The sequence below is a fragment of the Melozone crissalis genome, unplaced genomic scaffold, assembly GCF_028551555.1.
Source record: "Melozone crissalis strain CALT ecotype California unplaced genomic scaffold, PUWL_Pcris_2 ptg000004l_1, whole genome shotgun sequence".
Taxonomy (NCBI): domain Eukaryota; kingdom Metazoa; phylum Chordata; class Aves; order Passeriformes; family Passerellidae; genus Melozone; species Melozone crissalis.
In genome coordinates, this window is record NW_026535782.1 from 22,605,918 (window position 1) to 22,678,006 (window position 72,089).

At 39.5% G+C, this 72,089-nt stretch overlaps 1 protein-coding gene across 1 annotated transcript; it reads right to left on the reverse strand.

Annotated features, from left to right (window-relative positions):
• Positions 1 to 5,047: 5,047 nt before the first annotated feature.
• Positions 5,048 to 21,312, reverse strand: SLC38A4 (solute carrier family 38 member 4). The gene is made up of 15 exons (XM_054277217.1): positions 21,175 to 21,312; positions 20,297 to 20,387; positions 18,909 to 19,024; positions 15,926 to 15,999; positions 14,367 to 14,459; positions 13,828 to 13,909; positions 13,654 to 13,736; positions 13,486 to 13,544; positions 12,825 to 13,103; positions 12,629 to 12,708; positions 11,438 to 11,538; positions 10,334 to 10,458; positions 7,619 to 7,763; positions 6,545 to 6,642; positions 5,048 to 5,149 (listed from the first exon to the last, which is right to left on the reverse strand). Exons 1-15 carry the CDS (start codon positions 21,291 to 21,293, stop codon positions 5,048 to 5,050), a joined length of 1,647 nt encoding a protein of 548 aa, XP_054133192.1. The 5' UTR covers positions 21,294 to 21,312.
• Between the last annotated feature and the right edge of the window lie 50,777 nt (positions 21,313 to 72,089).

Genomic DNA, 72,089 nt, shown 5'->3' on the forward strand with positions numbered 1-72,089 from the left:
TCAATTGCTTGAGCTGCTAGTGAAAAACCTAAGCTCAGCCATCTTGGGAGGAAAGGGTGGCAAGATTGAGACAGTCTGTGGTAGAGAGGACAGAAGTTCCACCTAGGTCAGAGAGTGAAAAGGAGGGTGATGCTGATGGTACGCAGTCATCGCTTCCTGCTGTCTGCCAGCTTCCCCTGAGAAGAGGTACAGAGCCTCCTTTTGGGAATAAACAGGTAATAAATTATGTGTAGACAATCTGGTACTGAGGCTAGGATAACTTTTCCAAGCCTCAAAATAAATGAGCCAGAAGAGGTGTGTGCTGCATGTAGAGCTGAATGAATGCTGTGGACGCTTTCCATTCATGTGTGTGGAGCTTTGAAACATCCACTTCAAAGTGTCCTGGAGAGCTGCAGCCAAGCAAGCATCCTTTTATGTTTAGTTTTGCTTCTGCTGGGAGATAAACACCTTCTGTTTCACTGCTAGTAACAGCATAAGGTTGCCTGCCCATTTTATGTAGCAAAATTAGGACATCTTGATTTCCAAAGTTATCATTATGGGATGCATTGGGTTTAGAAGCTGGTTCACCTGGTGGGCAAGGGGAGGTCTGGTGGGGAGGCTGTACAGGACATAACTCTTGTCTGTGCTAATGCTGTGCCAATGAAGGCAGCAGCTCTGCAGCACTGTGAATGCCCCCACCACCTCTTTGTCCAGAGGGTACTGGAGTACCCATCATGTGTCCTGCATAGCTGGAAACAACATCTCTTACACACTGTAGTGGTTGTGAGCCAGTTTTCACATCCAATTTTTTTCTTTGACTTAATTGGAAATGAACAGCTGGAGCCAATGTTGTTGGCTTTAAACACTAGCCTAACATCATCTGACCCAGGTGTGGAATAGGAGGCTACCTGAAATAACTTTCATCTTCATATATCTCATCCTCTTAAAAGAACAGTTTTTATCACCCAGACTCAGCACAAGATTTTAAGTGTTTTCAGGAAGTGATGATTTAATTAACTAAAGCCATGCTTGTTTTTCTTTTTTCCAGGATGGTACTAGACAACACAATATGCCATGGAAGTATTGACAGTCTTACCACTACAGCACCAAGGTCGAGCTCCACAGAAGGAAACTCTGTGACCCTGAGCTCACCCTGGACCCTCAGCCAAAGCATTGTCCATGCTGGGTGTGAGTGGCCCTTGTCCATTGCCAGGAGAGGAGGAGGCCAAGAACTGTAAAACCCCCCTGGAGCCCACAGCACTTTGCCAGACACGTTAATAGAAACAGATGGGGCTCTGCCAGAATTTTGTTGCAATTGCACAATTTCAGTAAAATTTCCACTGGAATTTAAAGTCAAATGAATGGAAATATTCCATCTATAGCACCACCTAGACCTCTTAGTGAGTAATTGCTGACTAGCTTTATTCTCTATTGTGTCAGCCATTAAGAACCAGGAGGGTTTAACGAAATGAACACCAGGTCCAGCTATTCTGACTTACCTAGGCCTGCTGCCCTTCTTGCCCTTTTTTCAGATAGATGCTATTGAATAGAAACTTTGATTATTTATGGACTAGAGATGATTTTTCCTTCTAAATAACACCCCATTTTTTTCCCCCTTACTACATCCAGAGCTGAAATATTCATTACTTCTGGTTTTTTTTTTTTTTTTTTTTTTTTTTTTTTTTTTTTTTTTTTTTCCTATATCACTCCTGGCATTCTTGAAACATGCATTTTATGACATACCTCTATGGCCACAAAAATTTCCAACATTTTCATTGATTTTTTTTTCTCCTTGAAGATATACCTTTTACTTTTCTTTAACTCCCTTCATTCATTTACTACATCTGTAAATGTTTAATCGAAATAGCCTCCTGACACAAGGAAATTGTACCTCAAGCATCATCAAGACAGAGCAGAGCTGATGCTGCAGGGAATGAAGGCTGCCTAACTAGAGGGGAAGGAGAGGTCAGGGTGGATGTTTGTGGAATAGGTGTTGAGCATGTGTCTGGGGCTGCAGTGCTTCCCTCATTAGCAGGCAGGCTGCAAATGCTGACTGGCCATGGGCATGGTTCTCACATGAGCTCATTGATGCTGGAGCTGTGTGTAGACCAGTATATTTTGGGCTGTGAGAATGCATCAGACAAGTATGTAACAGTGGGAAAACCTGCACCTGCAATGATAGGAAGCATTTATACATAGTGGCACCATGTGGTGTGGGCTCCTATACTATAGTTAGTGATATACTATATATAGTCCCATACTGTATTTAGTTGCCATACCATGTATCCCAGCTAATCCAAAGAATGAGGCATTCAATATCTCACAGATAACCCCACTTTTAACACCAGCCATTCACCATACCCAATGACATCAATGCAGCTCTATGAATAGATAGAAAACAGGGAATTGCCAAAGGGTTATGAAGGGGCTGCCATCTTGCTCATCTGCAAATACATGGATACACAAATTTCTCTCTTAAAAGGGAATGAAGTTTTAGCAATACCTGCATTAAGGCTACCACCTTGACTCTGCTTGATTTTCAAACAAAAATTCTTCTCCTCCTAGACTCAAGCAGATGAAGAATAATCTGCAGTCTTCAAAAAATTCATTTATTATACATTAATGGATGGTCTAATAATAAAAATCCTCACCAAGCCTTCTGTCAACATTGCAAAATGAATAAGAAACTCCAACAACCAGCATTCTCAGCAGTGCTAATAGTTAGTAAGCAATATTGCCCTTACTCTCAGAGTGTGCAGCAGCAGCATATCACTGTGACCAATGTATTTTAACTCAAAACCTCAACATTTTATGACCCCTCTACCCCTGTCTTTTTTTTCCATAAAAAGGCAGCGAGTTATGCCATAGTTCTGTTACTTTTCTTGAGGTCATCTGTATATTTTGGGTGGACTACATGAATTCCTAAGTCTCTACACTCCGCTGTAGTCACAATACGTATTGTAACTCTGAAGTAAAGATGCAGTTACAAATTCATGCATACAACTCTCAGTAATAGTAACAGGAAGAGAGGTATGGTGGTGTTTTCCTACTAATTCTGGTCCATGTTAAAGTTCTCTTCAATAATAAAGCAACATTATTTATATTTATCTGCTTAAACTAAAAATGTTATTGGCACTATTTTCTTTAAAAAATGTAGAGGCAGACTTAGCATTCATAAGGGAGTGTTTCCCAGTATATTAAGGATACAGTACTCAAGTGAGCTTATAATACTGCTCAGAAAGGAATCATTTAACATGAAATATATATATTCCTTTCCAGTTATTCTGTAAGTATGCACAATTTATGCACACACAGACACACAAACAAATAGAATTTTGTGTGAAGGCAAGGTGGGAGCACAGACAATTTTTGAGTACTTCACAGCCTTCTGAATCTGCAGGTTTTTGAGTAAAATGTGTTTACTCAACAGATTTCCGAGTCAGAAAATGAAAACTCCTTTTACATGAGCTTGGATTTGTGTAAGTGTGATAAACCCCACAGTGGCACCTTCCCACTCCTCTCTGCTAAAGAGTCAGCAAGACCCCTCTGGCTGATTTTCCCTGATGTGTGCAGAGAGCATATGTAGTGAGTACCCCAGGACACAGCCCAATTCATGATTTGACAGTTAATTAAACATGAACATAGCATGGAATGCAATGCTTTTTTCCTTGTCTTGCACAGCTGTATAGATCAATACACTTGAGATTGTCAATAATGCTGTTACCCTTGCATGATTTAACCATACAGGATGTTGTTAAATGCTGATGTATGCACAGACAAGATGACGTACAGCAATTGAACAAGTAATTCAAATTTGTGGTGTACAATGGCAACACAAAATTTCAAGACATGTATCAAGAATTCTCAAGAGGAAAACATCTTGAAATTTATTATAATGTAAGTAGTAAACATATGAATGTGTTTTTACACAGGTAGCAGTTAGGGCTTTCTACAGGTATAGTTAAACCACTGGTGAATAAAAACAGACCTTTTACAAACCCACCAATTCAATATGTTTCCTTCAACATAATATTGTGTGTGGCTATGAAAACAGAGTGACACATAAAAAAATCAAAAATCATATACCACAGGATAACATTTTTATGACTAGAAGAAAACAAAAAATTATGTACATAAATATATATATTTTTATATATAGCAAATTACAGTTTCCTGCACTGAACATTTATCAAATACACAAGTATTGAACAATACTGGATAGGGTGCTTTGTCACACCTTGTGGTCTCCTTAAATTCCTGTGAGAGTGGAAGACAAGTTTTTATGGAGGATACAACTTGTTCAGTGATGTAAGCTCACACAATAATTAAAAATTAAAGAACAAAAAAACCTTTACTGCAGAAATGACTGATATTTCCAGCACAAACATCTTTAAAAACAAAGTGAGAATACTCTACTGTTCTTCAAGCACTTGCCCCAACAGAGAATCTGTGCCAGAGATATTTATTCTGTACAACAGCAGGGTGATGAATCTGGGCAACAAATCTAACACTCAGCTTTGTCCACTGGCTTGTCAAAGTCAAGTGGAAAGCTTTGTCCACTGTCTTTCTGACAGGCAGGTCAGTCTATCAGGCACAGAGGAATCACCTTCCAGATCCCCTCAGAAACCACAGCCTTTCTCTTGGACCTGGGCAGCCACTCCCATGACCTTCAGATTGAAAATGAGGCACTGGCTGGTTTTCTGGCCATTACCTACCCAAGGCTCTAGGAGCTGTGGTTGCTATCATCATGGGAGATTTTGAAAGGGGTGACACCAAGATGTTTTTGAGGACTATATACAGAGCTATTTTGGTTTTGAAAACAGAAAGCATTCACACCACACTTTTCATTTCACCTGGCCAGAAATGCTAAGCTCAGATTCCTAATGCATAAATAACAATCCTTATTTACAAGGATGATGTAGAGTCCATTGGGTTCTTGTGACCCTACCAGAAACTGTCTTCAAAGTACTGCAGTCACTAGCTAGGAATAACAATCCCATTCAGATGTTCTTCAGAGCACACAATACAAATATTTGTGTTATGAAATGCACTTGGTTGTCTTCACAGGTTAATGATGTCTTGAACTTGGGGGATTGTAAATCCAGTCCATTACAATAAGAGTCATACTCACAAGCATGAAGATTATGCCAACTATGAGGAAAATTAGAGCCTGCAATTAGGAAATGAAATTTAATTAATAAAGCTAGTGACTTAGAGGCGGTAGCTCATAGATTGCCCCACTGGATCTGCATTAGTGTAATACCCATGGCCTAAGTTTGGCTTATTCTATGTGACTAAAGCCCAAGTAATATTGTACAGGGATACATGAATCAGAGTTAGTCCTGTGAGAATATCAGTCCAAGAGAGATCTGAAAACAAGCCACTTTGGTACTGTGAACAATAATAAAAAAATATATAAAAGAAACATCTTTGTTTTTTATTATTAAAAAATGACAAATTTTTAGTCAATGGTTATAGTCTTTGGAATTAAAAACCACTTCAGAGTTAATCTGCTGAATCCTTATTAGAAAAACAGGTAAGCCCATATCTCTTATCTGACAGTGTTTCTGTACATATTCAAGGGATTCAGATGCTTGTAGTCACCCTTTGCTTTAGTGGAGCTTTAGTTTACCATAATCTGTCCACCCTTAACAATACTCTGTCTTTGTAAAATAAAGATGAATATTGTATGTGATCTCAGTGCAAGATGTGAAATTCTAGATGTGCCTAACACTAGCAACATGAAGAGTGAACAAAGACACATGAAAAAATATTCACAGTCTCTCTACAGAGAGAGCTCTCTAACAGCTGGAAAAAAACCTTGTAGAGATAATTTCATCATAATAAATTTCTTTTATACTAGAAGTATGTATCAGTCACATGACTTTTGTGGAAAAAAAAATATATATAGATGCATATATGCCCATCTGTTTACATTATGTGCCTAAATACATATTTCATCAATAACTTTTCTAATTACATTTTCAAAGAATGTTTCCTCAGTGATAGTTAAATCTGCAGACAATTATTGATGTTCAGGATGAAAGGCATTGCAGTGGCAGTCCAGCACGACATAGACACATGCTGTGCATAAATGATAGACCTTCATATAAGGTCTATGGATCTGTCACAGAGGAGAGCTCACTATTACTTATTTATCTCTGCAGTGCAATTTCCTTCTTAACCTTGACCTCAAATCTTCCTGTTAATCCACAGCTGGTCTTCTAGCATGAACCATCAACTTCTTATAGACTGTCTTGGTGGTATTTATGAAAATGCAGGTGCTAACTGGAGTTTAGACCGGATTAAGTAAGTCTCTTTTTCTAGTGGTTTAAGACACACTTTATCCCAAATACTTAGGTGAGAGTCAGGAGCAGTAGGCCTCTAAAGACTCTGTCTTGAGGAGCCTCAGATGAATCCCACTGCCCAACCTGTATTTTGAGTGAGACACTACCATTCAGGAGCAAGTGCCAGATGTTGGAAGTCAGTGGTCTGAGTGTTAATGAAGAGTGGAAATCACACACCCTCCTACCCTTTCTTTTGCAATTGCCTCCAGTTCTCTTACCCCAATCTTCTGAGGAGACCTGAGGGGTTCCTTCTTAACAATTCTCAGGTAGAAGGCACCAGGGAGGATGAAAATCAACATCGTAGCGGAAGAGGCTCCTGGAAGAGAGAGCAGAGCTGAGTGCAGCATCATTTGACAGAAAAGCAGAGTGGTGCACCTGCAAAAGAGAGCCTGTGGGGAGGCAGCTGCCATTCTGAGCCCAGCTGTACAAAGGGCTCTCTCTGTAGACTACATTTGTGGAGAGCTGTGGATGTCCGAACACTCATTTGGGTGCTTGGGGCCTGAAGAGACACTTGTTACTGGGAGGGTTTTTTCAAAGTGGTCTGGCTGCCTGTGGTGGAGATGTCTGCACGTCAGCTGAAGCCTGTCTGCTGTCAGGTGAAGCAAGGACAAATGAACATTCCCAGTGGGATGACCCTGGAAAGCAGGTATTGAATAGAGAGTGGATGGTCTGTGCCTAAGAAGTGACAACTCCTCTCTGCTCAGCAGAGTCCAGCATGAAGACCTGGGTATAAAAGGCAGGGAGGAGCAAATCAGCTGCAGAAATCCCATTGAGGTACCTTTCTCAAGGGGTCTGCATCCCTGCATCCTCAAGCACTTCAGAGCATGGAGACTCTTCATGGACCTCTTTGGTCAGAGGCCAAAACTGACCAAAAGAAAGTGGTAGGGAGAGAACTGTTAATGCCAAATGAAATGTGTCACTTTTCTTCTTTTTCTAGCACAATACTTTGGAAGTCAATACATTTTTTCATGCTATAATTGCTTGAAAACCAAAGCTGATTTCCCCCTCCTCCACATGTATTAAATTCCCTTTTGGTCAAAATGGGAATTCCTTACCAGTTTTTATATCGGGATTATTGGATTCCTTGTGCCTCATGCAAAGTAACAACAAGGTTGGGTAGCTTATACCTTTGTCTGTCAGCTGTTTGGGAATCCTTACATTCCCTTTAAATTCAATTTGTGTTTATATTTACTGTGCTGTAAGACTCAAACAGAGATTGAATTTCAGTCCATGAATGTAAATATATTGTAGAAAGGACAATAGAGTCAACAAAAAGTATTTATGAAACCTACCGATAAATCCAAAAATGTCCTTGATAGTTGGGACAAAAATTACAAGCAGATCATTAAAAGCCAAAATTACTGCTGCAATCAGGAAATGTCTTATCCAGCTGAATGGCCTTTTGGGAAACAGCAATGCGCTGATAGATGAACGGATCTGCAAGATGAAAGACAACAGGGAAAGTAAAACAGGAGTTAATTTATCTTTGCTTTCAGTTAAAAAAAATTCTATATTAGTTACAGCTGTTGTGAGAAATTCTGACTGAAAAAATGTGTTTTCAGTCTTTGATTCCCATAATATGGTCTCACTCTGATGTAGGTTTTTGAGAACTGGGTTCACAGTTTAATGCAGAAACTCAAATATTTGCAGTGTAGGAGAAAGTCAAGTAAATAGTGTGTAAAATCAGGGACATGAAATCTATTCAACTGAAAGGTGCTAATATCAGCAAAAAATCCTCAAAGAGCCCCCCCACTATAAGTACTAATCAGCAGGCAAAAAAAGAAGCATGTGTGAAATATGATTTGCTGTACTCCTGAACCTGATGAAAATCCCACAAGAATTCTGTCATTTACTTTTCTGAGAGATAGAGGAAGCCGTTGTACTTAATCATTCAATATGAACATATACATATACATATCTGAAAAGTAAAGCATATTTTTCAATGCCACTTGGAAATTATAACCCTAAAACCAATTGCAGAGGATTCTTTTTTGCTTCACTGACTTTCTCACACATCATGGATTTTTTTTGCTTTTACAACATAAAAGATAGTAAGTAGAAAAAAAGGCCAAAAGCAAATCCATTTGGTAGCTTGAGATGATGTTATTCTCAAGTACCAAAATTAACTTAAAAGTTGGTATTTAGAAATTGAACAAAAATATTTTTACACTCCAAAAAACTCCAAATGCACTTCTGTTTGGTTGTTTTAAAGTAACATATAACTTCTTTCAGGTGAGTTTGGCAATTAAATAAATATATGGGGGTCTTTCAGTGTAGTACATCACTAGAAAACACACCATGTTTTTCAGGTTGATGTAAACTAATACTAGGAAGAGGGAGGCAAATTTAAAATATTTTGTCCAGTTTTTGAGTTGGTGTAAGATAGGTTTATTACACAGAAAACCTTCTGCCTGCATTTCTGTGAGCTTACTGTCAGCATATTGAGCATTATTCCTTTTGTGACACAATCCTTAAAAAGAAGTTATCAAACTGAAGTTTTACAGTGACTAATGGTATATAGATCTATATTTAATTTATTTTTTTGGCAATGCAATGAATTTTTTTTTAATAAAAGACTTTATTTTCTTTAAGAAAATACAAATGGGATTATTAATTTAAAAAAGTAGTTGATATAGTTATACTGCTTATTTGAAGGAGTAAGATCTGCTGAGATGGCTGTCCTGACAGAATGTGTAAAGCTCTTTGGTATTCTGGTTTACAAGAAAAAGATATTTTCTCAGGAGTAATTTAAATGGAAAAATCAGTGTTGTGGTTTGCAGCTGCTAACTATTCAAATATTAAAATGATTATAGAGAAATCTAAAAATACAAAATGCTACACCTGACAGACAGATTTCTTCAATGCCCTTAGCTTGTTTTCCCATTAAGACTGATCAATTTGTTAAGACTAATTTAAACATTTAGCCACTGGTTTAAACATGATTTTTAAGGCAGAGCACTGGAGCTCTCCAAGCTAGAAGGACTGACCGCTCAGGGTGCCTTATACCTGTTTTTTCAAAATTTTTTTTAATTTAGTAGACAACATTGAGCAGTGATCACTGCTCTTAGGCACTTGTCAGCAAGCCTGGAAACAGTACCTATGCAGAGTGTGTATTGCACCCAGGACAAGAGAGCAACAGGACCCCCTGGTTACTCAGATGGGAACACTGTGCTGTGATGCAGCTTGCTGGGAGCCCTCCTGCAGCATGGTGCTGGCCTTGTACGTGCTGTACTCATGAGACACCAGCCTCCCAACACCAGACTGAGAATCAGCTATTTTCTCCTCTGCTGCCTGGCAGCTCAGGGAAGACATGAGGCTCAGTTTTGTACATTCAGGAGCCTGGAGTTCTGCCCACTGGGGGAGATTGATCCCTGATGAGGGTCAATCCCTCTGCAGAGCAATTTGTTTAGCTGTGTCTTTCTGTCCCTGCAACTGTGGTTATTGTGTTTTTCCCAGTGAAGAGCACACAGAAGTTCCAAACTTTGCTCGGACAACTGACTGTGCAGCTCTTTTATACTTCTTTTTTTTTCTGGCATTTAGTTTCCTCACCTGTCCACAAACTCAAGCCTGTAAAGTGAGCACAGGGCCCTCTGTCCCTGTATTTCAGCAGCCCAGTGTGGGAGTCCTGCACAATGTGTGACCTGAGCTTCATGTGTCTGTCCTAAGTTTGGGTGCTATAGTAGGTGCCTGTGTCTGTATCAGGAAATCTCGTAAGTGGTTTCAGTATATCTCCAAGACTTTGGTACTTGGGACTGCTCTGACAAATAAAGTACAGAAAGACCCAGGGAGACAGACAAGTAATTCCTGATATATTTATAAAGACTGATTTATTTCAGTCTTTCAAATTTTGCAACCCTAAATGCCTAAGGTCCATGCTTTGGTCAAATGAGAAAACAGACCTCTCTAAATATAAAGCCCAGGCTTACTTTTCTTCAGTGTTAAAATCTTTTGTTGATCACATTCAGTCAGTGAATATGGGTTACCCTGATTTCAGCTCTGTTACTTACAGGGAAAAGGACAAGGGGCACGGTCAGGGTCACAGCCACCAGCACTGCCAGGCGAACCGACAGCAAAAGGGTGTCAAATGTGTACACTTTAGTGTATGTGTGAAGAAGTTCATCTTCAACTTCTCCTACAAAAAGAAAAGAGAAAGGAGTTAAATCACTTAAGCAGTACCTTGCACATTTAAAAGGATCTTTATACTGCAGCCAGATAAGAGATAAGATTAACTTTAGCCCAGCTGCTGCCATTAGATATAAGTTATGGGCTAGACATGAAAAAGGAATTTTCCCACTGTGAACTGATACTAGTCCATCATTCAGAGATGATGAGGGTAATGCAGCTCTGAGGTGATGCTTTGTACTCTAGCATCTTTGACATGACTTTGAGAAAACCATTAAGTGGATGTACAACCTGAAGTAAAAATAATTTCTGTGATATGAAACAACTCACTGAACAGTTACTGAACTGGTAACAGCTCCTTTTGACCTCCACCCAGATGTCTCAGCTCTCAAGCAGAGCCCTCTTGCCCCAGTGATAGGGAGCAGAGTGTGCTGTATCATTCACTTCTCTGCTGTATGGAGGGACTAACAAGGTAAAAAGAGGTGGCGTTTGCACAAAACGGTGTGCTAATAGAGGGACTACTCTGTTTGCCCATCAGTTACTTGAGCTCATCCAGATTTTTTTTACACTAGAATGATTTGCACCTGTTTTTCAGCATAGATGAAACTGAACTAGTGGCGTCAGAGACAGATTGGATAGCACTTAGTAGTGTCATGTAAAACTGTTGAGCACTGGAGTATTTTTAGTACTCTTGGCCTTTGCCAAGAGTCAAGTTTACAACAGCTTCTTGTCTGAGTTCACAAAGTCAAGGGAAACAAGACTGGCCCCCCAGCAGGTGCCTTGGAGTCTCTCACAGGTGAGGCCTGACACTTGGATAAGTCCCACAGTTCACTCAGAAGGTTACACACTGTGTATTATAATTGAATATTGCTTAAACTTGGATTCAGGCCCCCAGAAAATACATTAATACTTGAGTCTTTGTGATAGAACCAGCCTGCCTGCATTAAAAAGTGAGGGAAAATTCTGCAGGGAACAGTGTTTTGACCTACCATAGAAGGTAAGATATCCAAAGAGGGCAGCCAGAAGATACATGATAAGCATGCCAGTGATGGAGATGTTTGAGACATTCTGCATCCGCTTTCGGGAGCGACTGAAGTACAAAAGAAAGAGAGTAACAGTCCTATAAAGCCTCTATTTGTACAAGAAGTGCTCTGAAGGATCTTAGCTCTCTGGCACACCCTCACCAGACAGAAATTTCATAGCAAATATATTGGTTACATAGAGCTCTTGATGCTTTACAACTCTGTGCAGAGCAGCACAGATTTATAAAATATGTTGAAACTGTATTTCTATTGCTTTTTCTGTGGCAACATAAAAATGTGCCACATTATTTTGTATATCACTATTTATTAAATGTTAATCTCAAATGGTGTATTTTAGGTTAAAAAAAATGGAGGGATGAGAATTAAAGGTCTGTTGACAATAATAGACAAGAGTTTTCAGCCAACTCTATGTGAACATACCCTTATATCTACATAGGGCTGTTCTGCAGGTTCAAGAACCCCTTGCAGATCACATCCTTCCTCCATAAATCCTTTGGTTAAAGAAAATCTTCATCTTATAGGACCTGCAAGCATTTTCCCAAGTCATTTTAGAATTTCTATGGCTTCTGAGGTTAAACCTACTGAAACAGGAGGTAATGGTTCTTAGTCTCCTTGAGTTTTGCAACACACCCCTCTGTAATGCAATTTTTGCTGTTCAGCAAATGTCTTTTTTTAGCCCTTCCCAGCTATTAACTCTGTGCTGTTTTAAGCAACTATATTGGGTTTTTGATATTTGTTAAGCAAAACAGGTTGGGTGAAGAGCCTACCAAAGACACCCAAACCAATGGCATCCCAAGAAACTTTAAGAGTAAGTGCAACTGACATAGACACAGAACACATTTAGGTATTATTAGAAACCAGAATTATCTCAGTGCAACCAAGTTTCCCAGTTTATTTCTGATCATTTGAAGGACTTTCCATATTCCTCCTTTACTAAGTAATATTGATCAATGCAGTGGTTCTCTGTCACCAATATCTGACTATAAGACCAAAGCAAAGCCAAAATCTGCTTACAATGGAAAGCAATAATTCACTATCATGTGGGTGTTCACACACCAGCAGTCAATGGACAACAGGTAGAAGATTATCTCTATCTATGGTTAACTGGAAGTATTGGACAAAATTTAAGAACCTTACTCTTTGAGTTCACTGTATATTGGTAGCACCTCAGGGTGGCATACGAATGCAAATGCCAGGATGGGTATTGCATAGGCAGTCTGTAAAATAAAGCTCCCATTAGTAAGAATGGTCACGGCTGCACCTCTGACTTGGCAGGCAGCAGTTTAGCTGTGGTACAAGTGGTGGAAGACAAGTTCTACAGGATCTCCCTTACCCGTGAGTTGAACACAAAATATTTTGGCTGGCACTTGTCACTGTTGTCGCTGTGTGCTTCGTATTCTACACCGCTTTTCGGAGAGATATCTTTTGGCTCCTCAAGGCTTGGGAAGTGCCCAGCTGTGTTGTCCATCATGAAATTCACACCAGAACTGAGTGACTCATTTGATAACATGACCAGGTGCATTGGCACTGTGCTGTTGGTGGCGGTCCAGTTTTCAACCCCGTGGTCCATGATGGGAAGAGGACAGGGTATTTGGGATTTCTTGAAGATTACCTACAAAAAGTAGACAATGTTATCAGAAAAGTTCCTCTCTAGGAGATTACACATCTGTGGTATTCCAACTGAAGTATAAGCAGACACTGAGAAAGAGAGGAAGCAAGAAACAAAGTGCTACCAATTCTGCTTCTTCTGCAAATATTTGTTGTCACTCTGCCTCTGCTGTTTTCCTGCTTTATTTTTTATTCTCAAGTGGTTTTTAACTGATTTTTTTTATTCTGACTTCACCTATTGCTGAATACGTTGTTATTTGATAAACTTGCAGGGGCTATCCTAACATAAAATTGCCACAGCACAAAGTATAAAAGTATTTAAGGTTTACAGAGTATTTACAAATACAGTGTATTTGTCTGGAGACAATACCAAAACAGTCACCTACCACACTGACAAAGAAAACCATACAGGTCAGTGAAAACCCACTCGTATAACCAAGATAACCTGTGCAGCAAGAAAAACAAAACAAAACAGAACAAAATAGTTCAGTTACATAAAAATTCACAATCCTTAAAGGACTAAGAAATGAGTTTAAGCAGGGCATTAAGCTTACCTAAGCTTTTTAGAAGGGAGAGGGGAAGAATAATCACAACTGTTACAAGTATGACGAGGTAGTTCCCATTAAGGTACCATTCTCTAAACAGGAAGAATAAAAGTAAAAATAATCATCACTGACATCAAAGTGAAAATTGTTCATCTCAGGTTCAGGCTGGGAAAAGACACCTACCCAGAATTCTCCTCAAGTTTCATAAATGCTCTGATGACTTCAGGAAGTTCATATTTAATAATAAAGAGGTAGCTTGACATTGCTGGAAAAAAACCCAAACAAAACAAAAACCTTTAGAGAACTGAGTTTCCAAAACTGTAGTTCCAAAAAAAGAGAAAAGCTTTTGCTAAAGTAGAGAAATGAGTTATGTTTAAATAACAGTGTGACTAAATAAATAAATCCTTTATTTTGACAGGCTGAGCCATAGTCAATGAAGAGAATGGCCAGTTCCTTGAGGATGGTCAGTCAGGCCCCTTTAGCCATCATTGAAGCTTCTTCACTGGCCATGGAGAGATCCCAGGTAATTGTCTTTCACCATACACTGAAGTGTCAGGTAGCTGAAAAAAGTGAGATGAATTCCTCATATCCTTCATTTTTACAATACAGTGTATGCTGTATCTGGCTCATCTCTGATGCCATTTAGCCAGACAGAGGAGAGAATGAAATCACTTGTGTTTTGTAGGAAGAGCATTGGAAGCTAGAAAACTTTTGTCTCTTACCTCCAATATTCTGCATTGTGACTGCAATGAAGACACTACACTTCCCAGGCCAGCCAAATGCCTTTGCTCCCAGTTTTTCATATATTAATGATCCTGAAAAAAAACCCCAAACAAAATCAAAACAAAAATATGGGCCACTACATTAGTGTTGTGTTTTGAGGGGAAGTAAATTTTTTGGGATGCTGTGGTCACATCGATGGGTGTTCAGATTTGAATATTGGCACCTGGTGTGGACACTGGGGGACATGGATATGCCTCTGAGAACACAGGGGTTAAAAGCAGAGCATTCCCAGGAAACCTTCTCTTGGGTTCCAGTGGGGAAAGAGTTTGGATCCCTCCCCAGGCCCAGCTGCTGGCTAGGCGGGGACGGGGAAGCCGTGCAGCCGGGTGAGGTAGGCCAGGCCTTGGACAGAGGTGGGAGGCAAAGAGGCCCCGAGGATGGAAGGGTGGGAGAAGCACCAGGAGGCATCAGGCAGCTCCTCCCATGACAGAGAGCCTGTGCCTGTGACTGTGTTGCCTTGGAACTTGATAAACATGTGCCAGCAGCACAGCCAAGAAGGAGAAGGGGTGGGGGTGGGGGGTGCAGCAAGAAGGTTTCCGGCCGCTGTGGGAGATCCAGGCGGGCAGAGCCCGAGATTTTAACTCTTTTTTGGACAATGAAAACTTCACAGAACATTAACCTTTCCTAGAAGAGAGATAGAGATGAAATGGAAGAAAAAATGGGCAAATGTGATGAAGGTTCGAGCAAGTGAACGATGTTGGAAAAGTAGAGAAGAATCTTAGGTGGGAAGAGATGATGGAGTGGCCTTAGCTGGACTTTTCTTGTTATAGCCATGGACAGAACCATGTTTCCTGTGATACAGAGATTGCATCCAGGGGAAGGCAATGGCTCAGAGCCAAGAGAGTTCAGTGTTGGTACCCCTCAGTCCCAGGGGGTGAAATTTGGGAGGGGCTGGTGTCCCAAAGGTGAGAGACTGTGCTCTTTTTGGAATGGGACAAGGCATCCTTAAAAGGACAACCCTAGAAGCAGCTCTGGCCCATGTGCAGTGGTGAGAGCACTGGGCATGGAAGGAAAGGTGTCACGATGGCAAACGTTCTCCAGGTGCTGCCACGAGTGACGTGGAAACACATGAGGTTTCCACAGTGTTTCCTGGGGAAGCCTATGGCACAAGAAGGACTCCTCTCCTCTTGATGAACTGAGAATTGATTATCTAAAGGGTGGTGATGGACTGAGAGTTGGTGATCTGAGGGATGAATGTATTGGAAATTTGGTGGGAGGAGGAAGAAATGTTTTTGGAAGGTTTTCATTTTTCCTGTGTATTCCTTTTTACATATAGTTGTAGTGTAGTTAATAAAGTTTTCTTTTCTTTATTTCTAAGTGGGGGCCTGCTTTGCTTATTCCTGATCACATCTCACAGCAGACACCAGGGGGAGTGTATTTTCATGGGGGCACTGGCATTGCACCAGCCTCAAACCACGACAATTAGACATACTTGATAAATTGCATTCCAAGGTAAAATACATGCATGCAATACAGATTGTGAATCACAGCCTCCTACCTCCTTCTTTTGATATCTTCAGTAAAAGGTGGACCGAGTAGAGTGATAATATTGCTACGCTGAGCAGCAGAACTCTGCAAGGCAAAGCAGAAATCAGAATCCTAAGCAGGACATCAGAGGCACTCAGTTGATTTGAACATACACTTGCTCATTCTCATGAAGTTCAACACGTCATAAATAGCTTTCAGCAAGTTTGTTCTTTGGTCTCCCAGGCTAAATGCAGAGCTAAGTGTCAATTGTAGCTTCCTTATGAGTACAGTTGCACCTTATACACTCTAAGTGCCCCTGAAGGCTTGTTGAAGTCCAGTAAGTGCTAGTTCTGTGCTAGTCCACAAGGACAAAATCTTATATCTTAACAAGTTCCCACTAAAGTAAACAGATTTCTATGCAAGAATCTGGTCTTTGGACTCTCACCTGCCCACTGACCTCTCATTCTCAAATCTCTCCTCAATCAGAGCTGTCAAAAAAACCCACAAAAATGAAACCCAAAAGCAAATGGTAACTGGGACAACTTCAATGCTATCTCTTGGCTGGTCACTGTATGGACTTCTGGCATATCACTGTGTAGTGGAGGTTAGTTGCCTGCTGTGTGAGTACATTAGAAATCTTGCATCATGTTAAAGCATGGCACAACACTGGAAAACCTGCTCTTGGAGCACTGGTAGCTTAGCTTGTAGACTTAGTCTGCCTGAAGATACTGGTACCTGACTTCAGTAATTCTGATTACTGCCATGTTTCTGCCACACAACAGGTGCATCCTATGTGATTTCAGCTATCTGCCTCTTGTAAACAGCTTGTGAAAAATGTAGCTTTGTATGAGATTTTTGGGGCACAGCGCTGTGCACAACATATCTTATTACCTTAACCATCTCGTCATCAGCCTGCCCAAGTACTGGTGAGGAAGAGAATAACATGACAGAGATAGAAAATATAGAAGCACTTTATCCCATGGCTGAACAGGAGGTTGTGCCCACATCTCCCACTCCCCTGAACACGAGGTTTGGTACAGATATAGGAGACACTGACAGCCAGGTTCATAAATGAGTCTAGGAGCAGACTCAGGCCCTGGGGCTGAGTGATGAACCACCAGACCATCACAATTTCCTCTGAAATTTCCCTCTTCAGGAGAGACAGACAGTGCTACTACCTTGGTGTGGGCAGGGCTGTCTCCTGCTGTGGGCTCATGCAATATGGTAAGGGGGGATCATGTCTGAGGTGAGATCCTGCTGGCGTGGCACCCTCCTTGATCAGGGCCACCCATACAGCTGCTGTTCAGAGACATGATCTCTGTGTCCTGACACATGAGATGGGGTAAACCAGAGTCCTCCTGGTTGCACTTGCTAAATCATGCTGGGCAGCAGAAGTGTTGGTTGCTTTTGGAATTTTGTTAGCCTTCTATTTTCCTTCACCCTGTAGAACACCTTCCAGCATGAAAGCACTTGGGCAACATGAGAAGAGTAAATTACTATACTGCCAGCATCATCTCAATTAGAATTCATGTCCAGCAGTTTCCATTTAGTAGATGGGATTTTTCTGTCCCACTAACACTAACATCACGGGATGTGAAAACAGAGGAACGTCAAGCAATTGGATAACTAGTACTGGTAGCAGTATCTACACACAAGTTCATATTTCTAAATAAAAATCCTTCCTTTACCAAAAGGGAGAATGTTCTCATTCAGAAAATATGGAAATAGCATAGCAAAGAAAGTGAGCTGTGGGGGGAGATTTTTTGCTTTAGCATTACTCCCTACTTCAGCACTGCCAACAGAGCTAATATCATTAGGCTTGTATCAGATTTTTTTTCCACCAATCAGTATGATCAGAATTTCAAATAAAGGTATTATAAAGATAGTATTTTTCCCTGTTAGTGAGGCTTAAGTTATCACAGTTTTCTTTCCAGTGGTCATTTATGAGCATACCAGTTAGTACAAGTGCTCAGAGAAAGTTGGAGGAGAAAAAAATCCTACATTTTTCTGACTCTGACAAAATGGCAGTTTTAGAACTGGCTTCCAATTTTTGCTCTGCACATATTATATCTAAACCAGTTGGGTGCAGGTGTTATGAAGTGCTTATACAGAACAGCATTTGAATCTACAGCTAATTTTCAGTTAGAAATTATATTGGCAAAACAGGAGATGTTTCTTAGCAACTGTAAGCTACATGTAAAATTTTAAATGCTGTTGCTGTTATAGTTCCACAGTCCCCACAAGCAAGAAGCTCTATAAAAACATGCTAGGTTTCAGTAATGTTAAAAATGGCTAATTGTCACACAGTAATATCATGGTTTATTCCAGTCTCATGAGAGGCTAAAATTAAGGCTTCAAGCTAAAATTAAAATCAATAATTAAAAAAAAATATTTTTGATAGAATTCATCTCATTATAAAGAGCCAGATGTTAGCCATGGATTAAAAAACTTCCTGTGGGTATATGTTACTGTCTATAAAAACCCATTCTGTGTAGATACTGTTTGTCAGTCACAGATCAATGCTGTCCTTTGCGCACATTGGGTACAGACAGACTTGGAGCAGCAACATTGGATCTGTGAATGCCTTTGCACTCAAAGCATGTTGACATTTCAGATGATATCGAATCCTCTTCTTCCATTTCTACATAGGGATTAGATGATTGGGGCGATGCAAACATATTTGTGGGTGATTTAATTTCCTCATTGGATTCCCATAGTAAACTGGCAAGATCGGTCTTGTTATTTTAGGACCAGCATGCTTTCTTTCCTTCTGTTTTTTGACTGCATAGTATCAATTCACAGTCATGTTTCTAACACAAAGGAGGTCTACAATTTCGGCAGTGAATTTTCAGCAGTGGATGGTTCCTTGTGGTGAAGCTGAAATGCTCTCATTACAGAGGATCTTACAAGAACCTTCAGCTAACGAACCAAGCTTAACATACCACTGTAATCATAAAAACTTCAGCTCCAGCCCCCTGCTTATATTCCATTTGCTTATTTTTCTACGTACTTACATGAAAAGGATAATTCCTGTGTTGGCCATGGCATAGGAGAGCCCTAAGATGCCACTGCCCATAATGGCATTGCTGAGGTTGAACGAGGACATTCCAAAGGAAGTTCTACCCCTGTGCTGTTGGGTGCAAGAACAGAAAATGGCAATTCATTTGCATTTTACTGAGCATGACTGGCTAATTATCCTCATTCCTGGTGTTCCCTATACTCCTCCCTTGATGCCTAGAGGTGGAGCTTTTTCAAGGTTCCCAGGCCCAGAGGCACTTGCCACCAAAAGGAGTCTACCCCAAAGACAGCTGTGAGGGTAGTGTTTGCCTCTTCCCACTCTTTCATTGTCTCAGTCAGGAGGAGGCTTGCATTCCTGACGGTGATTTAGGTGACACAGTTACACTGGCTATGCTGGCCAGCCTCCATGGAAACACATGCTCTTATCAAACAGGTTTCCCAATTACCAATTTTTAAGTATTCAGATTTTTTATTGAATTTGTCTCCAAGTAAAATGCACTTTTTTTTTGGGGAACTAAAAGGGTGTCTGGGGGGAAGAAAGAAAGGAGTGCTGTGTGCCTAGGGCTGGAAGCAGAAGAATGGAAGAGGGCAAAACCTAGGAGAGAGGGGATGGTGTGTGAATGAGTTACAACAGATGCCAAGTGGAAAAGAAAAAGGGAACATGGCTCTTAATTTTGGTTTACAATTACAAACAATATTTTTGATGTTATGTGATCATTCATTAATAAAATCTGTAACACCACTGATAAAATAATGCCTTTCATTTAATCAAATTCACTAACAATTGAGTAACATTAAATCCTAGCAGAGATGTACCCACACGCACGCTCCAAGAGCTGGTGCTGTGCTTCCACTTTCATGTGGAGCTGTCTAGGAAGTTTGACGTGTGCTGACCACGTAGAGCTCAGCATCATAAAGCCAAAACAATAAGGTTCTTTCTCTAAAGCAGTGCAGCTGAATCTAGATTCCTTCACACAGATGCTGGAAACTAGAAATACAAGCATGTATCCACTAAGGCACAGATCTATGTGGCTATAGGAACAACAAAGTCCTTCTGAGCGCAATGTCCTGTCAGGAAAATGGGCGCAATGCCCCACTGTCTGCACATCTCAGCTGAGATTACATGGAGATGTTACTGAAGCTTAAGTGTGATCTAAGGAATTTTTCTGATTACTTGTGTAGGAAAGATTGAATTTTACTTGTAAGATAACAGAAAGGGTTTGCTGCACTAACTGTTAGAAAACGTGTTTATTCTTTGAAAGTCAAGATTTTGCTGGCCAGGCTCCAGAGTAATTTTGCTTACTGACACTTTAAGGAAAAAATCAGGTCAATAAGATCTACTTTGTAAGCATTCATTCATTCATTTAAAAAGAATAAAACTTACATATTCTTCATCATAGTCCTCCAATTTCTTTTTATCCAGATATCCATTTGTAAGGAACTTCTGACTTTCTGCATCATCACTAGCAAAGGGACTGAACACAAAGAAAAATAAGAAAATATTAGATAAAGCTTATGATACACATTTTATTTGAGTGGTGCTTTTTGTCATCACTGGAAAATTTCCTTTGGCATTGCTCTGAATATTTAAAAATCCAGCAAAAAAAAGGTCTGTTCTCCTGTAAAGTTCTCATATCCAATGGCATGTTTTGTAGATCTTTGCTTTGATTTGGAATTTAGTTTTAGACCCAGTAATCTTTGAATTACACTTGATTGCAGATGTTGGAAAGCGGATCCATACTGTCAGTAACACGCTGAAGCTGAGCACGTGCTTCACATCTGGGGAACAAAGACCCTGTTGGAGATACATGCTGGAGGGAGCAGTGACCTGAGAGCAACAGACTGATGGCTGGTTTTGAGATGTCTTTTTCCAGCCACACAAGTGCTAGTGCTGTGGTGGGTTCTGCTGGAATGTCTGAGGGTGGGCTGTCCCTGCTGCCCTCCATTCCTTGCCCTGGGAAACACTCTCCCTCAATGTGCTCAGGCTGAACTTCTCTGAGAGTATATTAATTTACGTATGTACCATCCGACTGGAGTAGTTGGAAATTGCCAAGGGTTAATCTGTGTTGGGAGCCTGAAGATATCAGTCCAGGTGGTGGCAGGCAAGGGGGGACCTGGGCTGCCTTGCTGTTCTGGGCACACTCTCCTCCAGAGCACAGAGCAAGAAGGGTCAGTGCTGTGGGGAAACTTCCCAGATGCCATTAGTGAAGATTATTTATTGATTACTGCTTTCTAGCCTTAACAGAACAGAGAAATGCCTACCTGCTAATTGCAGCCTTTTCTGAATCAGCCGGCCCTCTGTAGTTGTCTTCGAGGCTTTCCCCACTGTTGCTCTGATCGTCAGGTTCGATGTTGACTTTTTGCAGCTCCATGCGATCCATTAGAGCGGTCAGCGCTTTCCAGCACACACACTCGCTTCTTCAGGGTAAACAGCACTGTGCCGTCTGCTTGTGGGTCCTCTCTGTCATGCAGGGACTGCCAGAACACTCTGTTCTGCAAACAAAACACAACAGAACTCATTAGAGTTTTCTTCAAATTAGATAAACCAGTGTGAATTGTTTGGTTTGTGCTTGATCTTTGTAATAGCATTAAGAGGGGAAAGTGTTGCAGACTGGGAAAATTCTGGGCAAGCATAAAAGTCTCTTTATATGCCAGCACTTGGTTCTCCTGTCTCCCTTCAAATGGTAAAGGGTGCAGAGGCCAACAGATGCACAGTGGATATCCGGCATCTGGAAAAAATACAAAGCCAGCAGAAAAAAATTTCCTGAACTGCTGCTTTGGACTTTCTAGGGGAGGGTGATGCAGAAATGTTTTCTGATAAAAACAGGAGTATAGCAGTATTAGGCTATCCCATTTGTTGCAAGATTAATGTTGTCACAGGTTTAAATGTTTCTTAGATTTGTGCCTTTCACTGGGATCTGACAGAGGTGAGCATCTCTGTATGACCATTTTTTGATAATTGGGAGGTGCAATTCTGATAGGCCAGTTTCTAAGGGAACCGGTGTTTAATTCTTACTTAACCCATCGCTGTAAGCTCTGTCTCACACAGGATTATTACATGGGTATTAGACTGATTATCTTTACCCCATGAGAAAAATTCTTGCCTTTTAAAAATCATATGAATAAATGCTCAACTCTTTATTTATTGTATGGACCAAATGAAATTTTATGACCCAAATTTACAAAGAGAACTTCACCTCTGGGATTTCAGCAGCTCTGTGCTACAGACTCATCTGTAGATAGAGATGTGAATTCATTTGTTGATTATCAGATTCAAGAGGAAAACACTGTTCAAGAAATGCTGCAGTTCTGCAATCCTTCTCCCTTGATGCATTCTGTATTTCCATTCCACAGCTGAGGGGACACCAGTGAAGGGAGCGAGCAGAGATCAGAGAGCACACACCTGGGGCTGCAGCTGCAGTTCCCTTGGCCTTTACCTGCTGCCTTGCAATCAGGCACGCTGGCCAGATTGATGACAATTTTCATAAATATGACATGTCCAATGCAGCTCAGCGTTCCATAATGACAATATCAGAAACATTGCAACAAATAATTTTCTAAGTCTGGCTCTTTGCAACATTAAATCTGCAATTATTTAATAGCCTGTCTCTCTCTCTTTGCATTTATGGGTGTATAGGTCCAGCTCAATGACCAGGCCTTTGCTGTCCTCTGATACTGATCATATGCTGTTCTTAGGAACATCTACAAGCATATCTGTGGTGGCAAGATGTTGGAGTGCATGTATTTAAAATGCAGATATAAACTTTAAATACCAATCCTGGAGGTTAAAACTGACTCCAGGCCAGAAATTAATGTCAAATTCCTTGCTTCTTACTAAAAGCATTCACCCAGACCAGACAACTGAAAAGGAGAAGCAATATCACAGTGCATTAGGAAATTTCCTACCAGAGAGAGCGGCTGGCTCTAATTCTTTCTGCTGCCTCACGGAGTGTTTGTATGTGTGGGGGGATGAGTGACTCAGGCATCAGGGCAGAGCTGCTGGCACTCACATTTCAATGCCTGGGGGATTCTACTTGCTTAGGATATTAATAAATCCATGAGATAAAAAACCAGTAACACTCTCCTCACCCCTCCACCCCCAACAGAGCCTTGACAACTGTGGTTTCATTCACAGAACTGTCTTCAAACACAGACACTGCCCTGTCTGAGAAAGAGAGTTTTTCCAATTCTTGATGCTTATTTTTAATCTGTGGTGTAGAAGTCAGGCAAACAAATCTATCTGTGTTCATCCCTGTTCTGGTAAAGGGTAAAACCTCCTCTGTCTGCACTGCCTAACTTTTGTTGGAAAAATGTCTTTTCCAGAGGTGGCAGTCCAAAAAATACAGATCTTCAAAGAGATGGGAAACGGAGGAAAAGTAAGCAAAAAAGTTGCCAGGAGTTAAGCTGCACAAAGATTAGGCTGAAGATGAAAGCTTGTGCAGCACAGCAAACAATATGGAAAAATTGACTGAAAATACATGTTACAGCATAAGAATCATCTGGACATTGCCCTGTCAAACATTTACACAAGTTGTCTGATTTATGGACGTCATCTCAAGAGGCTGTGTAACCACTGCATAAAGCAATGATTTTCTGTTTTATTTTATTGTTTTAATCTTTGAATTCCTAAAAGTCTTCTGGTGAAAGCACAAAGATTCAGTTGGCAAAATTAAGTCTATTGAAAACCTGCTTTCTTGCAGTTGTAATTTTTTAGGGAGAGGTTGGTAGAACTCCAGAGGTTTACGAACCATGAGCAGAATGCCATTGGCATAAATATGGGGAGAATGAGACCCATAAAACAGGACTGCTATTAGATTTGAATATTGCAAACACTAATAACTGTGATTATGACCAATGGCGCCTTTGAACTTCAGTAGAATTGGCAGGGCTGGTCCTTAGTTAGTGGCAATCCATATCTTCGGTTCCTAGCACTGCAGATACTGAGGGCTTTGGGAGATGCACAGGCACTGGTAGCATGTTCTCCCCACAAGTAACAGAGAAGAGGCAGAGCTGTCACTGCTTCACCTGAGGGGGACGTGGGCTGACCCTGTACCTCTGGAGCTGTTACTCAGCCTACAAGATATTTGGATAAAGGGGATGCACTGACATTGGGCTCTCAGTTGCACCCCTTCAGGGATTTGTGCTGGTGGATTGCTGCTCCTGGGGGGACAGCCAGGAACCAGGGCAGGGATGGTGTGAAAGCACAGCCACCAAGGTTGGGCAGGCCTGGGCCCTGCCAGAAGCTTTGCCTGCAATATTGGAGGAAAACCACCAAAGTTCTCCTGCTTTAGCTGCCCTGGGATTTAATGCTTTCTGCTTCAGAGCTATGATTTTGGTGCCTAAACATACAAGAGAAATCTCTTAGATTTCCAGTGTTCCTCAAACTTGCCCTCAATACAATGATGTTTTTGCTGTCTGTTGTAGCATTTGGCTGAACAGAAAAGATTTTTCCTAAAGTATGGTATTAAAATGGAAATACTCATTGCAGAAAAAATTTACCTATTATTAGAGGAGAGTTATTTATCTCTATAAAACTAATTTTCCTCTTCAAGTATAGGGTACTGCTCTGCATAATTTATTAAGTAATGGTTTCCAGCAATGATTCGGAAAATCATGAAATTTTTGGCATCTGATTTCACAAGGTTATTGATTTCTGTCCAGTCTGCAGTTAGAACATTAGGCGAATGGACAACCACTGGGCAAATAATGCTGGGTCACAGATATGACTAACACTTTCATGGGTTTTGCAATATCAATATTTGTAATGTCTGCCATGGTATCCAATGCAGCAGATTTTGCCAGATTCTTCGTCTTCATGACAGTGACTTTATAAGGTTATTGTCTATGTGGCTATTTCAAAATGAAATAAGTGTTTCAGCTGTCAAATAAATAATTAAAATGTAAAGCCCACTTTCCCAAATTAATTTGTTCAAAGAAATATTAGCCAAGTAACTCGAGAGCCTGGAAAAAATTTCTTAGAAGATAGCCAAGGGCTGCAAAGGCAAGCAATCATTCATTTCTTAATTGACTGGGAAATTTTGAATACTTTTGCTGTTCTGTGGTTGCTTAGGTTTTGATTTTCTGTACAAAAGAGAAGTCTAAATTTCATTCGTGAAGAAATATCAAAGATATTTGCCAGTACAAATTAATACGTCAGTAAATCTTAAGGAGCCTATCCTTCATATTGCGCTTATATTTAGAGATTAATTAAATTTATAATTCCAAATTCCTGAAGATATGGCCAGTGTCTAAAATACATTGATAAAATTTTATAAAGAAAAAAAGTTTACCTCTGAGTTAAGCGGGTTCCTTTCCTCACTTGCTAGACAGGTTATATCTTTTAGGAATTGCACCTGTAAGAAAAAGTTTACTCATATGCAACCTAGAGCAGTTGAACAGTGATTTAAAGACAAATGGGAGTGTATGGGATGAACCAATCACCAGCTGCTACACCCAACAACTCCCTTTGACAAACTTGCGTCAGCTCTTAGAAAAAAAGGGGAAAAAAAAGAAGAAAGGTAAATCAGTTTATTGGAGCACACTGAGGGCAAACATCTCAGTTACCAGAGCTATTTGCTCTCTGAGCTGAGCCCTATTTCAAAATGCTTCTCCCAGAACACACCACCCAAGCTTGATCACACTCTCATTTGACAGTCTGGATTTTTGAATAATGTGCATGCATTAATCTTGCAGTAGCACAATAATAAAGAGCCTGGAAAATAAGTTCTGAAAGAAATACCTGTTTGCTCCCACACTGTTCTTATCTCTGTGACAACAGAGCTACATCTTGCAGTCTGCCTGTCTGGACTTGGTCTGAAGTGTGTGCTTTCAAAGGGGCTGTTTGACCTGTGCCTTGGTTTCCCAGTTGAAATATTTAGTGTCATGTCAGCTGAGGAAATATATGTCCAGTGACAAATGTTATTCATTTGATGGCAATATAGGCCTGTGGAGAAGTATTTAATTATCTCTGATTTGCCTGTAGTACTGCAGAATTTACTGTAGAATTTTATCCAATTACATAATGACCATAATTAAACCCCACATCTAACCCCCCAGCCCTCCCACCCATGTAGGCTTTGTGATTAAAGCCTTCAGACTAGCCTGACTGTGAAGGCAGGAGGGCAAGTGAGGGGATGTAGTTTTTAATTCTTAGAGTTTCCTGTGGAGCACTCAGACTGCTTTAGCTCAGGCTGGGTGACAACCTGTGGGAACCCAACCCTGCTTCAGTGTGACCAGGCCTTCTGCTTGTTTGCTGCCAGAACTGGCCATGCTGTGCTGGTTTCAGACTTCCCCCCCAAAAAGAAATCTGAGTTCCAATATAGACTCAGACAAATGGTTTAACAAAAATAAGCTCTGTCTCCCTCAGTTGTGCATTCCCATGAAAAGACAACTGATTGTAAGGCCAGTCATGCCACATGATGCCAAAAGTAGAGCAATCCAAAGATTAAGAGGCACAAGGTTTGGAGCCAGAGGTCCTATCTTGATTTAAACATAGCTGGAAAAGTGAACAAATTTTTGGGCCTAGGTTGGTTGAATGGACTTTGAGTATGAAAGCTCCCTGTGTTTTCCATTTCATCAGTTGATGTAATGAGGGAAACAGGCTTTTCCTCTAAGGCATATGACCAAGAATAGGTGTCCTGAATGTATTAAGGCAGTTCTCAGCAGAAGTTTAGCACCAGGTTTTCCTATGCCATTGCTAAGGTAAGGGAGCAGAGCTGCCAGGGGAGCTGGGGCAGGCAGCTGTGCTCTGCTTGAGCCTGTTTGCTTTGCACACTTGACAGGGCTGTGGGTATGGGCAGCCTCCTTGGTGCTCTGTTGCTCATGTGGCTGTTTCATGTAACAATAGGGGAGAGAAAAACATTTCTTTAAACAAAGGAAAATAAGACTGCAAACCATAAAGAAAACAGCAGGGAGATTTGGGGATAGATGTACTAACAAATCAGCAACAGCTGTGAAAATTACTTCTGATGCATTTTTTTGAACCTGATTAAATAAATAATAATCAAGATTAGAGGTAATTTCCTTTTCAAATACCACAAATATCCATGTCTATCTCTGATTCCCACTGAGTCTAAGCAGTGTGGCACAATTCTCTCTGCAGCCACATCATGGTAGTTGGGTGGATCTTTCCTCAGTGCATGGGGGGATGGAGTCATCAGGGTTGATGGTGCTCAGCAGGGCCCCTGTCCCAGGGGCCTGATGCCTCAAAGATGCCAGGCAAGGTGTACAGGCAGCTGGAGCTGGAAGAAACCATTCACATGCCTGTAGGCAATTCTTTTTCTGCAGAGAAGAGCCAGCTAACACCGTTTCTTAACACAAGTTTTTTTGACTCTGCCAGTTCTTTTTGCCTATCCCTAACTAGAGAAGCACTGCTTAATTTTCATCAGAAAAGTCTTCTTTCAGCAGAGCACAAATGTCAGTGTCCAATCTTCCTACTGAAGGGAGGCACATGCTAACTCAAGACCCTTTCTGTTTTGTCTTCATCTTGGCTAGTTTCACTATTTGTAAAGAAAACTTTGTATTTGCTAGTATTGCTTGAGGTCATGCAAGAGTTCAAAGAAAAAAAACCAAAACATTTTCTTTTTGTTTTCTGACAAACAGGATTAAATTCTCGATTAGAATGCTGGAAACAGTGAACAAAGGGAAGCACAACATTGTGATGTCCACCCTTGCCTCTGGTAGCTGGACCTAGCTTTGTCTCTCACTGACGTGTGACACGTCTCTGCCACAGAGTCATGCAGTCAGAGTAGCTCCACTTACATTCAAAAAAAGGGACAATTGTACTCTTGGTTACTTTTCCACCAGAAGCTACTAAATAAAGCTCTTCTTTGTTAATTTGTGGGATCATACTACAAGCTCTGTTAGACACCTCAGGGCCTATGGAGCACCCTGAAGCTCACCAGGGAGTGTTTGCCCAGCCCAGCGCCCTGTTTACCCTTTCTCTGAAGAAGCCAGATTAACTGCAGTTAAAATTATGATATTTGGTAGATGTAATATTTTTCTTTTCTGGTGCCTTTTGGCTATCTTATGTCTTATAGAGAAAGTTGTTGCAGTAATACTTGCCATTGCTGACAGGAGAAATGTCCAGGCACAGCAGTTCTGAGGGCTGAGGCCATATTCCCTGAACAGGGGAAACAGGAACAATCTTCTGTAGCTTAAGTGTGTATTTCCAGAGTCTTCTAGAGTTTGAAGGGTGTTTCCAGAGCAGAGGTTTTTGGCAGAACCTAGAGCTGGCAGTGGTGGCCGTGCCATTAAAAAAGGCTCAATGATCCTTTGCTGCCCAGGCACAGCCTTCCACAACACGTTCCATTTTCTGAAGACTATAATGCTCTTTAGGGCACAAAACCTCTCAGCCCATTGCTTAGAGCCCTTATTTGAGCCAAAGGGTAATCAGAGATGGCCTGGTTGTGTGAATTGGAGGTGCTGGCCCAGAGCTTGGTACTTGGGATCCCCCAAACATGGGGATCACTGCTGGGGGAAGTCCAGCATGTTCTGCTGCCTGCCTCTGCCCCAACTTTTGCACCCCATGCAGCTGGGGGTCAGCCTCCAGGATTTGAGCTTGGGCAACAAAGGTCAAGACTGTGGTGCTGCCCTTGAGGCTGCTTACATTGCTGTGTCTGGAGCCTAGATTGACAAAAAGGCTTTACAGCATGACATGAGATTCAGTAAACATGCTGGAGATGTTTTTTACCAAAATAATAAACACTTTTTTCCTGTATTTTGGCCTTGCTTTCATGGAGCTTGAGGTCGTGTTAAATGTTTCGTTAACATTTTCCTGTTTTGTAGTAATTGCTCTCTAACTCATGCTACTTTCCTCTTGACACAAGAGCCTTTATCTGTCCGTGTTTGCTTCTTGCTCTAATACTATCTTCTGAAGTTGAAGGAGATTTTTTGTAGCTCTATGTAAAGTTTTCACTCTGTGTTCATTGTCATTGGCACTGACACAGTGTGGAGGGCAAACCAAAGATTATTTTGCAATATTGTTTTGGCTGTGTGATCTACACCAATACACTACAAGTAAAAGTAATCCTGGTGATGAAAAACCTGCTGCATTCAAAGAACCTTACCCTACATACCCATGTATACAGAGGTCCAAACCCTACCTTAAAATGGTTAGGAAGCTTTTTGCAGGGATATTTTCAGGATTATTTGACTCTTGCTATGTTTTACCCTTTTAAGTAGCCATTAAAGATTAGGGTTTTCTTCTCAGTTTTTTAAAGTGTAAGGCCAAGAGGGACCTTGATATCTCCAGCACCTCAAGCAACCTGAATTCTCACTCAGATCCTGCAAATTCAAGGTCCTGTGTAATTTCAGCTGGACAGAAATATTTGAATTTTTCAAAATAGAAAAGTTTGGGAAAGGGATGTTTGTTTAAGCTGGGGTAAGATAATAGGAGGCACAAAAGCAAGCTACAGCTACTTGAAGGGTATTTACAAAGATTACAGAGGCAGACTCTTCTCAGTTGGGCCAGGAAGCCCAGAGATGGGGCAGAAGCCACCAGAGTGTGAGAGGTTCAGATTGGCCATGAGGAGAATGGTAGTGCAAATTTGGGATAGGTTGGTGGGGGAACAGAGACTGCAGAGCCACTGTCCTTGAAGGTTTTGAGGCTTTACAAGGCAAAGTCGTGTCTGAGATCACCTGGTGTTGGTGTTAGCTGCTCCTTGTGGAGGAGGCTGGAGCAGCTGCTCTCCACAAGTCTCTTAAAATCAGTGTTTTGATGAGTCTGGGAAACTGCTTAGTGCCGCAGACATGGACACAAAGATATTAAAGATACTCTCAAAAATACTGATGGCAGGAATACAATCAGGTGAGACATGGCCAGACATTAGGCAAACAACTCTCCATGTGCCAGAAACAAGTTATAAAAAGGACTTACTGAGGAATTCAATAGTTCACTGAGTTCTTGAGGAGATTTGCTGAAGAAAGTGGGCAGGTTTTGGCTTAAGGGTCTTTTTGTCCTCACACATACGTATGTAAATACATAACTACCCACAAAAGAACTCAAAGTGCTCTTTAAAAATATTAATATTCACAAATTTTGCAAAACAAAACTGAGGATAGTTGGTAAATGTATTAAGTTCTGTGTAGCAGAATAATTGGCATGTTCTGAAAAAGATTGCAACATCCTGTGTTCCCTTTCCAAAACCAAAATTTCTTCTTATCCCCAAGGTTATTTCAGTCTCTCTGGCAATAATGATCTTGACAGGGCAAGAATGAAAAGCTGCATTTGCAATTGGCTACAGTGAACTAAGAGGAAGAGCTAAAGAAGAATATTAAATAACACTCAGGTGATTAATTTTATGAAATAGGATTCCTAACAACAAACACGAATTTCAGTCATGACTATAATTTACTATATATTAACTGCTTTTCTACTGCACTTTTTGACTTACTGCGCTTATAATAAGTATGACTACAGACAGCACAGGATTTTCCCTTTGTGACATTACTACCTTTTCCTGTTGAAATGATTCCTGCCACTGCAGAGTGTATTTATTGCTGCCCAATATTTTTTAAGTAAAAAGGAAAACTGGAGGTTCATAACACCTAACAAAAGGCAATTCACTGCAATGACTCAGAATGGAAGCAATTTATCTCTGTGTCTGTATAATCTCAATAGAGGGAGAGAGGAATGTCTCTGAAAATGATTCAAACCTCCTAGAAGGGGCTTATGGTCACTAGCTAGCTTCTTTAATGCACTTCAGATTGCTGCTTAAAGGCTTGCAGTATGAGTCTAGGCTTTGGGAAGGGTATGAGGTATTACTCATAATATTTCAAAGAAGAATTTGCCACACAATTTTTTTGTCTGCTTTCTATTTTAATGATGTCAGGAACAGAGGAAAAACATCCCCGAGATTTTTACCCCATGCCTTCTGTTGTTCTGCATCTTCCCCTAAAAAAATTACTTCAGTGGTTTACCCCCTCCATTACTTTCAGAATACATCAGGGAATATCTTGCACTGTCAGGGCAATTATTCCTGGCTTCAAGCATTGCCCAAGCAAAGGCAGGGATATTACCTACCTGAATATTTTCACCACGACCTGGTGTCTATTCTATTGTTTGCTCCAAAAATGTCCATGTGTGCTAGAAAAAGCATATTGTCCATGCTCTACATGGAAGGAAGATGAGCAAACAAAGTTGCACGGCAAAAGAATGATGAATTCACTAAAGTAGTAAATTGGTGCTGCTGCCTATTACAGAGTATAAAACTATGATTCTATGGTTTTTAAAATACAATAGCTGAGTAATATTGAGCTATTATATCCCTTTCTGTACTGATGAGAAGTCTTATTGCAATTTATCCAGTCTCTTTTCACTCTGCCTTTTGTTAAGGGTAGAGAACTGCATTTTCAGCAGGTTACAGTGTGCCTGGGGTTTCTCACAGCTGCTGCCATGTCCTGCCCAAATGTGAGCAAGTGGTTTGGGCTCTCAAATTTACCACTGGTGTGACACCTGTGATTTGGACAGTGAGAGTTGCTGAGACTCAGGAGCTCTAGGAACATCATATTAGGCTTGGCTTTGGAACCTCTGATTATTTAAGATCTGGAGAACGTGAAGAGCCAGAAAGAAAAAGAGTTAAACCTGGCTTAATATTTTGATCTTCATCCTTATTTTAGGAGGCTAATTTTTGCAGCACCTGCAATGACTTGCTAAGTCCTGAAAAATTCCTCAGAACTGGCCCAGCTCAGATCCAACCTGCCAGAACATTTCATCTGGGTGTTTTCTACCTCTGCTGCCATCTCTCACTGTAAGGAAAGGTTTCCAGCAGGATTACATTCTAGGCTAGCCTGCTCATGGATCCTTCTTCACTGGAGCTCAACACCTGTCCCATTGCATGACCAGATGTGTCCACTATAGCTTCTATCTGCAGTTATCTACTGTGAGATAAGCGCACTGGCAGTCCCACAGCTCACTGTTCATTACTTAATAGGGAACACATGGAACATATACATTCATTTTTGTTCCTGTTTAGTGAGCCAGAGGAGCCTATATTTGCTTAGTGGTGTACAGTTCTCAAAGGCCTCTGTATGTGCCAGAATGATGTGCTGGGGTGGAAGGCCTGGCCATCATGACTCCTGACCCCACGGTCACAGAGGGAAGGCCTGCAAGACTTCTCATGAGACCATCTGGATTGTATTAGCTGGAGCACAGCCAGCAGGTCAAAAGGGTGGAAGAGATTATTCTCCTCCATCAGGCAATTTTGAGTTTTGCTCCCCCAGGAAGGAGTACAACAAGAGAGTGGTGGAGTGCAAGGCATACAAGGTAAGGTTGAAGGAGTTAGCCTGCAGAAAAAAGGATAAGTAGGGATATTACTGCTGTCTACAGCAACCTAATGGGAATATGAGAAGAGAGAGACAGGTTCTCCTGGGAAGCAGAGAGGTACAAGTTTTATAAAACATATAAAGAAAGCTATTGATAACTAAGTTTCACCAGTAGTACTAGAGTTCTATTTATAAAAGTAACAAGATGTTAATGCAAACTAGATGCATTTAAAACCATCCTGAGAAAACAACCAGATTCCTCTTTCATTAGTAGACGTTGTGGGAGACCAGTATTGCGATTTGTGCTGTCTAAACAATGTGTAATTCTTTGCACCACTTAACAACATTTCTCAGACCCTGAAAACAGAGTAGGCTCCTTGGAAGCAGTCAAAATGAGATATGACTCTTAAAAAGGTTTATCTTCACACAAGGGTAAGAGCATGCCTTTGGAGACATATGGGTGTTGTCACCTTACAACAATTCCCCATTTATTAAAATCAATGACAGAGAGGTGAAGCCAATGCATTTCTGGCCCAGCAGGCCCATTACACTCTTCTGGCAGTGAGAGCAATATGCTGCACTCCCAGAGCACTCCCCAGGGGTCCTGCAGTTCCTCCAAGGAAAAAACTTAATTCTTGGTTCTGCTGCAGACTTTTCCTCCTTATTGAACACACCTCTAAGGCAACACTCATGGAGAGCTTAGGCACCAGAGTGGTAGCCAGTGCTCACACTCCAGTGTGCTAGGCACTGACATTTCCCCAGGAGAGCCTCATCTGGCATGGCCACTAGCTGGGCAGGGCTAAGCAGCTCAGTACCTGGGCAACTCAGGCTCTGTAAAGTCAAAGCTTTTTCACTGTTCAATCAACCCAATCTGTTCAAAAGACACCAAGCACACACCTACTGGTGTGGGATGTGACAGCCTGACAAAGTTTCAGTTCTGCTCTCTTGCACTGAGGGTTCCATGGGCTGGACTTTGAGCATGGGCAGTGCTGGTGCATGTCTTCCAAAACATGCCTTTCACATAAACTCACAACAGCCCAGGATCAAGTGCTGCAATGTCCTTGGTGAATTTAATCCACTCTCTGCTCCACAGCCCTCAGACTGCAAAACTGGGAATGTAGTACATCTCTGTTTCATTTGGACGTCATAGGGATAAGTACATTCAAGGCTGAGCAGCAGAGGAGCATGCAAAGTCCTCAGGAAAACTGTCTGTAATTTATCAGCTATTTAGTGATGTAAAAAAGCCACATGAAACAAAAGACAATGCAAAAAAGATTAAAAACATACTTTATGTGACACATTCTTTTTCCTATATTTTTTTCTTTTGAAACTTCATAGCTAGAAAAACTTTGTCTCTATCAGTTCCACATATTTCTTTTGATAGTATACCACACCCCATGGTAGTGACTTTCTATAGTGCTTTATAGTTTGTAAAAAAAATTAAATCACCAGATGACTTATAACTGTGATTCATGTTATTGTTATTGGTCATTATTATCATTTGTCATATGAGACAATGCCTGGCTATGCACTTTTCCTCTTTTGTAGGAGAAATCTGGCTCAGCTCTGAAGGCTCCAAATTCTGTTTATTATACTAGCTGAAACATGTTTATTACACTGTCATGTTTTTATATCCCTCCTGCTACCTTGTGCAAAACATACTTTTGCACTGACCAAATTGTGAAAATTCTGCAAGGCTTTGCTCTCTCTGATGGAGCCACTGATCCACCGAGTTTGGCAGCCTCGTGTGGTGGCAGCCTGTATCTGACCCGGCAGTGCCCTCTCCCTCTCAGCACCACACCTAATCCTCAGAGGCCTTTCATGGGACGTGCCTTCATGACTTCCAATCCTAAGATTTCCCAAGTTTTAAGCTCTATTCATTCCTCAAAAAAGTGAATTAGAAAAAGTACTGCTTGCCTGTATACTGTTATGGTACAATAGTGTTTGACTGAGAGGTAAAGCCACAGGAGACATATATGTAATACTAAAAATAACAGTGATAAAGCAACAGTAATGACAGCCCTATTTTCATGTTGCAGCTGCAGTGAGTTTCTGCCTAATTTTGACCAAGAGGATTTTAAGGCATTTTGGTCAAAGGCTTTTGCACCCCTGAGCTACACTGACTCCACAACTTGATGGCAGGAAGTCTGTAGAGGGACATTCTGAACACAAATAACAGTCAAGGGAAGTCATCTTATGAGAACTCAGTCACTGCTGCTCCCTCCTTGATTTTGTACCACTTCTGAAAGACTAACTAGCTCTACCTTTGGACATTTAGAAATGTGATTGTTTCCTCCTGTTTTCTGCCATTGGTTCTAACAAGTTGCATTACCTCCCCCTCAAAAACTTACGTCATTGGGTTTGCTGTGACTCAATAACCAGAGGGATATTGCTGGAAACATGCAAAGGGTTCATGGCTGCATGGAAACTTCCCAAACACTTTGCTTGGCTTTGCAATGATGTCAATATTTATTGTCACTGTCCAGACACAGAGAGATTACACAGATACTGCCAGGATACTGCACTCGCAGTTTGTATAGGGTTACATGCAGCACTCTCCCTCTGGCTTTGAATTTAGGAGATATTGCATGAGAACTGGTGCCAATGAGATGAATTTTTCATTCAGGCTGAACACTGCTGGGAGAGGAAGGGAACTGTGGCTGACGTATCTGGATTCCTGTTTCTTGTTCCACAGATCCCAGCTGGGTTTGAGCCTCATAGGAGTAAAGCTAATTCTGTAGTCCCACAACTCCCTTAAGTCAACAAAAGCAAATGCTGATGCTAAAAGAGGCAGTGCCAACTTCCCACTGACCCAATCAGTATTTTAACTCTCTTTGCTTTCTCTGTGACTGTAAATAGTCATATATACATATGGGAGGGAAAAAAAAAGAGGTAAGTTTTAACCCAGAGTGTTGTCCTGTTCCCACTCATTGTGTGGCCGCATGAACATCTGACAGATGGGAGGGAGAGATGCAAATGGCAATAAGCAGGCAGAGTACTGGAAGGTAAGCCAGGACTGCTTATTACAGTTTAAATGGATTTGCTAATTCTGGAACTTGCAAGAAAATTACAGCACTTGTACAAGCAGTACAAGTACAGTACAGCAGTACACTCATGGCTCAGCAAGAGTGAAGGGAGGGTGTGCAAAAGCACAAGGCAGACATCCCTGGTCCATTTTCTCTGGATTAGATTAAACAAGTTTTCTGACTCAGAAAATGCCATCAGAACTGTTTAAACTAGGCTAAATGTACCTAAAGACCCCCTCACTTAAAAAGTGCTTCACACTATCTATGATGACATCCAAAATCAAGTACTGGTGGTTTCTAACAAAACATAGCCTAGTCAAGATGCTCTTTTAAATACAAACCATTGTCTCATCCTTTTTTTGAAATGAAAACCATTTGCCTCATAAAAAGTTTTTATGTTTCATAAAATTATATTGAGAATAATGTTTCTTAATAATGACTCTTATAATGGCATTACTTAAAACAATTAAATCAATTAGTTCAATAAAATTCTTCAACTGAACTGCAATATTTTGACATTATGACTGATTGAGTTTACTGCCTTTGCAATTAATGAAAGATTGGTTCCTTTAGCAATTACACTCTGATTAGTCCACAGCAAGAATATTTTCCATTACTCATCCCCCACTGCTATCAAAGGGCCTTTACTTTGGACTTTTAGTTCTGCCTTTAATCCTAAATTAACAGAATTTATCAGTCCTTCCTCACGAGAACTCTTGGAGAAAACTTGATTTTGTATTTTACCTCTGCTAAAAATTCATCAAAATAAGAAAATCCAAGAAGTAACTAGACACTAAGGCACAGATACCTAATATTTTAGGTTTAATTAAAAATATAGTAGTTTTGGTTATTCAATAACAAGTAAGAGTTAATGCTAAAAAACTGTGACAAAAAAACCCTCTTTATTACAAAACAGCATAAAGAATCTTTTCACAGCCCAAGTAATCAAGCTTCTGTCAAAGTGAGATAATTGTCAATCAAACTTCCAACTCAAACACAGCTGCTAAAAATCAGAGAAAAGAAGCCAGACACTTCACTCCACTTTGAGCACTAACTCAGGAGTACAGAGGCTTGGCAGTAGCTGAGACCTTGTCATTCTATACAGTTGTAGAAGCACTCAGAAAAAAATCTCTAAATTGGGGCGTTTTGTCTTTCTGACATTGAAAACAAATGTATTTACCATGCTGGTTAAAATGGTACTTAATGAGAAACATCTGTTAGTATATTAGCTTTTTTTTTTTAACCCCCCAAAGTACTAAAGGTGGCTCCTGATTTCCAGTACACAATTAATATTTCTTTTAGTCAAAACCTATGAGTAAAGCTTTTTTTCTGGCTCAACAGATTGAATGAACATGACAGGGAAGATTGTGAGCCCACTGCAATGAGCAGGCACCATTCCTGCAAAGACTCATCATTCTTTACTCTGCTCTTGCCTGTTGAAAATAATCAGAAATTAAATATACAAGTATTGCTAAAACAAAGCTGTATTATATATTGATTTTGTCACCATTGGTTTCCATTTCTTTTTTTTCCCCTTAAATGTTAAAAATTGTTTAACAGGCTGTTAATTGTTTAACAGCTGAGGCAGGGAGGTGGAGAGGGCAGAGGTAAATGCAGACTCAGCACCTCCTTAGAGCCAGCAGCAAAAATTACAGAAAGCAATTCTAAATGAGCTTCCATTCCTCCAGTTTGGTTTCTTAATCTGCTTGACTCTCTTTAGTAGAGTTTCAAGTAAAACCTGGAAAACAACAATTCTCACAGGAAATTGATGTTCTGCTTCTGTGTGCTGTATATTCATACACCACTATTGTTCATTATACTATTTTGCAAGTGTGCACAAATATACACTAGTAATTTCATAAATCTGAAAACCACAATTCCCAGGTGATGACCATGACCCTAGAAAAAGCCTAGAGAAAACAACCCCTTTACGAGACATACCTTGCAATAGATGTTTGTTTAACTGGAAATCCACAAGAGCAGCTGCCTAGTGCAAGGGTACATATTTGCTTCTGAATCCTTTCTCAAAGACACTATTTAAACATGCTGATGAACTGAGCTGGATTTTCCCCCACCTCCATTCCAGCAAAATAAGGGGACTCAGAAGATAAAATTTGTTTTGTTATTGTAAGTTGTGCTATGTGGTAAGTAAGAAAATTTCTTTCTATAGTCCTATGTAATTATGAAGGTGGGAAAATTATGAAGGTGTACAGATGCAATGTCTGTGTGTACTGCTTAGTGATATTTCTATTTGAAAATTAATATACTTCTATTTCTAGAAGTGTTTGTGTATAGAGCTCCTTCTTGTCCATATTTGGCTTGATGTTAAAGGTCTGCTACTTCAGCTTCAGCACTTTGGCAAGAGGAAACAAGTATTTCTTGTATTGAGACTGTAACTCCAAGCTATACAATGTGTTTCAATATGGTTCTGATTTATGTTAAGCTGTAAACAACTGAGATTTTTAATATGGGTTTTATGATTTATGTGCAGCAGGACTAGCTACCACCAAGTTTCATGCAGCATCTTGAATAGGAGCAGTGGTAATAGAGATTTTTTCAAATGTCTGAGTTCTGTGTTGAGTTTGATGCTTTCACTTAGAGGGGGAAAATCTGTGCCTCCTGAGCCAGTGACGCTTCACACTTTCTTCTTGGACTCTGTTTTAGCCTTTCCTCTGCCGTTTTCTGGATAAGAATCCCTTCACCCAGTGAACAACTTTAATTGGCAGAAGAAATTTCTAAAGTGCTCCTGCTCTCCTAGAACTGTTTCTGCAACCATTCTATCTCCAAAACCAAAGGAATTGGGAATGATCGTAGCTGAGGTGGTGTCATCTGCTCCACCACTGGCCAATGGTGTAAATTGTCAGAAAGGACTTGACCCAATGTCCCTCCTACTCCCGTGGGCAGCATTTATGCACGTGACAAACTTCACTCTGGCATGGAGAAAGATCTTATCTGAGGGTACACTGAGTGACACAAAAATAAACTTTCTCAGAGTAGGAATGACATTTTCCATTGTAAAACAGAAACAAAAAGGTACAAGATGAGTCAAGCTTTTAAGGTGCAGGAAGTCCTGTGACACCTGTTTCAAACAAAACTAAAAATGTCCATCAGCCACTTAGACTTCTATTTGCTCTGTGTTTCACTTGCTTTGGAGTTTGTAGGCAATAAATCAGAAACTAGAAACATGGGCTGAATCCTGAGATATTTATTCAGATTAGAGTCTTATGACTGGCAAAGGTCTGTGTGAGTAGCCTTGTCACCCCCAAATATTTTACTGTAAAAAGGAAATACACTAAAAAATCAAATTCCTGCAGCATCCGGCAATTTTGCTTCGCTCAGTTTCAATAATCAGAACATTCCCCACTAATCTGCTTTAGAAGAAGAAAGGTAAAACCATGCTTTCTAACAAGACTTGTGGTGAGCTTGAGGAACACAGGTTTATTCTTTAGATATCAGTCTGGTTTCATAGTGGAATTTTCTGGTTCTGGCTAACTAACCCCATCTTTTCTCATCCCCTGCAATGACTTTAACAATAATTTCTGAAAAATTATTTCTAAATTTTAGATCAAATATCTGGATAAATTAAAGAAAAAAAAAGATGAAATGAGCTGTATTAGGAATCACAGGTACTTTGTAAATGAAAAAAGTTTTTAGATTTCTAGGAAAACAAGATGTTATAGCTTTTGTTGCAATGTTTTGAAATTTTCTATTTACTTTGAAGAAAACTTTGCCTTGAAGCAAAATGATGGTTTAATAGTGAATAGAGAAACTGGTGTCCATGGTGTCTATGAAATCCAAGCTGAATCATCAAGACCAGATAGTAATCTTGACTATCATTACTACTATTTTCAAGACCCACCAGAGGTAGTGATGTGAGAAATGTTTTAACACCTTGTTTTCAGTTCTGATGAGAAGGAAAGTGTGACAATAATTTTCTGTACATTTCACAATGATTTTATGAAAGTCAGTTAGTGTTTGTAGAATTTTTTGGCTGGATAACATGCTTAATGAACATTCATCTTTTAATTGGGTGCCTGAACTTAATGCAATATTCTCAAACATTCTTTAGAAGTTTCTTAATTACATAGCTCTTATATTTTTTATTTCTTCCTTCAAACTTTGAGCTCTTTAGCATGATATGATATAGCATCTGTTATTTTACACAAGGTTGTGTTTTCCATGATAGGAAAGTGAAATTCAAAATATTGACAAGATGATGAATTTTTCCCTTCTCTATATTTTACACATGTGAATAATGATAAAAATCATCATACTGTGTTTTTTTTTTTTTTTTTCTGGTTCTAATAGTTCACATTAGTAGATGAAAATAATGTCAAATTATGCACCATGGGTGTCTGTTCCACAGCTTCCAAGGTCTGGAATCTGCATTTCTAATTTTACCTGAAATTTTCTGTCATAAGAATAAAGAAGGTAACATTAAATAATTTTAGCCACCAATGACTGTCACTAGGAATTTCTGGACTTACCACTAAGGAAAAGCAATGAATATGTACCGATAACCTTGAAACAATTTAGTGTGAGTCAGAAAAGTGATAGATACAACAAATGCTATCATGCTAGTACAAATTTTTAACCAAGATTTTTTAAAATGTCTTCCATGTATTCTATTCTACACTTTTATCATCTCAAGGTTATACTTTGAATGTATTGTAAAGGTAATGGCCCTAAGGAAGCCAGAGCTGTTCCAACAGGTACATCCTGACTGCCTAAGGGATGGTGGGAGGTGGCTCTTAGCACGTTGCTCTGCTGAACCATGCTGCTTTCCCTTGGTTTTCTCCAGAGAGTTCCGATGCTGTTTTCTGGGATCTGTTTATTTAGAAAACTCATTTGTGTCTTATCATACATGAGATGGACAGAGCTACCAGGCTTTACCCTGCTGATGCTACATGAGTATTTACCTCTGGAGTGTGAAAATTTTCCAATAAAGATCCTTAAATGTAGAACTTATTTCATTCATTCCAATCCTGCTTTGCTCCAGCTCTTTTATGCACAAGTGAAGGAAAGAGAAAGAGAAAGGAACAACATGCTGACTTATTGTCTTAGAAGGATTTCTTTGTACATGAATACAACTGAAGATAATTGGTATGGAAAATATGAATATAGCATCCCAATAAAAGAAAAAAAAGATTACTAGTCTTCTGAGTGATAATTCTTTTGAAAAGTGGGCAGGCTGGTACCTTAGTCATCTTGTACTCATAGGCACATATCACAAGAAAAGTAAAATTCACTCTGTTCTGCTATTCCTTTGTTTATGTTATTGAACAGTATTTTCTAAAATTTTTAGTGTTGCTGCTTTTGATTCTAATATTTCAATGTCAGGTATTGGCTTGTCTTTGGAATGAAGGCCTTACAGTAGAAGATTGAAAGGACATCTCACCTTCTAGTGCTGTAGTATTTGGTTTTGTAGAGCTTGAGATCTATCCAATGCAGGAACTGAGCAACAAGTTGTGCAGTAACATCCAAATACCATAGCATTTAAAACTTGGAGCCACTCCCCAAAACACCATCAGCATTATTTCAATGATATCTATGACTCCATTTAATGTGAAGGGCCCTAATTTAAGTTGTGTGAAAGACCAAGCTTCTATGGTTTATGCCAGGGCAACATCTAAAACCTGTCACAACTCTCCCTTTCAGAATACTGGAGTAAATTCTCTAAAAATAACCTTCCCTCCTCGTTACCAGCTAATGATGTACATTCATGATCTGAGTTTCTCCACCCAACCATGTTTTTCCTGACTTTTGAGGAAGATGTGTTTGTTCAGCCACACTGTTTATCCACTCATAAATGACCATCCACTCTTACTGGCTGACATGAAGCACAGAAGAAAGTGTTTCACTTAAAAGTACAGTTTTTACAAGGTCAACATGAAAGCATACATGCAAGTCCCAGGAAAATAATCAGACCTTATGGACAAGTTGGATAAACTTATTTGTTTCTTATGGTAAATTTTGACTTTTCCACCCTGGTTGTTAAAAACCTACAGTTTGAGTGAACACTGTAATGTAGTGAAATATGTATTTAGAAATATTTTTGTAGCAGTTTTTCTTCAAAAATATTATTATCTGTTGTAAGAGATTTTGTCAAATATAGACATTTCCCACAAAAGTTTGTTAAAAATGACACTGAAAGGAAAACATTCAATCAGGTAAACCTAAAAATGTATACAAGAATTGTCCTGACATACACAGGGTAGCTCATGGAGAAAAATATTCTCAGAAACTTACTCACTCTTTTTCAAAGCAAATGATTAGGACAGTAAACAGGTGCCAAAAAGATAAAAGTATTCAATTACTTCCAACTAAGCACTCATTTCATAAGCATTAGGCTGGAAAGTCACTCAAATAATCGCTCAAAAAAGAATGTACTGGAGTCTACATGTTATACTTCTGATGCCATTTAATTGAATTGAATCATTAAATACAAGAACTAAGACCTGGTTTTCCCCTATACAGAAGTGTCTTTATGTGACTCTGGCAGTGCAGATGGGCTGTAAAACAAGTGCAGTAATTAATGCCTGACTGAATGACCACTGGAACCTACTGGAACAGTGAAATGAAAACTAATCCCCAAATTTTCCTAAGCATTTTTCTAAATGAGAAATACCATAACTGTAATCAAAATTACTAACTACTAAAGAGTAGAAACAAATGCATTGATTTTTTAATTTGATTTTTATGACTGAAGATGTCAGAAAGTTATTGATGCTGTGCTAAAAATACACTGGAAGAGTGCAAAGGACTTCTGGGGATTTGGTTTAGGAATAACTTTCTTTGTTTTTTGGCCAAGTCATAACAGGAAAACAAGTATTTTTCATAGAAATGCTGACATAACTTTACTAATAGCACCTTTAGCAGAGGTTGTTACAATGTGTATTTACTCAGGTACAGGATTAAATAAGAGATGTGAACTCACCATAGCAACCCCTGCATCACATTGCAGATATGCTGCTTCTAAGATACGGCAAATGTTTCTGAAGAAATACACATGAATATGAGGTAAACATCTATCAATTCAAATTGTGTTTCAAAACCACTTTGCAATACAGCATAACAAAAATGAAACATCAATTGATGCTCTGTAAATTAATGTATTACTGGATTATATTATTATATTATATGAATTATTATTATTATTTATTTATTATAAAATACTGGATGGTATTTTCATTGTGTTACGACTTTGGGCTCAAAGTATAAGTTTAAATAATTCCCCAATTCACTGTAGCCAAAATAGTGACAAACACAATATTGAGGTCCTCACAAAGACTGCTATGAATCCTTACACTCGGTAGGAATCTGGGAAATTCACCTGTCTGTTTTGAACCACCTCCTGCTGATGTTCTGAGATCTTGCAATAATACCGATGTTCACCATAAGGTATTCAGCAGAATTTTGTGAAAACAGTTAAAGTTGAAAGTAAGTTTTGTTCTAAACAGTCTTTTTCCCCACTTTTAAACACTTTACTCTCTCCTCTTCAATATCCCTCTGCACCTTGAATTTTATCAGCTGTGTATGTCCCTTCAATTTATCTTTATGCAGGTTGGTTTTCTTGTTTTGCATAAAAAACCTGTCATTGTATTTAAAAACTTACTTCTTGGATTTTTTTCCCTTAAATGTTTTCACTTTTACCTTCAAACCACTTTGGCAGTACCTAAGGTGAGATCCTGATGATATCCAGTGGGTTGCTATACCTCTGGGAATTAAACTTTTGCTGCTGTATCTTTCTTGTACTTCACTCAATAATTCATGACAGAATTGACTCCTGCAAGGAGAACTAAGTGACCATATTGCTTTGGGTTTTTTTCTTGATATTAATCAACCATCTTGTCTCTCCCCAGATTTCAGTTGTAGAGGGGGAGCACCAATTTTCTCACATTGCCTGAGATGACTGATAAAGAAGACAACAAGTATTCTGGACTGCCACATGAAGTTGTCTGCATGCATTCTTCCATCACTCTTCAAGGTTTTGTCTTTGTCGTACAGAAATACAGGAACCCTAAATAAATTATGAATATTTTTGGTAGCAGAAACAGAGGTTTAATTAAAACCTCAAAGCATTTTATTTAGCCCAAAAACCTCATTGTCAATCTGCATACCTACATTTTATCAGAAGGAAATGTTTTTTTATTCTTATAAACTAACAAGTTTGTTCATTGAGGATGTTAAAAAATCTGTTTAAAAATCTACTGATAAAATGCATCCCCCCATTTCCCACTTATTTCAACACCATAGTTTATTTCAGCACCATTTCCCCATTGATTTACCATATTTTTTCACAGAGGGTTGTTTATACTTGGGGTAAGGGATGATGAACAGTGACTGAATTGTTGGTCCCTGGTGTTCCTGTGCTATGGGGACATGATGTGGTCCCAGCTAACCCTGATTATGATGGGGTTCAAGGGCTCACCTTACCCCTGAGTTGGGGTCCAAATGCTCCTTGGTGGAGCTCCTGCCCTGGCTCTGTGTTCCCTGGGATGGGGCCTTGATCCTGGTAGGAGCTGAGGCCAACTGTCCCAGGGCCTGAGAGAGGTGTTCAAGGAGCTATATTTCATCTCTGGTTTTTATTCCCTTGTCAAGGCTATCTATTGGTGCAAAACACACAGCTGCTCAGGTGACAAGGGGTGGTTCAGTCAGCATGGGTGAAACCCAGACACAAAATACCTGCCTGAGAAGCTGTGTGACAATTTCTACCTTAGCTATCATTCAAAACTTCCTTTAAGCAGCTCACTGTGCTCAGTTTTGACTGTCCCTTTGCTCAGCTTAGGGATAATGTTAATTGTAACTCTGTGCTGGCAGAGGTTGTCACAGCATATTCGAGCTCTTCCTTGGCTTCTTTATATCTGTAGTCCTCCTAGGTTTTCTTTGGCTTGTTTGTAGCTGTATTTTCATTTGTTTTTTGCCTGGCTGATTGGTTAAAGAATACACCTACCCCAAGTTTACGAGCTCCTGATACAAGGAATTGCTGGCTATGGTCCTCAGATGACTGAAATGGTAAAAATAATCTGGCCAAAATATGTTCCTTATAAAACAATAAAATTCTAGATGACTTCTCATGATCCAGGTTTACACACTTCAGTTTAACTCATGGAAATAGCCTAGTCACCATGGCATTGAGTTTCTTATATTAGCTTGAGACCTTTGTGATTAACTATCACAGGGGTATAACCACACTTGCACTTGCTATTGGAACTCCAGATCACTAAAGCCTTCACAAACTGTAGCAAAATGAGTCAAATATCTGCTTACATGGCTCTCCAAATAACCACAATCAATGGGTACCATTTTCTGAAACTAGTGACAGTCGTGGGTGTGATGTGGCCAGCAACACGTTCAGCTGCCTTTGAGACCCTGCATCCAACAGAGTTTCTATTTATAACTATTTATATTTATTGAAAATGGCTGTTGGCACCAGGACAGGCCAGAGCTTGCTCTTTCGTCTCTGGATGCATTAGGGAGAGCACTCTGTCTCCCACACCCTGCCTTTTCCCTGTTCAAAACAACAGCCATGTACAGAGCTGTGGAAATAGCTCATGACTTTCTGCTAGACATGTTGTAGATATTGGGCGAACTCAATTCATTTAAAAAAAAAATCACATCCCCATCCCTCATTATCCTTTCCTCACAAGAATGTATTTCATCTTGAGTTTTCCCCACCTGCCTTACTCCCGATGGAAGCAATTTCCTCGGCATATTGCAACATGGTGTTAAAATTGTTGTTTTATAGTACTTAACATTTTATTTTTCTTAAAACTGAATTTCTTAACTTTTTTAAGAGGAAGAAAAATCATCAGCTTTGTAGAAAGGAAATTTCAGCATTATATAGCTCAGAGAAGTAACATGAATCTTTTGCTGTTGCCATCTAGGATTTTTGGACATTACTTGCTGTATCTGTGTTTTTGCATAGTGTTTTCAATTGAAATATTTCAAAAAGAATGTTTCTTTCTCTTTTGTAGTGAAAATTTCTGTTTGACATGTAATTCCTCATCATTGGTGCTTGAAATACGCGAGCATTAAGGATTGAGATAATATTATGTTGCTCACTGCTGCTCCTCACACCGCCCAAGGGAATGGGACACCCTGAGAGCTGAACTGATTTAGAAAATGACTAAAAATGACTAAGCCTCTCTCCCAGATTTGTACAAATAGTCCCTTTTTAACACTGAACTCCATAACCAAATCTGCCAATGCACATTTCTTCCCTTATTTATTTTTCATTAAAATTTGTTTGGCTTTTTTGTGTTTTTTTTTTCCTTTCAGGTTTTTTTTTTTTTTTCTTTTTGGCATAGGGTTTGTTTGTTTGCTTGTTTGCAGATATTTGATTTAAGGGAACAAAGTGATCAAACGATCCTCACGTATTTTTCTGTATTTTTCTTACTGGAAGAGGTCTATGAGTTCTTTTATTATCCATTTCCTTGCCATTGCAAGAAAATTTCCATAGATATATTTTACAATGAAGAAATGAGTAACACCACATAAACGCATCCATTCTCTTAATTGAATGAGCTACAGCTTTTTGGCTGAAACAAACAAAAATATTATTTATAACTCAAATTACATTCCACAAACTATGCTCTCATCTATAAAGAAACTATAAATGGCATGGTAGGGTTTCATATTGGTTTTCTATTTTTTTTATCCAGTGACTTTCCTGTTGACCCCTCTTTTAATTTATAAATAAAACCTTGACTTTCTTGACTGCCAGCACTGAAAATCCACCCTGGGATCTGAGATCAAGCTGTGTCCTTTCTGCTTTATGCCAAAATAGACTCTGGTTCACCTCCTCAGTGCTGAGGTGGCTCTGCAGGGCTGGCAAGAATATAAAGAAACAACAGTAGTTTTGCCAGTAAAAAGATAAAGTGAACGAATTCTCTCAGAAGTAGGAAGATACCAATTTTCAAGTCAGTTCTATAGAAAACAGCTGTTCTTTGAAACAAATACTCATAGGAGGGTTGGGATGGGACTTCTCATTGCTTGCTGCTCCTGCACTACCTTTTCCCCTTTGGTCTTTCCAGTTCAGCCTGCAGATCAATCCAGCTGAGGGGTTTGTGGCTGTGGCTGCACACAGCACTGCTGGACTCCAGTGTTTTTGCCCTCTTCAAGCTGTTTGTGCTCTTATGCTTGTGCTGATGCTGAGAATGTTGTGTGCATTGGGTGGAGGGATGTTCTGTGGAGGTCCCAAGCTTGTCACCTTCAAGTCAGGTCCCAACATAGCTCTGCAAACAGTTGGGCTGTCTTGGATATATGCTCACCCTTTTGCTTCTGTATTTTTGGGGTATCAGATGAAATCTAGGAAATCAGTTTCCTAATTATTTTTTGAAGTCTGGTCAAGGGTGAACACTCAGCCAGTTTTTTGCAGTTAGTTATAAAATCTTCCAAAATTCTTTTGAAGTCAATCTTCCGTATCATAGTTGGCAAATACATGTTCTCAGTGGAAGGAGGTCTGATGGATATAAAACTCCTTTGGACAGAGCACAAAAGCTTTGAGATGTTCAGCTTCCATTGGGAAGTGAGTGTCTGCAGAGGTCAGGAGTCCACTTTACTCACACACAGGGATCTAGCCCTCTGTTGATATCATGGGAGAAGGGCTCACTCCTTGCAAGGACAGGAGTTTACACAGGGCAGAGAAATGTGGGCAAAGCAGAGAGGGCTCAAGGCCTGACAGCAGTCAAAAAAAGTGCCAACAGGGACTGCTCCAGTGGTTTTCCAGAAGCTGCAAGTATTCCTGCTGTCAACCAGGAGTACTGAGGCACATGATAGGTGAGAAACACTCCCAGGAAAATGGTAACAGGTGAGGTCAGGCCAAGACAGAATTGTGTCCAAAGGCATACATGAAGCTCCCTTCTCTGTCTGCAGAGAGTCTTAGCTCTGTTGGCCGAACTCAGGTTCAGCTGCTCAATCCTATAATTCACTGTGTTTTATTTCTCATTTATTGAGGAATAGAGAGGAGGTAATGATGCATAACAGACTGCTGCCCCTGGAGCTCTTTCAGGCTGTGGACCACAAAATCCCAGTTTCCCGTTCTGAGAAATAATCAGCTACAGTTCTGTTGGTTCTTAGGGACAAGTGAAGTTCATGATGACCTGCTGATGTCTGGGTTGTCAGCTGCCCACTACTATCTGCCTTTTCCACTGGCTGTCCCCTGCCACCCCATGCCACCAGCTGTGCTGAGAGCACTGAGCTCATCCTGCAGCACTGCCACAACCCTTCTGGAGAGCCTGACAAGCATTGAGAAGCAAAGCTGAAACATTATTTCTACTTCATAACAGGACAGAGTTAACAGGAGAAGAAACACTGAGCCATAGGGAGTGTGCATTGGCATTTACAGTTCCTTCTGCAGATGCATCCTGTGCGAAATGTGAGTCTCGTCACTGCCTCCTTGAGTTTGATGAAAGAGATAGTGGAACTTCATTTTTTATCTTAAATGTAATTTGACTCTCTGGATATACACTGACATGTAGACTAAGAGAAAAGGAAGATAATTACAAAAGCTAATTAAAATATCTTCCACATAAACCAGAGATTTACACAGAATTTCTTGCAGAAGAAATAGCTTTGTTCTTGGTTTGGCTTAATAAAACTTACGTTTTATTTTTGATGGACATTTTCAGGCTACTTCTGCAAATATGTATTTGCGTTCTAATTTTAATAATCACAGTAATCTGAACATTCACTTTTTTTTTTTTGCCTAAGGGGTAAATATCTAAATGTGGCAGAAAACGTATCTTTTAACAATGGGCCTCTGTAAATGTTTCCTACCAGCCACCACTGAAAAGGAAATTCTTTTTAAGGAATAAACCGAAATTCATGAAATCAAAGACATTCAGTTAAGACATTGACTCTTTTTTCTCTTAGCCCAATACTATTTGTTTATGTATTACAGCATAGGCTTAATGTTATGTAAGACCTGTTGCAAGAACTTGTGATATCTGATGAATAAAGGGCAAAGTCTCAGTTTAGTTTTGAATTTTCAGGGTTGAGTGGATTCTTCTGTAACCCTGTCCCAGGTCTTACTGCTCCAGATGGTTCAACTGCAAGTCCTGTCTCTCTCTGATTAATGGAGAAACTCCTGTCGCTGCATGCCTTGAGCTTGCAACCCTGTATGTGCAAAGGAGATCAAAAGACATTCCTTGGGAAAAAGTGCTAAAATTTACATATTAACTGACAAATTTCTTTTTGAATTAGATGAACAGCTAGATTGCATTATTAGAAACAACCTTTGCATTTTATGAGTTATCAGTCACTCAAATTAGAAGAATGATCATCTGAACCAAAATTCTATCCTTAGCTCAATCTTTAATATTCCAACTATATGGACATCCATTTTGTCATCGCACAAACTAGTTAGCAATCAGAAAGCCTAATCTTGTTCATTTCATTCAGATAAATATTCTCACTGGGGTTAATGAAGTTCTCATAAGAATATTATGAACATGGCTACTTAATTCTTGCCTAGATAATGTTAAATCATTTGATTAAATCCCTTTTTGCCCCTCAAGGCTACTGACAAGAAAAATTAACCAAAACTCACAAATATCCAGCTATGATCCAGTACAAACCACATACATTCCCGAGGAGAAAAATAAAAGGAAGTTTCTTTAAGCAGAAGTATGTTTTTAATATGAGAGTGAAGACAGAGTAATATTGTTGGATTACCATAATTAACCAGGCCAACTTTCAAAAAAACCCAAACCCAAATATGCAGACAAATTGCCTTCAGAAATTAATTGGATTCTGTATCAAAAATATTTTGCATTTTACTTGCAAATGTACACTTTTCCTGAGGAAAAATGTGTTTGCTCATTTAATTAAATAATGCATGCTATGACATACCAGAAAATATGCAGAACAGTGGATTCAAGGGCACATGGACCCCTGGATCATGGCACCTCTTGTCTTCTTAGCTCTAGAACTGGCCACTGAAACACTATGCCCATCACATGGGTGAAATGCACTTTGGGAATACAGGCAATGTACACTCAATTACTGGTCTTTATTTAATGGATATAAAATGGAGTGGAGATAAATGGTTTTAATCATTAGGAATACATGTTGCATAAAGAAAGCTGCATCAAGCAAATGTTGATGTCTACACACTGTAGAGCAATTTTAGCAAGGATTGTACCTGTGAGCATGAATCTTTGACAATCCCTGCAAACAATCCCACAGTGATGATTAATAGTTAACAATGAGCAGGTAAAGTCCTGTAGTATACAATCAGCTCTAAAATTTATAAATATTAAAATCCATAAAACCCTGTACAACATTGCCTCAGTAGGAGACTGGCATGTGAGGACACAAAGTGTTAACCTGGACAAAGCTGGGCTATTGCTGCAGGCAGTGCAGTGGGAGGGGAAGAGCTGTTCCATGTGGCTTCTGCTTGAACTATGCAGGCAGCTCAGTAAACATGGGGTAGGGACAGCATCATTTGTTTTCACCAAATCACCCATAGCCATGCCTAGAAAAATGAATTAAGGTTATGGAACTTTTGGTATTTTCTACCTCTTGATTTCTTAATTGATAAATATCTGTTACACTTTGCTCACTTGATTAAATAGTATTTGCAGTTTTAATTTTGTGGTTACTCCTCTCTTTTGAAATTAAAAAAAAAAAACAGAGAAAAATAAGTCAATAACAAGAGTTTAAGTCTTTTGGCATTTTCAAACTAATTTATTTTTGGAAAAACATGGCTTCATTAATCTGAGTCTACATAAAAACTTTCAACATTTTTAGCTCAAACCTTCCAGGGCATTTCACCTTCAGAGTCAAAATGGAGACATTTTGAAAGAGGAAAGGCTACTGATATGTGGTAATACAACAAAAAATAGATAAGAAACTGTCACAGTGTTCTAAGCCAGTGTGTTCCAGGAGCTGCATCATCACCCCTCCACTTGGCAAATCAGTGTGCTTTTATTTCCAGAAGTCTTTTAGCTTCCTCCTTTCCTTCCTCACTCCTTCCTTTCTTCCCTCTTGTGTTTTATCCTGTAAAAATATATGCTGGCCACAGGACAAGAGAGAGGATAGTATGACTTGGCAGGAAAAGAGAGATGGATATCTAGAAGAAAAGAAAATACAGTAAGAAAATGGTGGAGCAGACTGTGGAAGACAGTCAGGCTCTTGTAAATACTGGCAGATACTGGGATGAGACTAAAACAGAATATTTAATGTATGCCCATAGTAATTATCAATATTAATATCACTACATAATGGCTGTTAAAAGCATAAAACTAAGAAAACAAAAATTGATAGAATTCATAGAAGCCATTATGGTAATTTAAATCTTTATTATGGGTGTTTACTTATGTCTTAGGGTAGAATAATGAACCTTTAATTGCAGGCAAGCAATTTTATGTAGGGATAAATCAGAACTTGGGCACAGTGATAGCATTTATCCAACAATGCCCTTGATTTTGGCACTCATTCAGCATTCTCTATATTAAGTTTTAATGCAAAACATCTGAAGCACACAGTTAATAAAGCTGTTAGGTACAACTTATATGGAATGAAATGTTTCCCATTCTCTCCCCCCTTTTTTCCTTTCAGCTCACACAGGCCTTATTTTTACAGAATGGCTTTACTTTTTTGATCTCCAAACTAAGGGAAAAATGGAGCCAAACAAAATAAAACACACATGCAGCAAGCACAGTTGATTTCCGAGGCTGGAAGGGTGAAATGCAGAGTGACTTCTTGTTCCAGGAATGTTTTGTTAAGCATGGAGAAATATTGTTTTCTGAAGGAGCTACACATATTAAATGTCCTTAAACAGTGTCATATCAAAAGACTGATAACTGTATTTTAAGAGCAGGAGATCTTAATATTAGTCTAGAATAGAGTAAGAAGTATCTGTGTTAATTTATTCTAGTTTCAGTGGATATTAAACAAAATGCGACCTGTCCTCAACTTGAGACTCCTTGAGAAGTAATATAAAATGTTACTAAACATGCTAATGGGATAGAAAAAAAAATCCTTATCCTTGTGTCAACACTCAGACTCCTGATTGTCTCAGGCAGCCCTAGCCAGAGGTCCATGGCCAGCAAACCCCTTCACACACTATCAGAGGCCTGGCTCAAGCGCCCAACGTGGTCTGGGCTGCAGCCTGAGGTGTTTTCTTATCAATTAAAGGCAGATTTTTTGGTGCTTGCAATGCACCAGTGCACTCATGGGAGGTGTGCTAGCCAGTGAGCAAGGGGCTGCTGGGCAGATCCAGGTATGGGGAGAAAGGTTTACTGCAGCTAAGTTAAAACCCTTGCCATAATTACTAATGTTTGCCTGATTTAGAAGATGGAAAACCATAAATTAAATAACAAGGTTATTGATGTTGCCAGGTCAAGGGAAGGGAATTATAGTGACATTCGAAAAAGTACCAATCTGAAGAGAATTAAGAAGTTCTCACTTTCTGTATGAGCATGGAAAATAAGAGGAAAATTAGGCAATGTTATCTAAAATAATTTCTGATGACTCATACAATAAAATGTCTAGAACCCCAAACTCAGGTATCAAGCAACCATCCCAACATCCAAAAATTTATCCAGACTTTGCAAGTAAATTGCAGAGTTTGCAGGTAAATCTGGCAAGAGTTTAGTACCAAAGACAGGAACAAGATCTGTCTACTTTTCTTATCTGCCTTGGCTACTTATCTAGTCATCTACAATGCTTTATTATGTATATATATATATATATATATATCCATACAAATGTTATTTTAAACATCCAAATGTCAATAGTAGTATCAACATAGCTCATGTTGTAGCTTTTATTAAGCTAATTTTTTTAGCTCTAATTTAAACAGAGTATTGCAAAATCTCAGTAAGAACTAGATTTGAATTTGGATATATTTGGGAATAATGCAGTTCTAAATATTTCAAGTTGGAATAATTTATTTGTAAAGTAAAATGGAATCTACTCACAATTTTGTGTTTAGAAATGAAATTATTTGTCTGGCTTTGCATTTGATTGGACTAATTAGTGGCTGGACTCAGCATAATTGTTGTGTTTCCTAGAAAAGGACTCAATATACTACATTTTATATGAACTATGTTATCTGATAAATGTTTTATACTAAATTCTGGGGAAAAATTTGCAAGATGAAGAGAGAATATTATTTTACACAACCTGTTTCACAATTTTACACAATCTGTTTCACATACCTCTCTGAAACTAAGGTGTTTAAATGACCAGAACAATCTTGATTGTTTTACTGATATAACTTTTATACGATCCATTTATGGCTGATATTTATTGAGTTTATGTAGCCCTATATTCCAGATCTCTCTTTAAAGATTATTTTATAACTCAGAACTGAATCACACACATCAACATATACACAAAATTTCCCTTAACAGAATTCAAAGGTGGTGACTTCAAGCACTCAAAGGATTTAGAAACGTACGAATCAAGAATGCCAGTGCACTCTTAGGTCATGCCCCTTTTATAAATATGCATAATATTGAATTATGTTCCTCTGTTCTCTGAAGCTGATTCCACTAAGAATTTTTCCACAAGTTTTTGTTTGGCTGCCTATGGAAGGTAGTTCCTCCAGGTCAACAAGCCCACTGCTAAAGGTCTATATTTTATTACAAAATTTGATGAGATTTACTGGGTTGTATTTTTTTCTTAATGTTGATCATTCATTAGCAGTTGAAGCATGGAAGTTTAGTATAGGCACATGAAGTGTTCATCTTAGCTTGTTATCTGCCATGAAAAAATCCAGCCCAAATAAAACTGGAGAACATTATAAGGAACTTAAATCAAAGGTTGGTAATGGGGAGTATTGGACAGTCTAGTATTAGTGTGGGCTGGGACTGATGAGTTCTGCCTGAGCTGCAATCCATAATAAATGTAAGAATATGAGGAGTATAAATTCATTATTGGTTTGGTAGGCTTTTTTTTTTTTAACCACCATTTTCAATAGCCTGGAAAGTCCATATTCTTTCCTGTCATAGACAGCTCTGGAAATCTGAGACAAAGGATAAAGCACTGGAGAAGAAAAGATTGGATATAGACACCTGAGTGGCATTTTATTTTCACTTCTCTGAAGTAGTCTTTTGCTCTTAAGGAGGGTATAACCCTTTCTGAGCCCACAGACAAAACAATTGAAATCCAGCATGGTTAGAATATGCTGTATGAGATGGGCTGAAGCTGATCATGGGTTGAGGTCCAGTGTGAGCCTAGAAGTACCATGAAAATTGCAATCTTTATTTAGAAAAATTAAAAAAAAAAATACGAATTTTTATTTTCAACAATTACATGGTTTCAAAATTGCCCACAATGTTACAGCAATGTCAAGGAAGGGTTAAATAAGCTCAGAATGAAATGACAGAACACAAGTCAAACATCCTGTCTGGCTAAATTGCCACAGACTGCACCATGTGATCGTGCAGAAAGCATTAAAATGCTGGAGTCTCCATCTGCAATGTAGGGCAAAAAGGGATTTATCTAGTGATAAGTTAAAACTGTTCCTAGTTACGATTTCTCTGAGTTGAGACTAGTACAATACTTCATTGCAATCAATCTGCCTTGGCTTGCTAGAGAACAAAATGCAACCAGATTCAGAAGAAAAGGAGATGACCTCATGAACTTGAATACCTGCCCTACCTTGTGGCTGTCATTAACTCTTAGCTGTTTACCAAAGGGATCATAAAACTTTTGTTGCAATTAATGACTGATAGTGAAATTTAAAATTCAGAGACATATCTGTTAAATTAGTCAGCAACTGTTACCTTGCCCATGTTTATTCAGGTTTTATTTATTGTGAAATATGAGATGACATATTTTACTTGTCACTGTGGAAATATTTATATCCTGAGTGGTAAGTAAATAAAATACCTAAAACATAGTTAAATTGTAATTATTACTAATTATTGAATAAATAAAACCTTTTGTACTTTGAAGCTGAAGAAGATGATTCAGACACTGAGTTTGAAAAGGAAAATTAAGCATTCAATTTATTTGTGGAGTTCAGATTCTAGTTTAGAGTTCAAAAATACCTGGGATAGCATGTAAACATATACATGGTTTACATTTTCTTGGATCATGGGTGTGGGAGAGTACAAATAATATCAACTTGGAACATATAGTAAAATAGCACTTAAGTATATACACTAAAAGTAAAGGAAATGACAAGCGGACATGAAAGGGACTAAGGATATTTCAAGGAAGCTGCAATTTCCAGTATGGCAAAGCATTACATTATAAGCTGCATAAGAAAAGGAAATTATCTAAAACTTGAGTCTTCATATGCAAAATTTTACCCAATGTATATTGATTTTTGTCGCCATTGATTTCTGATTTTATCAGTGATCTCTTCAAAAACTGCATTTTGATGACATTTAAAATTACAGAAAAGTAGATCAATTGAAATAACTTCAAAGAGATTTCAACTATGTATAAGCAGATTTCTAATGCTGATTAAATAATTGAAACTTATGAAGTGTTTTCAGATAAAACAATTTTTTAAAAAATAAAAATATTTTTTTATTCTTTAACATAAAAGGTGTCCAAAAATTTATGCATATAGCGATTGCTTTGAATTAATCATAGAATCATAGAATTACAGAATCATGGAATCAAAAAATGGTTTGTGTTGTAAGGGACCTTTAGAGGATCTTAAATTTTAGCCACATGGCCTTGTTGCAGAAGGAGAAAAAACTGGGTGGGAAAATGCAAGTTATCAATTTCACAGCAAATAAGGTAGCACAGACAGCTTATTTTTAAGTGCCAGAAAAATACATTGAATATGAAGACTTCATGAAAATCAAGATGGAGACCTGATAACTCCATTCCTCAGGGAATGAATAACTGTGACTTAACTGCTGCAAACTTTTGCATGTTATAAACCTATTTATTTCAAAATTATATAAAAGAAAAATTGACATATTTTGGTACCTGAATAATTAATGAATACTTGCAGGTTTCAAAGTGCCAGGCTTGAGGGTTTGAAACCTTTCTGCTGAGAAAATGTGAGAAAAATGAGAAAGTGTGTGGTTCTTTTAAAATTTCCCCATATGTTCATTAGAATATACATGGACTAGCATTAGTTTTCTTTTCTTTCATCACTTAGACTTCTCTGCCTTGATGTAAGGTATGTAGGTATCAGGATGGAGGGGAAGAAGGAGGTTTAGCAAATGGAGATACATATTGAGGGGTCATGCATTTTCTTGCATTTAAATACTCAAAATCATTTAACATTTCAATCCTGCTTCGTCATCAGTTAGTTTTTAAAAGACAAATATTATTTTAGTCATCTCTTAAAGGCCATTATTCATCCTTAATTTCTATTGAATTCAAGGTTAATCTAAGTTCCTTGATGTGTCAAGGAACAAAACAGGGCCGACTTGTTTCTTTGAAGAATTGAGGACCTTACAGAATAAAATAGCAAAGCAAATGCTGAGAAATTCTTTCATTCAAATTCCACTCCCATGAATCATCTCTCTCTCTTGCTCTGTAAGTATGTGTGATATGTTTATCAGAGGAGAGAGCAAGTGAAAATGCCCATTATTACTTTGGCTGCCGTCTACTCATGCAATTTGGCAGCGCCTTGGAGTCATGAAGTAGAAAGTGTAAAATACATTTCTGAAGACTCAGATTCCATCTGGTTTTAAATTATTAGAGCTATTTCAAATTTTCTATTTATATTCCTCAGAAAGACACTTAATTTTTAGTGAAGTTGTGTCTCATTCTTTACCTACTTAGATCTTTGGTGGCTCAAACATATACTTGCAGAATTTGCAGCGGAGAAGATAATATATCAGTAAGTATGTTTAGCCCTCCTCTATTTAAGTGATACATTTTTCAAATTTCTATGTTATGAAGTCAATAACTCTTTGCTGTCAGAGAAATATATAAGTGGATGTCTAAACTGTATTTTTCAGACAGTTGTCCCCTTGCTCTGCTCATGCTGTGAGTCCAGCAGGAGCTGTGTGGCCCAAACTAATAGACTGTCAGGCTTGACCATGAATTGCACCCACACATCTTTCATTTTGTTCTAAACATATGAAGAGTAAGCTGAGAGCCTGCAGAAGACCTTGGAAATACAGCCTAGCATATCATCTTGAGTCTACTTGTGTGCCGAGTAACTAACTGAACAAATAGCACAGCATTGTGTTGCCACTTACAGACAGTTTTGATATACTGTACGCTCTTTACATAGGTGTTTAGGGGGAAGGAGCTAGGCCTAGATTACCCTGAAAGATATCTGCTTTTGCCTTGTAGTCTACTTAGAAATGTCTAAACTTAATGCCTGTTTTTGGAAAAATTCAGCTATCCATAAGTTTGCAGAAGAAATGAAGTGTAGAGGATTTCTATGTGATCATATTTGGCTTTTAGGCATCATGAGCTGGATATTAGAGCTTTTTCCTGGTCTCTCCTTTGTCTTCTTGAGCAGAGCTATATTGCTGCTTAGACCCATGGGCTTCCCTGAAAGCACAGGAAAACTTTGCTGCTGTGGGGCACAGAGAACCTGCCTGGACTCAAGCTTCCCTTCCCGTCAATTGATTTTTACTTCTACAGATGATGCAGAATGCAGAAATGGGGCTGGAAGTTAGAACAGTAATTCAAAGTCTGCTCCTGTTATAATCAACTCCTGAACTACACAATCATGAGTCCCTTTTGTCCCTTGTTTGCTACGGTAAATCACAGGTTTAGAGACAGGCAGCAGCTCCTCACATGTCTCTAATGCGTAGCTAAATATCACCTTGCCCCTACGTCAAGCAGTCCTGTATCACCCAGATACTGAAACATGCATCTATCTTATGCACACATTTAAGAGGACAATTTAACATAATTTTGCAAACAAACACTAGACCAAGGAAAGCTCTTTAATCTTGGGAGGTCAGGTAGAAAATTAATTTCAGATGTGCCTGGTTTGTTCAACAAAGGGTTGTTTCCTTGATCTAGGAAGACACTGAACATGGGCTTCTGTGCCTTCTCATATACAGTCTCATCCAGCTTGCTTACAAAGGAACAGTTACACTTCCAGAGATGCAAAATAGACATGTAGTGAAATCAGTTTATTTAATGGAAGACTTTCCAGATAATCCATATTAAAAATGCAGGGAGTTTGATGTAAATAGTGTAAGTCAGCCTGGATGTCCAGTGTTCCTACCATGTTTTTATACTAAAACCATTCCAACATCTCCTAGTTTAAACTATCAGATAATCAACACTTAGTATTTTTCCTCCAAAATGTTGTTATACTACTCCAATGGTGTTAGTTTAAAAAGCCCAAAGGCAGCCAGAAAGAGGACAGGTTCATATTCAGGCGCAGCTACCGCCGTGGGGAGCAGCTCCTTGCTGCAGATGGCAGCTCCCCAGCACAGCTCTGGGCTCTCCTCTCTGGCAGGGGATTTCTCTTGGCTCTCTGTAGGTTTCCATCACTGCAATTGGTGATCCTACTCCTGCTTGTAATTCCTGCAAGATGCATCTTTTAAAGACCAAAGTGTTTTGAAACGCTTCTGTAACACCAGTGACATTATCAGAGATAACAGATTCCCTTTTCCTTTTAGACATATTTACAAGCCATTTTTTAAAAATACTGAAAACATCGGTTCAATAAGGCCAAAATAAGCTGGTTTTAGAAATTAGAAAATAAGCTATTTTTTATGTAAAGGAAATATCATATGCAGGCAGCAGTGCAGATGGCAGGAAACTTGGACCCTAACGTAAATTTAGAAGTTAAGAAACTGAGTTTCTGGGTGAAGTTTCAGTTTCTCCCTTTTTGGTTTCAGAAGGATACAGAAGGATGACACTTTACAGATTAAAAGATCTCATGTGTGTTAGGATGGCCCCAAATGTGGGGTAAGAGGTGGAAACTCTTGAGTGAAAAAAAAGCTTTAGTAAAGAGTGGGCAGTTGCTGCTGGTGAACAAAACGAAGATGGAGGATGATAGTCAGAGATGTTGTAAAGCAATGGAAGAGGATTCAGGAGTTTCACATTAGAAATACTGTTCATCTAGCACAAAGACAGCTTTGCATCTGACCAAAACACACTCTGCATGTTTGATGCAGAAATAGGCATCTTTACATTGCTTAATTGAAAAAAGGTTTTGGGACATGTTTGCCATGCAAACTGCAGGTCTTGAAAATCTTTGGAATTTGGTGCAACTATAAGAAATGTTTCCATACATGAAAGTAGTCTGTTTTAAAGGCAAAACCAATCTTGGTATTCCTTTGCCACTGGCTTTAATACATGACTGTGTTGGAAAGGCTCTGCACATGCCATGTAGAGGAACTGCTGGTGCCTGGCAAAAGCAGATTGGCATACAGAAGTGTGATCTGGCAAAGAGCAGATCCTTTGCTAATGAATCAGCACAAGCAGTTCAGTTTGGACAGAAACAAACTATAAAATGCCAGCTCAGCAGGAACTCTTCCTCGAATACATCAAAGCTGTTCCTTTCTACATGGCACAGCTGCCTTCTTTCCAAGAATTTCTAGGCCTGTATTCTTGTTTTCAAATAGTTATTAAAGGCATACAACCCCCACCCTGCCCCACATGTCCACAAATGAATAAAAAAGGATGTAAAAATCAGAAGCATCAAAATATTAAAGACATCAACCAAGCATCAAAATATTAAAATCATCAATCATGCAAAACATAAGCATAGCTGGGTACAATCCCCCCTTGATTACATTAAAAAATAAATGTTACTTTTTTTCTGAAGAAGTACATATGTTGAACATCCTTTTTTTCTTTATCTGAGTATTTAATGTCTTTTCCCCCAATGTTTGATTTTCTCTATAACTAAGCACTATTATTTGCATGAACTAGATTTCAGTTGCATCAGTAACTGTGGGATAGTTTTTCTATTTCAGCAGATTGTGATAGAACAATCAGAAGTAATATCACAAGTAACACAATACCTGAGTTATCTTACAGCATTTCTGAGGCTGTGGTTTCTGTAAAAGAATAAGAAAACAGCAGGTCAATGTGTTACTAATTATAGTAGTGTGGTTGCGGTGTTGTGGTTGTCCCAGGGCAGGGAAGCTGCAGTGAGTGGAAACCTGTGAGTTGAGCTCCACCTTTGTGAGGGGCAGCCACAGCACACACTCAGAGACATGGGGCACTAAGCATCAGCCCTACAGCCTCACCTGGCTGCTGGGCAGGATATTCCCCAGCTGGGACAGTAGGTAACAGAGATCTGGAGGTAGCACTGCTCCCATAGGTCTTCCCAGTCTGTTTCGCACTGGTAGGACAAAGGGCGCTGGCTAACTGTTGTGAAAAAGGCAGGAATGTTGTGTTGTGCTGCAAATACCAGGCTTATGGGAAGGGATCACAGGCTGCTTGTGTTGGTGCAGAAGGAGGAGATGGCAGAGCTGAGCAGTGTTTCTGGCCAAGCCAGGCTGGGTTTCCTTCTACATTTCTCAGCAGTCTTGGCCCTATGTCTTAACTTCAGCAGAATTTAGGTGTACTGGATTAGACTCAGGCATTATATGGGTTATGCCCATATAATACCTTCAGCAAGGTATTATTTTGGAGAAGTTCTTTAGCATGTTTCATGAGTGTTCAAGCATCCAAGGCTGCTGCTATTGCTGTAGACTGCCTCTAAGATCTGCTGCATTCTAAGATCAGAGCACCACCTGTGGCTTTGGATCGAATATTACAGAGGAAGAATATTATCACTCCTATGTGGAAGAGGAATCTTCTCTTGGGAACAAACTGGCTCTTGCTATTTCTGGGTAAGCAAAGCAAACTGTTTGTGAGATGCAAAGGACTTGTCCTGATGTCACAACTGGATCTGCTGAGACCATCTCTTGCTGTGCCAGCAAGAACCAAAATATGGCCTGGGAGATGTCCTAGAATGTATATGAATAAATGGAGCAAAGCTGACTAGCAGGGTGGAAGCTGTGAGACAGAGAGTTCTGTGAGGAACTGAGAAGAGGACACATGAAGAGAGGAATTTTTTTTAAAGGTATACCATGAAATATGCAGCAGTTAGGCAGAGGTGCAGCTTCAGAGCAAGGCAGAATTAGAGGCATTAAAAACCACAGAATTCAGCATAAAATGAAGTAAATAATAAGCACATAAAAATACACAAGGTAGAAAGTACATAAAAATACCATCTTCCTGGGTATGGCCATGATTTTCTACCAGACTAATTCATCATCTACACCTTTTTTGAGAGCATTTAGGGTCCAAAAATGATGAGACCCTCCATGAAGTAACTTCTTGAACTTACCTTGCTTGACAAAACCAAGCTTCCTTCAGATTCACTAAGTCTAAGTATTGATGGAGATCGTGGTTGTTTTTAATGGCTTTATAAGAAGCGAGAAGTTTTTAATGGCTTTATAAGAAATGAGAAGTTCAAGTTCCCTACTTAGCCAGTTCTCCATTAAGCTTTGATCAGTTCAGATCTCAACCCCCTGCTGCCCAAAGGCCCTTCTGAAGTTTGGTATAAATCACAGCAAAAGGACTGGAAGGCAGGGAGGATGTTGAAGCAAAGGATGCTTTTCATGAGTTCAGGAGGAGAAGAATAAGAGAGTCACAAGGGACCTGGAGGCTGTATCTCAAGTGTTTGACTTGAAATTATTGCAAAATCACCGTTTAGAGCTGGAGCTGTAACATTCACGTCCTCCTTTTCTTAAAATAGGCATTTAGCGTAAATCTGATTTCAGTCCTTCAGTACATTAATTCTCCAAATACAAAGGTGGGGACAGTAATATCTGCCTTCTCACAGGCAGTATGTGCAGCTAAATTCTTGAATGTGTATGAAGTGCTCAGATACGATTCTGAATTTTTGCCTATGGTCAGTTGGGAGGAAAAGGGTCAATCTCTCTTTAAATAAGGCTTTGAATCAGTGGGTAGCTAGTAAGGAAAAAGCAAAATATTTAAGAGCTGCTCATGGTTCTGCAGCAATCTATTAGTAAAACAAAGTATAAGTGATAATACTGGGATGAAGAGTGTAAAATTAAGTCTTTACTAGATAGAACACACAATTCTTTTTAGCACTTTATATCTCTAAACGGATGAATGAGCTAAATTCTGCTTTTCTGAGTGGTCTGCTTAAAGAACCCACTGTTAGAATATGTTCCACTGTTGATAATTAAAACCAGTCAAATGTCCTAAAAATAAAAAAGGTTATGTTCTTATCCAAAAAGGATGGTTAGGACAGTCCTGTCAACATGCTTTTCTGAAAAACTCTTTTGGACACTGGAATCATCTGCCCAGGGATGTGGTGGAGTCACTGTCCCTGGAGGTGTCTAAAAAAAGACTGGATGTGGCACTCAGTGTCGTGGTTTAGTTGATAAGATGATGCTAGGTCATAGGTTAGATTTGATGATCTCAAAGGTCTTTTCCAGCCTAGTTAACTCTGTGATTCTGTGATGTAAAGTGATAAGCAAGAAATTGTGGTGTCCCTGCAGGCAGAGAGAGGTTGCATCTTTTTCTGTACAAAGTCATGCTTTTGTGTGGCTGCACATGCCTGCATTCCCATATTCACTCACTCTGCCCACTGGCATATAGTTATGTGCCACATCAATATTTAATCTCCTTTGTACTGGAGGGATCACATAAGAGGTAATATTTAAGGACACAGAAGGTCTTGTGACAGATGGGATCACAGATAAGGAATAAAGGCACACAAAGGAGCTACTGAATGGTCAGAAGCTCCTTTAAAGAAAATGTAAGATGGCATTCCTGAGAGAACCACCTACTTCCAATTCACTCAGCATTTCATGAATGGCCTTGTTTATAGAAGTTCTTGAAAAAATTTGACCTGTCTCACTTGTTTGCACACAAATTACAGCTCTACCTTCATAAAATCACTGCATTATGAAAGCTCCCTTTAGTACCCAGTACACTTCTGTATATAAATTACATTTTAGTAGCCCAGAACATTTTAAGGAAGCAAACAGTGAACTGAAAATGTCTGCATTCATTACATTAGGTGATTCTCTTGTTCCATTCCAGGATGATATTTTTGGCATAAATATGTTAGTTTATATTCATTCACTGGAATTTGTCAGCAACATCTGATAGACTCTGGGGTCTCTTCATCTGAATGTCCCTGTGGGCACCAGTGGCCCAGAAACATCTGTCCTCTCCTCCCTGGGAGGATTCAGAGGAAGGGACATGAGCAGGAAGTGCTCTGCAGGGTCTGGCTTCTGGCTGCTGCTTGCTCTCATGTGAAATGACTGGAGGGACCAAAATTACAAAGCCAAAACTACTTAAATAATAAGCAACATTGCCCCTGTTTAAATGTGCCCCTCCTCCCTCTCAAATCACAGATAATGCAGTTTATTTGTTGCCTCAGTGCATGAATGAGGTACATTTCTGGTGAGAAAGGTCTGGCTGAAGCCCTGCCCATATGGAATAGAAAAGATAATGGTGGATGGGGAAGAGAAATGACTTTGGATATCAAGATATGCTGCAAGATAGAACTTTCTACATCCTATATATACCTTTGTATGGTTGTCCTCAAGATCTCCCAGATTCCTAGACATTCTTGAGTGGCTAAAATCCTCTTTTCACTTGTCTGTTAGTATTTACAAAAGTTTCTGACATAAAGCTCACCTTTGTGTAAGTGTGGTCAGGCTGCTGTGCTGGGTTTGGAACTAACCTTGCCTGCCAGTGAGGTAAGTGAAAGGTCATCCATCAGTGTTCCTTCTGGCTGACAGAGAATTCAGAGTAGAGAATTTTAACTACTTATTGAGCTAACACACCTTAATCCAGTACTTATTCTGTCATTGCTGGAGAGGTAATACAGAACATCTGAAGTTTTTGTTAATATTTTTAATATCAGAAGTCTAGATGTGGGACATTTATGGTAGACAGAGTGTGTGATTTAACTTTACTTGTGGAGCTGCCTAAATTTCTTCATCTTCCCAGTGTAACAGAGCTCATACTATTCCTTGGGGTAAAGCATCTGTTGTGCATAAAGAACTGAAAATAGTAGAAAATTCAGTCTTCTGTGTTTTGGTTTGGAAAAGAGCCAGTCACCACTTAAGATGAGAGAAGACACCTTGAGGACAGCATCTCACAGGTGAAGGCAAGAGAGAACTGTAATCCTCCACTGGATTATCCTGCAAAGAGAAGAGGATGCAACTGATTTCAAAGAAGAATTTCTTTGTTTTTATAGAAATGAGGAGAAAAGCATTGTTAATTCATAGGAGAATCAATTTAATTTTCTATTTTTTTTCTGAATTTATTAAAAGCCTGTAGCCCTTATCAGGTATCACAGTTTTTCTGATTTTGCATGAAAAATGAAGCTTCTAGCCTGACAGAGCATCAACTAGTGGAAGCAGAGCAGCTCAGCAGCAGTCCTTTTCCCCTCTTCTGAGAACTGTCTTCCATTTTGTTTGTCTTCTTTTTTCCACCTTCTCCCTCAACAATTTTCCTACCTCTTAATTATGGTTTGACATATCTGTGCTGACAGAAAAGTTAAGATTGATGACCTCATCTGTTCTTCTGGTCAGAGAAGATAAATCAAACTAAATTGTTTTACAAGTTAATAAAAACAGCCTTTTTTTTTTTTTTTTTTTTAAATAACAGAGCAAAGAAGTTCAGGGAGCAAGGAATGACAGGGAAGGCAGATGGATGTAATGTGGTGGTGGTTGCTGAAAAATAAAGGTATCTATGGGCAACATGCCAGTTTGTTCAGACTGAGACTTAGCTTTTGGCTCAGGAGGAACTATCTGAGTTTTTTAAGTTCATAATGTAAACAGCTGTCAATTTGCTTTTGTAATGAGAACTAAGATGATTTTAAATAGCAAAGCTATTTTTACTTTTATAATTTATCCTGGGTATATTTCTGGTCCTCTTCCATTCAATGTTGGTTGAGGAACATGTGATCCTTGGAGACCAAGCTATAGTTGTAGATAATAAATCCATTAAGTCTGTCACTTTTTCGTTTTGATGGAACATGCTCAGAAGTCTAGGAAAAAACCCATGACAGAATAAACCCACATATTTCTAAGCACTGATCTAAAAATTGCTACTATTTTTGACTAGTATTTTTTCCTACTTTTGAAAGATTCCTGTTAGGAGCAGCCTTATCAGGGATGATTACTGCAGACATCAGGTTGCTGCAGGATTTGAGAGATCCCACCACAGATATCAGAAAGAGCAATGCTGGGCTCTATCATAGGTTTTGCACAGGTTCTTCTGTCTCTGGTGACAATGGCCAAAACACTAAAGAATTCACTGTGCTTCATGTTGGCAGGAAACACACATGCAAGTTCTAACATGTTTTAAATGTCTTTTTTTTTTCTTTATCAAGAGGTGAAAGAGTCTTCAGGGGTTGGGAGGCAATGTCTCAGTGTATGATTTACATCCCCCCAGAAGGAATCCATCATGCATTGACCTCAAAGTGGTGGTGACTAGGCAAGGAGGATTTTGTTTTCCTATTCTCACATTTTCATGTAGTTCAGCATGCAGGTGCACATGGTTTGTATGTACTTGCACAGCTAAATTATGCTTTATTTCCAGGAAAATAACCAGTGGTTTTTTTCACAGATAGGGAGTCTTCTACAAGTGGCCACAGAAGCTGTGTTCTTACACCAATTTCACTCACTTGTCCCATTCTGTTCTACCCCAAATCAAGGCTAAACTGCAGCCCCCACCTGCCAACTGTACCAAGAGGCTTCTGGTTCTCTGTCCTTCACCTTCAGGTCTACTTCTTACTCCTAAGGTGTCTCTTGAACTTTTGTGTTTGCCATTTACCAAACTATTTCCTCTAAAGCCACTTCTTAAAAACAATTCAATTTATAGGGAGGTGTATGGAATTAATGGTCTTCTAGGGCCCAGTTAAAGCAAAAAAACCTGTCCACAGACCCACACTCCATTACTTAGAGAACTTAAGAGGTCTCATGTAGAAGCGAAACACAAAATTTATTGAGGTTCTTCAAATATTGATATATTTGTGTTTCCAAGCAGAAGTTTTGATCAGTTGCTTCACAGTCTAATCATATGCGTTCTGTGAACATTAAAACAGGGTCTGATTAAATTCCATGTATATTCTGTGACTGTGGTTTCAAGTTCTGGATTAGTGCTGACATCTGGTGTTTATTCTTGCTAAATACATGCAACAAATGACGGGGAATTGTCACCTGGGTGATTTGTGCTGACTCAGCCTCATGTTTTATTTCTTACAAGGTAACATAGATAGAAATCAAAAAATACAGAAAAACCTCCATGTGTCAATTACTATTCGTATGGAATTTTGGGCCACGAAATAAGGAGCAGACAACAAAGATGAAACTGCCTTTTTTATCCTTTTAAATGACTGACAATGCTTCTAATGAGGAAAGGCCTTTAGATAGGTAATATTTGGGGAAGAGAGCTGACTATGTAGAGGGTGGATATTTAGCCTGGAAAGTCCTTAGTGCAGGGATCCATTTTCTATTATGATTTCTGTTACCGCTTTTGTGTTACTCTTTCTACAAAGAAAGAGTGCCCCTAGAATGCTGGGGTCCTAATCCCCAGCTGGTATGGCCAGATACTGCAGGGGGAAGGGGTTATGACAACAGTGCGAGAACCCTGTGTGCTCATTCTGCTTGTCTGCTTGGAGTTCAGACCCAGCAGCGCCAGTTCAAGGAGTTCCAGCCTGGCCACAAGCATGGCTATCACTCTAAGACACCAGGGCAGGTGTCACACTCAGTGTCACTAGGACTTGCAGGAGAAAACTGATGGGAGGCACCAGCTGCTTTAATATATGTTGTTATGTGGCTTCCATGGCCATTAGTTATCACTGGGCTGGGCTGGACCCACAGGGCTTTATGTGCTTTGTATTGTCTGGGAGCCTTTACTCTTCCTGCTCCTGCCAGTCATCCTCCATTCTAACACCAACCAAAACAATAGTGGGGGACAAAAGAATTTTAGAGATTCATAATGACATTTTCTCATTATAAATGATATCAGGGAGAATGTAAGGAGAGGAGATTTGGTGGAAATCCCAAATTTATCACATTACTGCAATAAAAACCCATTCTATTTCTACTCTCCAATGCTCCAAATATAGCCATGGTAGCTGTCAATTGCATTCCTTTCACAAGGCATTAGAATTAAGTACAAACATTCACAGTTTTAGGATTTGTTTACTGTGATTACTATCATGAGTCAGAGGGAAACAAAATGTTCAGTTTTTAGTTTTTTTTGTTTTAAAATAAGAAGAACTTTAAAGTAACATTTAAATAATTTTTATTTGTATTGTGGTGTTTAAGTCCATTATAGTTTCCTTTTTTAAAACATTTTTTTCTTGTAAAATGCTTAATTCCCTGTCCCACAAATCCAGGATCTGAGTTTTTCAAAGATTTGCAGTTAAACTGCAAGAATTGGCAAAAGAGTGCTTCCCAAAGGGTAATGCTAATTAATGATGTCATTGCTGGGGGTAAAGTTTCTGCAGTGTCTGGTGTTAATCTTATTAATGGTTTTAAAATAAAAGAGAATATATTTATATTAGATTTAAGGAAGGAATTCTTTGCTATGAGGGTGATAAGACACTGGAACTGCTTGCCTAGAGATCCTGTGGATGCCCCGTCCCTGGAAGTGTTCAAGTCAAGGCTGGTCAGGGCTTTGAGAAATGGGATCTAGTGGAAGATGTCTCTGCCTGTGGCAGGGGTTTGGGCTGCATGATCCTCAAAGGTCTCTTGCAATCCAAAAAAATTCCACGATTCCATGATTCTTCAATAATTTCCAGTGACTCTGGATGAAGTGAGTAGTGTTCCCTCAGGAGAAAGGATAGCAGCAGGGTACAACATTGAAAAAAGTCAGGTCGTAAATTCAAGATAAAGCTAAAATTTTGATCCCAGGAAATCCAACCTAATATGCAATAAGATAAGGATTCGTATTCAGTTTCTCAGGAGAGTGAGGCTATTAACTTAGTGTGATAAAAAGACTGTAACATGCCTGACACTGAAAATATTTTTGTTTTGTATATGAATTAAATAACAAGTCCCAAATACAATCTCAAAACTGTTATTATTATGTAAAAATAATAATAGTGAAATTTAGAGATGTCACTGAAGTCCTTCAGGAGGTGCTTTACATCAGAAATTACAATTAGAAAGAAATAGGTAGCAGGTGATACTAGTTGTTCTGGACTGAAAGAGATCTGGGCCTTTAAATCAAAATCCCAGTGAGCACAAAGAGTCTCTCAAAGTCACTGATGTTTTCATTAACCCAGAGCTGGGGCTGGCACAATGCCCCCTTGCCAGGCCCACGCTGGGCCCTGGCCCAGGCTCTCCACACCCTGAGACCATGTTGCCATCTGCCCATGAGCCCCTTGAGAGGTTTGTGCCCAGTGTGATGTGGGGAACGGAGTCACCAGCTTTGCTTATGCCACTGAGGGTTTCTCAGGGCATCCAAGACCATGGTGCACCCAGGCTCCTTGCCTGGTCATCTCAGGGGTGGGGTGAGTGTGTGAGTAGGGAGAGAAGCAGATCCTTGCCTTGCTGTCAGTCCCTGCTCCACCAGCAGCACTCCCTGTGCACAGGAGGTATTTGCTTCTGTCTGTCAGTACACAAACACACAGCTCTCTCCTGAAGGAAGAATGACTATAAGAAAGTTCCTTCATTAAGGCATTTTCTATGGCATTTTAGTTATGTGCAGCTTCGGCAAGTTGCATGAATTTCTTTACATTGAATGACATAGTGTAATTTACCCCATAGAACTGAGAAATCTACTAACAACATGAGGGCATTACAAATCATACCTAAGTGGTCAGGGATATTTTGTGTCTCCTCTGCTAGAGAATCTTCTCTGTACCCAGAAAAAAGGCTTTTTATCAGAATCCTTTTCATTAAAGATCCCCTGTCATATCCTCAAATATTTTTCTCATTTAACACTCAAAAATTTTATATTTTGTGCAAGTTAATTTTTTGAGGTCAAATTAACCTTTGTCTGGATTTGGTTCTCCCAAGGTTCTTGGATATGACTACATTATTTTGACATGGCTGTGGAGTATGGTGCTCTCTGACTGCTACCTTTGCCATGACTCTGACCCTCAAAATGGGACTTAAGAATTGTGGCCCATTAGGGAATTTGGTAAAGATCTGGATGCAAAGTATTTCAAGAACAGAGATGATCAATAACATCAACCTGCTCTGCATTATTCAAAAGAAGCCAGGGAGCACAGTGAAGGCTTCAGTAGTACAATTATCTGATGCAACTGTATTGAAGTGTGAGGTGGCCACAGTACTGTGGCTGTGAACCAATAAATAAAATAACTTCCATCACCTCTTTAGATGGACTTTAAATCTCATGAGTTTAACTTGGTTTGATTGAAAAAGATATTCCTGAAATTATTGACTTGCAGTGCTTGTAACCAGTCTCATCTGCATAAATCACAGAATCATAGAATATTCAGACTCGGAAGGGACCCTCAAGGATCATCAACTCAAACTCTTAGGTGAATGGCCCATGGCTGTGACATTATTACCACCGTGGTCTAACCCATCCATAAGGTTGGGTCTTCTACGAGAAAGGTCTCCTTCAACAGTGTTCCCAGTGATCAGGAGTACTCAAGGACTGTTTCCTTGTGGGAATGTTGCAAGATCTTCAGTGGAGCAAGGACTATTTTTAGCTGTACTTTGACATACCCTAGTTTGTTGGGCAGATTGCCATTCCCTGATTTAGACAGCTGGTTAGTTCTTCACTTTTTCTCTGGTCTCCCATTTTTACTGACAGAGACACACATGCAATGTCCTTGCCATTCCATTGATTGAGGAGATGATTTTTACTAATACTAGCAAGGGGTTACTGGGAAGAGCAATGTGCAGCCGCAGTACTGCAGTGAGGAATGGAACAATCTGTTCTGTTTCTGCTCCTTTAGGGGAGGTTGTAATGGCTATGTACTGCTACAGCAAAGATTCCCATTAGACATTTGACATAAAACCCCACTTTAGAAGGGCAAGGGCAGAGAAGTGGTGGAACAGATGGCCTTGGGAGATGGGGTCACCTACGGAAGGCTATGAAATCAAAGAGACAAGTACTGTCAGGAGTGACGTGGGCAGTGTTTGTCTTGCTCAGTGATAAGCAAGTTCTTGGAATTTATAGCCTTCCTGACTCCTCCCCATGTAGATACTACTTTGCCACACTGACCTTGCTTTTAGGTAGAGAAACTGCCATTACTTCTGCACTCAGTTTAATACCTCTATGTTGCTGAGATGCATCTGGCAGTCATGAACTCCTGTGTGGATGTCAGCTAACACTTCCTCACCTGCCCTGTCTCCCTATGCAGCCAGTGCAGTGCTGTAGCAGCAAGTTGGCTGTTGGGTGCAACACATTTAGCACTTTTCTCTTCTCTACAGCAAAGAGTCTTTTAATATGCTGCAACAGCATAAAAGCAGGAGGAACTGAACTGTAAGTAGGAGGCAGGAAGAATCTCTGGTTAGGAAGCCAGTCTGCAGCCTGTGTCATCTTAGTTAAACTGCTGTGTTGTTTTAAACATAATGCTTTACAAAATCTCTCTTTTGCTCTCATAAACTCTCCCTGTTGTTTTTGCAGTTCCTATTACAATAATTTTCTTCAGTGTCAGTGTAGTACTGTAGTAACCAAGAGTGAAAGGCACCATCCATGGATATACTACATCTCTGCTCCATCCTACTATAATAGGAAACATGCTAACACTGTGAAGAGCTGCTCCCTCTCTTTTTGTATTTGCTCAGCTAAGTAGTTGCTTTTAGCATGTATATCAAACTAGGCAAACAAAAGCACACAGTAAATGTGGTCTACCTATGATATAGTTTCTTCCTGCATTTTTGGGTTTGAAAATTAACTGCGCCCAGCCAGGAAGTATTACGAATACACAGATAGGAAAGACTTCCACTGAATTATTATGCAAGCTACTTAGCACCTAGTCATTGCATTTTTCAAAGGGCCTGTTAAAATACTGCAGAAGTGATAGAATACACCCAGAATGGGAGAGGGGCTTCATCTGTATAATTTAGCAATCGTGTATAAAGGGTATAATATTTGTAACAGCTGTTAGGTGTTCTGAAGCTACACTGCATTCATGGAATTTTCCATTGAGCTCTAAATATTCAGGTCACATACACAGTTAAATTTCCAGCAGTGGCAGTACAGATAAAAGCACTCCAACCGTATGCCATAATTGTGCTCTATTTAGAGAGTGCAGCAACTCAGGCATTTTCATAGCAGTTGTCTTAGATACGGTATACATTCTGTTTTAGAAATGCCAGTTCATTAGCACATGTAACACGTAGCATGCTGCTTTTTATTAAAAGAAAAAAAGGAAAAGGAGAGCTCTATGTTTCAACGAGGAATAAAAATACAGAAAAATGCTTTTACTTAGAAGAAGGGAAAAGAAAAATGGAGAGGAGTGCCAAATTCACTTTTGTTTTTTATACAAAGATCTGTAGAATATAAGATTTCATTTTATAAGGTGTTTCAAATTAGTGGCAGTAATTTGAGTATCCATAAATTAATACTAAAATGACTTCATTGATTGGAAACTTCAAGATATTGAATTGCACCACAGAAAGGGTGTATCACTGACAGGACATGGTTTTAAAACATAGTGAACAAGAATATGCATTTTGCATGTTTTTTGTAGTGATGCTACACTAGGTATGATTCCAGGCTCCAAGAAAGACAGCAACATTATTTTAATGCTTCACGCCGAGGGTTTTTTTACATTCTGCAAGTACTAAGCTAGCAAGTCTGACCAAAAACAGATAGTAAAACAAAGAAAAATCGTTCTATCACTGCAATGGATTCAAATAAAGCACAAAGAAGAAAACACTGGGGCTAAAAATCATGTTTAACTCACTAGTCTGAAGTGGGCAGAATGGCAGGTTCATCTGTGGTACTGCTGGTTTTGAGACAAGCAGCACAGCTGTGTGAGATCAGGTATTCATGAAAAGTAGGTCAGCACAGTCAATTGGATTGAGCTCCCAGTCCTGCTAGACTTATGAATAAAATATTTTGTACCTTTTTCTACAACTGTGCTCCATCTTGAACAGCAGATATATCAACCTATTTTAAGATTTGTTATGATTGCAAAATGTCTCCATGACCTAAAAGTGGACCATTAAGCTATATTTTAAGTCACCTTTTTGTGGCCTTTCTTTTTAATTCAGTACACATCAGAGCAAGATGGTGAAATGTGCGCCTTGCACCTTCTCTGCAAGCCAAAGAAAACAGAAGCCCAAAGAAAACAGATACCTTTTGTTCAGTTCTTATCCCTTGTTCTGTCCTTTGCCCCATAGTAGCTGGGTGATGTGTCACCTCCAGAAGTTTAGACAGGCATCATCCAAGGAAACCTCAAGGAAGGCTATGCAGAGGTGACCCCTGGGATCAAGAGCTGAGCTAGAACATATCCACAACTCTTGGCTGCTGAATATGTTTTCTGGAGAAAAGAAAACCTGTTACAAACCAATATTGATGGCTCTGACAGGGGTGGCAAAGGAGCTTTACAATGTTACTTCACCATTGCCTATGTATTTTATCTTCTGAGAGTCTACAGTGACTTTGCCGCAGCTGGGAGAGGGGAATGCCTGATTCATGTCCACCATTTCAGCTCACATCAGGGTGCACAGATACTTGTTTTCCTCCAGTCTGCTTGGCTTTGTGTCCAACCAGCTGGACAGGGAAATGGGAGCTAGTGCGCTAGGTTTGCCTTGCTTTCCTTGATGGGAACAAGGCTGTGTGATGCCTGCAAGCCCTGGCCTGGGTCATGCCAGGACGTGGGGCTGGCAGAAAGGGCCTGGACTCTCCAAGGCTGCTGGAGGGAAAACACAGCTACTGTGTGGGCTCCCTTCCACACCTCCATGTGTCAGGTTGTTGAATGACACAGTTCATATCTCTTCTTTCTGCACACACCTGGCTCATCTTTCTGGCAGGGGAATTAGGAAGGAGTGTTATGCAGTACCTGAAAGGGGGCAAAGACCAATTGTCCAGCAGCTCCCAAGGTAGAGT

Coding starts and splice junctions, on each gene's coding strand:
- SLC38A4 (XM_054277217.1), bottom strand. CDS start 21,293: ATGGATCGCATGGAGCTGCAAAAAGTCAACATCGAACCTGACGATCAG. Junction 14,460..15,925: donor GAAGATATCAAAAGAAGGAG/GTAGGAGGCTGT, acceptor GTTTTTTTTCAG/GATCATTAATATATGAAAAA. Junction 11,539..12,628: donor ATATACAGTGAACTCAAAGA/GTAAGGTTCTTA, acceptor TTTGTACTTCAG/TCGCTCCCGAAAGCGGATGC.